Genomic DNA, 60,316 nt, shown 5'->3' with positions numbered 1-60,316 from the left:
TTTTCTTACTTACATATTATTTATTACATTTTTCTTAACCTCTGTGCCCAACCCCAATGTAAAGAATTGGGTGGGACAGAAGGAGTAACATTTTTTCTATTTCAAAATATATATTATAAGATGAAGTACTATAAATAAAAAAATAATTGATATCCCATGCAACAAATGTGTTAATTTTAATCTATGATATGTTATTAATGGTATAGACTAAAGTATAACTCATGCCATGCACAGGCGACTTATAATATATGTTATGTCATCGTATATATTTTAATATTTAATTTTATAGCGAAGATAAAACTATATTAGAATTATATGGGTTTTTAAATTAAAATAGATTTTTAAATAATTAATAAACGTGTTTAGGCTAATATATTTTTATTGAGTGTGTTAAATAAGTTTTTTATTTAACGTATGGAATGAGTTCTTAATTGCTAAGCCCGTCAAAAAGCTAATCAAAATTTAGCCAGAAGAGATATGTTCGATGAGACTGTTTATAAATATTATAATTATAATAAAAAAATTATTAAAAAATGTTATAATTAAAGGTCGTATGCCTAAACACCGGCCGACCATACCGACCAAAGTTTTAATATTTTGGCTTTAATTGTACTAGCTTATAAACCATGCCATACTTTTTGAAAATTTAAGTTTATTTTAATTATTCGTATGATGTATGGATATTCTTAAAATATATATTCGTATTAATATATATAATATAATATATTATTATTCACTTTACTTTATGAATTATGTTACCAATATTTTATACGTGATTAGAGTCAAGATTTTCAAATGAGTGAAAATACTATATTTAGTGATGATTTAACTATTATAATTGAATTAGAACAGAGAACATGAATGGGAATTCGATGAGAATATTTAAATATGTCTTAATTATAATAAAAAAAGTCATTAAAATATGTTATAATTAAAGAAGGTCCGTATGTCTAATCTAAAACTTAAATTTAGGTATTTGTTTTATTTAGTTTCTGAATGTTTTTGTTAACAGTATGACTTAGTCTAGTATTGTAGTCAAGAAAGAGTAGTAGAGTAGTGGAGGATTTCTAAGAAAAATGTTTACATTAGGCAGAAGTTAAAGGAGGTGGTTTAATGGTTCCTGATTTGTGGGAGTCTACATGCATTAGTTTTCTATTTTTTATTAGTTTGTAACAGGTTGTTTGAAGTTGTAATGCAAGTTCATTTTTCTTCGAATTTTCACAAGTACACTGCTATATACATATATACGTATAACTTTCTAGTAATATTTGGTATCAGAGCCTCATGATCTAGGGCTTGTGAGTTGATATTTTTACACATACACCTATATATATTAAGTATTTTCTTTCATATTTAATGGCATCAAACAACTTCTCCATCTCTGTTCCAGTGTTCAAAGGCGATAACTATCATTCATGGCCATCAAAATGAAAGCATACATGAAAGCTCTTAGTTTGTGGGACGTTATTGAGAGTGACACTGAGCCTACTACTCTTCCAGGATATCCAACATCAGTCCAAATCAAAAAACGTGAAGAAGAAATAGCACGAAATCCAAAGGCACTTTCATGTATCCATTCAGCGGTGTCTGAAGAGATTTTCACAACAATCATGGGTTGTGAGTCTCCTAAAGAAACATTGGGAAAAAATCAAAGAGGAGTTCGAAGGCAACCAACAAACCAAACTTATGCAAATTTCCAACCTCAGAAGGGAGTTAAGAATGATGGGGATGAAAAGTAACGAAGGTGTCAAAGAATATGGGAGTAGCTTGATGTCCATTGTCAATCAAATCAAATTACTTGGCGGAGAATTTTCAAGTCAAAGTACTAGAAAGTTATACGTGTATATGTATATAGAAGTGTACTTGTGAAAACTGGAAGAAAAGAGAGTTTGCATTACAACTTCAAACTACCTGTTACAAAATGATAAATAGAAAACTAATGCAACCACTAAACCACTTCCTATAACTTCTCCCTAACATAAGCATTTTCCCTAGAAATCCTCCACTACTCTACGACTCTTTCCTGACTATAATACTAGATTAAGTCATACAAAGCATTCAAAAACTAAATAAAACAAATACCTAAATTTAAGTTTAAGATTAAATTCCAACATTCACCCCCATAATCTTAAACTTACGAAGCACTTCTCATCTGTGATGCACTTCTCACCACCATCAATTTTGATGCACATCTCATCAAAAACAAAACACCTTGGAGCTCTTCTCCCCATGGTGCACAGAGTCACCCATAATTCTAAAGGAGAGGTTCCCCCTCGGGCCTCGACCAATTGTGCCATGACTTCTTCATCAATTTGGAATTTACAATTCTTTGCCAGATGCCCATATCTTTTGCATTTGAATCATTGTGGCTTCCTTTCTACCAACAATCCTTTTTTTCATGACCGATCTTATGATAGTGGTTGCATTGAACTTTATTGTATGTGCCTTTTGAGGATGAAGTTTTAGCTAATAGGAGTCCCTCCATTTTTCTCCTCATTGACCTTCTTTGGTCGACGGCATGGAGAGAATTGATTAATTTTGAGACGGTTAATTTTGAGAGATCTCAAGTGAAGAAATTTTAGTCTCATACCTCTCCGGAAGAGTTACCAAAAGCTTGTCCACGACTCTTTGACCTGAAAATTCTTCACCAAGTAATTTGATTTGATTGACAATGGACATCAACCTACTCCCATATTCTTTGACACCTTCGTTACTTTTCATCCCCATCATCTCAAACTCCCAATTGAGGTTGAGAATTTGCATAAGTTTGGTTTGTTGGTTGTCTTCGAACTCCTCTTTGATTTTTTTTCCCATGCTTCTTTAGGAGACTCACAACCCATGATTGTTGTGAAAATCTCTTTAGACACCGCTAAATGGACACATGAAAGTGTCTTTGCCTTTCGTGCTATTTCCTCTTCATGTTTCTTGATTTGGACTGATGTTGGATTTCCTAAAAGAGGAGTAGGCTCAGTGTCACTCTCAATAACGTCGCATAACCTAAGAGCTTTCATGTATGCTTTCATTTTGATGGCCCACGAATGATAGTTATAGCCTTTGAACAATGGAACAGAGATGAAGAAGTTGTTTGATGCCATTGAATATGAATGAATAAATACTTAATATACATATATATATAGGTGTAAAGCCCTAGATCATGAGGCTCTGATACCAAATATTACTACAAAATCATACGTATATATGTATATAGTAGTGTACTTGTGAAAACTGGAAGACAAACGAGCTTGCATTACGACTTCAAACTACCCGCGACAAACTGATAAATAGAAAACTAATGCATGTAGGCTCCTACAAACAGAAACCACTAAACCACCTCCTATAACTTCTCCCTAACGTAAACATTTTCCCTAGAAATCCTCCAGTACTCTACGAATCTATCCTAACTACAATACTAGACTAAGTCATATTGTTAAGAAAAGCATTCAAAAACTAAATAAAACAAATACTTAAATTTAAGTTTAAGATTAAATTACAACAGTTTGCAGATTAGAACCGTAATATGTAATACAAATAAAGCATAGTGACAAAGAGTTCAGATTACATAGATAAAGCGAAAAACATTGCTTCTTTTTTTTTAACCCGAAAGAAAACTTTAAACTTTAATATTCATTGACCAAAGAGCATGCAATAAAAACATTTGTTTACCATTCCTCATGCAACCTAGATAAATTGAAAACTAATCATACACCACACCAGGTAAGATCCACAAATAGCAGTCACTAAGGAGTGACTAGAAAGATTTTCACACAAGAATGCAGCAACATAGTTAACATTTGCTGATAGCAGCAGCATAAGAGATACACATCAACTCATGCAAATGTGCAATTATGTCAAATGTAGGTCTAGCGGTATTCATTATTTCATTACGCTTAGTAAATAATAAATAATAGTAGTCATAAATAATAGATTTGGTCTAAACTAGTCATAAATTATAGTGTTCATTAAGCTTATAGATATGAATAATTTGACTTTCAGAAAATAACTGTGAAATTTTAAACATACTTGTCAATAGTCTAAAATTATAAGTGTTCGACTTTTAGTATGATATTGATAATTTTAGAAATCTCATATAGAACATAGCTCTGCAACTCAAATGAACAAATCTGGATACCAAGAAAATTGTAGTTCAAGAAGAGCATGTCTAATTCTGAAGTATCTATTGTGCCAATATCTGGTACCTGCCCATTTCAACATGGAAACCACTGTAAGATTCATCTGAACAAAAACACCATCAGGCTATATACTCGGTGACGACATTTTATTATCATATGATTGATCAAAAAAACTGTTTGTATGTGCTGTATGCTTTCAGACAAAAAGAACGTATTTATAAGTTTTAAGTTTTATACATCAATGTATCATTAAATAATTAAGATAAGAAGACTAGTAATCAGAAGAATGTCTGTCATCTTTCTGCTACTTACTAATTTACCATGAACAGTAAGAATATCCATATATTATACGGGCATACCTGCAGATGCTTACTAGCGACAGAAAGAGCAGATCCTGCAACTAAAAGTGATTTTATTTCAGCACCAAGTTGTTCTTCTTGCATCTTAACTTTCTCTTTTACAACCTTTGACTGCATTGAGGTATTTCCCATCATTAATTTGCGAGATTCCAATTGTTCGCGCATCTCATCAAGTTCATTTGATCGATTTAATGTCTCTGCCTCTACCTGCCCCACCATATCTCCACTATTAATTTATCCATTAAAGCACTTGGATTAACAGAACTTAGTAGATAATGTAGAGCTCACATATGTATTCAGGAGTATTGCTCATTTATCATTAAAACAATATTTATCAACTGCAAGTAAATGTAGATTATGCTAGTAGCACCCAAGGAAAGATATTGTCTTTCCAAGTGTCTACAGAACAAGAACCATGAACAATCTTAGCTGGGGAATAAAATTACTTTGCCAAACCAAAATTCTAACCACTTCATCGAAGAACTAGATAGGTAATAGCTATATTATGGAACTTGTTTATTTAGTAGCCAATTGACTGCATTGACCTACAATCCAGCTATATTTATAATTGTCACTGTTGTTGCCCAAGAAAAATTTTTAAGAACGCTTTGATTTATGATCTCAAGTTCCCGGCATGATGTTGTAATTACATTTGACCCCAAAGATGAAATGTATTGATCCTAATAATCTCATAACTACAGTTTAACAGGTTGTAATACATGATCTGTCTCCTATACATTCCCATCGTGATACATTGTAACGTATATCTTAAAATTCAACATTTCATAAGTCTTATCGGCACACATAACCCCTTCCCCTAAAACACAGCATACTAAATAATAAAAGAGACACAATGATACAAAGCGGTAAGTACTACCTGTAAGTGTGATTGTAACTGATCCTGCAAAGACAATTTGCGGAGATTGGCTTGATTAAGAGCAGATGATAAACTCCACAGCCGAGCTAGGGCTTGCTCAAAATCCTCCCATTCTTCAACTTTCTCCTCTCGTTTTTTACTTTCAGAAGATGTAGACGACGATGACGAAGAAGAAGGCTCCATAACTAACTACTGTCGGCAAGAGGTGTGATAGATCATTGTGAATCCACTTCACCATCGTCTTTCTTCCTGATTTGGGGAATTACGGTTTCATCATCTTCTCATCTGGACAGGAGATCAATAATATAGTCAATTGATTACAGGTATGGAGAATTAGGGTTCTAAATATTCAGAGACGATGGTTTTAGGCTAATAACTGTTGCTGCTTCAACAACAAAGCTGATTGGTATTTTATTTTTCTTTGTCAGGCTAAAAGGTATTCGCATTACTGTATCTAGTCCAGTATACTTGCCTTTTCTCAGCTAATCTTGACAAATTAATAAAATTATTTAATTTATATAATAAAAATGGTATACAATTAATATTAATAATATATATCCAAATTAATATAATAAGTTTAGCAATTTAAAATAATTAATATTAATTTTAATATTTTTCAGCCTTATATCAATTATTATTAAAATTTGTTATCTTTTCTTAACAACAACATAAAAATTATAAGATATATGAGTTATTACTTTTTTTTTAACAGGAATGATACCGAGTTATTACGTTCACATTTAACTATATAATTTATAAATAAAATTAGCCGAACTCCCTTTTGGATCATTAAATTAGAAATGTATTGACATTTAAATAATTTAGAATGAAAATTTTGACTTATTTAATCTTAGAGAAATAAATATTTATTTTTGAAAGATTATATATATACATATATATATATATATATCTGTGCGTCTTTTTTATGAAAAATATTATTTATTATTATTAAATAATAAATATAAAATACTGTTTACATATTTATTTTTAAAAACATGCCCAACAAGCGCAATAGCATAACACCTCACCATTAATTTTCATTTTCCTATGAGAAAAAACGCAATAGTCATGTACTACCTATACTTGTCGGATTTTTCATTTATTATTATTCTTTTTTTTGCCAACTTTCATTTATTATTAAATATATATGTTTTATAAAATTAGTTGAACTTAAAACTTGCTTGCCTAGTTCATAGAACCAAAGGAATGAATGAGAACCACTGGAACAAGATATAAAGAAAAGAATACAAATGTGTACTTGAAGATACACTTGAACATTGTTTGCATTTTGCAAATGGCCATGCAACATTACCTCTGTACATGGAAATCCACCTCTGCTCCTCAGATTTCTATGAGCCAGCCTTCCCAAGACAACAAAGATACATTGGACAAGACATCATACCGCCTAGATAAACCTCCCTCGGAGCAGTTTATACCACTTGCATCCCGGTTTCAGAGGCGACTTGTGACAGGAATTGGCTCAGCTTCTTTAGTTGCAGTTGGTGCTAATTTTGCTGGAGTTACTAGCTTTCTTCTTGGAAATTTTCCGGATAATTCAAGGAGTCTAAAGTTGGACGTGCTTTACCCGATTGGAGGGTATAGTAGATGCATTGAGAAGGAAGAAGGATTTGGTAAGTGTGTGCATACCCTGCTGATTCTTTCTTATTTTCTGCACACTACATTGCGAAAAAAGACCAAAATGCAATCATCCTAGATGAGTTCATATAAATTCCGATTGTTATTACCACTTGATTTTTGTAAATTATATGATTGAACTGAATCCGGTTAAGCTCTACTCGATTATTTTTGAGGAATGAAAAATATTAACTGGGATTAAAAGGATTTATGAGATAATGTTGGTGGAAAATGTTAAATGTGAGTTTAAGAAAGAAATTGGCTTCATTTCCAAACTGGTGGAGTTTCGTGGCCTCAAGAATTCTATTGAGGTTTGGCCGAAATTTCATCTAGCCTGTGAGAATATGTATGTTCATAAACCAACTAGTACAAATAGATTGATCATTTGGTTTTTGTCATTGCACATAGTTTTGTTGCCTAAAGTTTATGCTTTCCCCACAGAATTTATATATCCATCAAACTGGGTCGGTGATCAGACACTTTTATACAGAGCTGCTGGTAAAGCAGAATCACAAAGATTGCTTGATCCCCCTCCTCTAAGTCGTCGTCGTAGAAATATAAATGAACCAGTTGTTGCATTTGGTCCTCCTGGATCCACAGGAGAGCTCAATGTCAGTGTTATTGTTTCACCAGTTGCTCCTGATTTCTCGTAAGTATCTTCAGTCCATTATCTCTTTACTCTCTGTACAAGTTGCTTCTGAGGGGGAAAATTATTAATTGGAGTAAATTTTAAGTTCAATAAATAGCTCGAGCTTACTCCACTAGATTGGTAATCAACATAAAAACAAATGTAGGATTGAAATCATGTTGCTCATGTTAAATTTGAGTTTCAATCCCAATTCCTGAGAAATGTAAGTAGGATACATAACATGAAACTAATTAGTTGCTTTCTACTACTGCAGAATCGAAGCATTTGGAGAAGCGAATGAGGTTGGAGAAGCAGTGGTCCGCACAATCACCAAAGCAGCGCGACAGCCAGATGTTAAAGGCAGCTTGATTCAAGCAAGTTTGAGGGAGGATAAAATATCAAAGAATTTAAAATACTATGAGTTGGAGTATAAAGTCGAAAGTTCAACATTCCAGAGGCATAACATTGCAGTTTGTTGTGCTTACAAAGGGAAGCTGTTTACTCTAAATGCACAAGCACCTGAATCTGCATGGCCAAAGTTGAAATCTGACTTCTATAAAATATCCAATTCCTTTACTTTGATTGATACTTGATGCCGAATGTAAAGAACAATGATTCTGTTTAGTAAATGAGAAGCTATTTTTGGCGCAACTTGATGGTCCCGTTTCAATTCTAATGGTTGTTGAGTGGAAAATAAGAAGTATTCATTGTTTTGATGTATTGGGGCCGTTTGGGCAAATTTAAAAAAAGTGATTTCTTGCTTAAAGTAAAGAAGTGGATTAGAAGTAAGAAGTAAATAAGTAAATAAAGTGTTTGGAAAAGAAACAGAAGTTGTGAGAGAGAATTTAGCATTCTCAGCTTCTTAAAAGTGCTCTAATTATTTACATAAACGAGTCAAAAAAAGCAGAAGCTAGAAGCAGCTTCTGCTTCTTCAAATCAGCCCCAATATCTCTTCGACACTCTCACCAGAATCCAGTGGCAAGGGGGTGATCACGGGCTCACGGCGGCACGGGAGGTTCGCCGGATCGGTTGGGTTAAGGGAGTTAATGGGGAATTCATTATTAGATGCAGGCGTGATTATTTTGGTTTGGTGTTTGTTTTATCAAGAATTTGCTTGTAGTTTTTACGGGCAGCGCCAATTATTAAAACCAGTTTTTAGCCTGAATTGTTGATTAGAAGGACCTTGAAAAGAGAAGAATGCGAGAGATATTTCCCCTGATTCATCTCTGGTGTGAAAAATAAGTTAGCTGGTCTTTTGTGAGCAAAAAGATAAAATTACAAATAATCATGTGAATGTGTAAGTTGTGAATGAATGAATGCCAAACTTCACCAGCTACTATATTCAAATTGCTCCCTTCTCTATTTAATAAAACAGGAGATTGAACGTCCATAACCAAGTACCACTTAAATAGATAAAATGTTGTGTTCGTATGAGCAAGCATCATAAACATAGTTAACATTGAATTACATCAAAAGATAGCAGTTTAAATGTAACAAGCACCGAGAATAACCAAAATGATCAAACTGCTCAAAATAAACCAGTCATGAGTATAACGATCACAAAAGTTCTTAGTCCTTTTACTTTTCCTTTTTCAGTGGGAAATTTTTGTTACTCCCTTTTCCAATTTTCGCTTTCACCACTGCAGGTGATTTTTTTAATTGGATACTAGTAATCACATTGGCACCATTTTCTAGAGAAAATGGTGCAAATTTAACCATTATCTCACCAATTGTTGTCTTGTACCCTGATTTTCTCACTAGCAAAGTTTTGGCAAGTTTCATAGGTCCAGGCCCAGCATAAGTGTTATGGAGCTCAGTTGTGTTAACATTGAAATTTCAGAGAGCTCTTTCAACATTCCTTTCCTGTGTGTGCTTGTAACATGAGGCTCAATCACATGTTCTTTCATCGGTGAAACTTCAGTAATTACTTCCATTTCAGATTTCCATGAATTTGCGCTAGACTCCCCAATTTCAGCAGACTTTTGACAAGTTCTTTTATTATGTCCTAGTTTTCGACAAGAGCCACGCCTAGCCATTACAAACAGGCTCTCCAATATCTTTGTAAGGAGGAAACCTTTTTTTTCCTCTTATCTTTTGAAGCTTTGCTTCAACTTCATCTTCTGACAAGCTCTGTAAATCAGATGAAATTCCATCACTGGAAGAATTGTTGTCACCTTCAACACGAGACTCAGTTTCTAGTCCAAAAAAGAATTTTTTATCGTTCCTACGTATTCAACGCTCTCATCTACGTTATCTACAAATTCTCTGTCATCTTCATCACTTAAAGAATATTCATTTTTCACAAAATCAGTATCATCATCACCGCTATCGTCATCTTGATCATTACTATCACCATTGCTCGACATGTAATCATCCTCATCTTCAAGACAATCATAATATTTACATACAAGTCTATCCTATTATTGTTTGACTCACTAAATTTAATCATCTGTTCGATATGTCATTCGGTTACAATTTATTGCAAACCAGAATCCAGAGATAACATAGGTACTCTATAATACAAAGTTTTGAGCCCAGTGTAACCTAAAGCCTTAACTTTTTCATGTAGATGATCCAAACTAAGCTCCTAATTGTCGTGATAGTCATAAATTGTCAAATGCCCATCAATATAAGATTTAGATGGATATCGTTTAAACTTTCCCCGTGTTACATCCTTACACTCATTAGTTTATCTCAAATCATCAGCCATATAAGGATTACATACAAACAAAATGTATAATATTATTTAGTAACAACACCAAAAATATATATATCATCCCATAACCTAACATATACCCCATTACGAGATTATCTGTATGCTAACTATGTCTACATACACAACACAAAGTTACAAAATAGAAAAAACAAATATACATATACACAAATATGAAAGGTTCGTTCAATACAAAAGAGGATCTGGTTCCATTGAAACTCTCATAGACATTATACCTTTAGCTTTCGAGCTTTTGTTTCAACTTATTAACTAACATTTTGGAAAACAACCCTTATAAATATATACTTTTGATCATAAGAGAGGGGTTTTAAAATATATGCATTACATTATTTTTTTTGGAGAATGTGTCATAATATATAATACAAGTCGCATAGGTGTCGAGTGTAAGCCAGATTCTCTCTACTGTTCTTTTTATGTGAATAGAATGTTAAACCACTTAAATACAAAAGACAAGTCTATCCATATTTTTAATCTAAGAGTTTACGTGTACAAAACCGAATACTTTAAGGGCAATTGTCCAATTAAACTTTTATTTAATATTAATTATCAAATTTACCATCTTAATTAGTGTTTTAGAAATCTCCCATTTATTAAAAATCCATGATTAAATCTCTGAAAATATTTCATCAATTTATTATTTATAATTTGATTTGACTAAAAATATCTGATTTATTCAAAAAAAATTCGATAAACCCTCCAAAAATCCTAAATCAATAAATAACCGATTAATTTTGATTTCAAATTTCTTTAACTCCTCATCAATTACATGTTGTCAAGAAGAGTTAAATATAGCAGATAAATTAGATAAATTGACAAATTTATTTTACAAATTTATAAAATTCATTATAGAATATATAAAATTCATTTATACTTGTGTATATTTTGTATTTTAAGGTTGGGATTGAATCGTCAACACCGCTTCGATCTCGTCTTATCCATTGTTGATCGGAGATGATGATGACGTCGAGGATGACGACGATCACAATGATTCACGCCGCTGCTCCTCCTCGCCGATTTCCCGGCCCAAGCTGCCCCCGCCGCCCATTTCTCAAAACCCTAAAACCCCAATTAAGAATCCTCACACTCACAAACTCCTCTGCGCACCCTCCTCCTCCCTCCATCTCTGCAAAACCCTCTTCTCAGTTGCGAAAAACTCGGAACACCGCCGTCGACGACGACAGCAAGCTCACCGCGCTCCGCTCCCTCTTCTCCACTCCTAGCAATGCTATTGACGCTTATATTATCCCTTCTCAAGATGCTCATCAGGTTCTCCCAATTCCTCGTATTAATGCCTAGTTTACGAATGCTTTTTCGATGTTAAATGCCTTGTTTTTTCTTGTTTGATTTCGTTTGCTGTATTGAATGTGAATGTTTTCGTGTTTCGGTTGCCAGAGTGAATTTATTGCTGAGTGTTATATGAGGCGGGCATATATATCGGGATTCACCGGCAGTGCTGGCACTGTGGTTGTCACAAAGGAACTGGCAGCTCTTTGGACTGATGGGAGATATTTTCTCCAGGTTTGTCATGTTTATGTTTGTTGTTTAGTTATGATTTTCCTGCTTAGATTTGTAGGGCGCAGTGTCTAAATACTCCCGTCTTTCGTTTTCTAATTAGGCAGAGAAGCAGTTGAATTCTAGCTGGACTCTCATGCGAGCTGGTAATTCAGGGGTGCCGAGCACTAGTGAATGGCTTAATAATGTTCTGTCTCCAGGCAGCAGAATTGGCATAGATCCTGTGAGTAATACTAAATTGCCAAGTTTTAGTTGATTTTGGTTTAAGATTCTTATGCAAAAACTGATGGTAGAAGTCGTTTTTTTTCCCGTCCGCACATTGAGAGCTTCATTTTTGGTTTGTGTCCTTTGTGTGTACGTAGGTCTCTTTGCATCTTGTCTGTATATCCATTGTTTCTTCAAATTGTATTCCTAATCTGTATTTTATTATATGAAGGCTCATGCTATCTAGTTAGTAGAAAACTATCCCTGCAAATGTTTATTTCATGGTATATATTACCCACATCGTTAATTGTATTATATATTTATGCGTATGTGTGTTATTATATTTTATGTTCGTACTTTTATTTTTCTTTTTTTTTTTGTGTAACATTAATATCTCAATAAATGGATTACATGGCTTGGATTATATATGATTGTTTCTGATTCCTTATTTTTGTTTTTATGAAGAGTTCAGTTCCTTTTCTCTTCCAATGCTGTAGAAGAACTTAGAGAGGCTATGACCAGTAATAGTCATGAGTTGGTATATTTGTACGAGTATAATCTCGTCGATAAGATTTGGAATGCAAGGCCAAAGCCTCCAAGTAATCCGATTAGAGTGCATGATCTTAAATATGCTGGAGTTGATGTGTCTTCAAAGCTGTCTAACCTGAGGTCTGAATTGAGTAATGCTGGCTCATCTGCAATTGTCCTCTCCATGCTCGATGAAATTGCATGGCTTTTAAACTTGGTAGCTTTCTAACTTTTTTATGCTATATTTTTTAATACTTATTAAAGTAGAAGATAATAATAGCATTATAAACTGTATGTGGTTACATTATATCTTCCTCCAGCATTATAATGTGGTTACATTAATCTCAACGAATCTCATTTGATTCATACATGATCCTTATTAAAGTAAAAGATAATAATAGCATTATAACTCTGATCACCTGAAGGCTGAAGCAACATCTATATTATATCTTCACTCTTCCGCATCGGAGTTATAATTATGTGATTAGCAATTTATGATTTTTGCGAACTTCTATCTTTATTCTTTAGTCGGTGCACCACTAGGAAATTGAGAGTAGCAACACCATTTCACCATGCTAAAAGCCAATAATATTTTTGTTGACCTCACTTCCCATAATATTGTTATTGCACTGTTTTCTTCATCTTCTTATCTGTGAAGATTGGCGATCCATGTTATATGCTCACTATGTCAACCATCTTCATTTTCTCCTCTTACAATATTCATGATCTATTGATCTCTATATACTACATTAGCTGGTCGTAGTCTAACTTGGATCTAGTCAAACTGTATCTTGATACTGCTATTTAGCAGTCACTGGTTGCATGTCTCGTTTAAAAATTAAAATCTTAGAAAATTGAATATCCATTTATTAGTCCAGTAGTTCATTAACAAGCTACCTCCACAAGGTTGCTGCCCCAAAATAATGTCTATATAAAAAAAATTGCGACATAGTGGCAAGATAAATATTTAATTAAGAACTACTTTATTTGCATGAAACAGGAACATTGTATATTACATTTTGGTCCTGCTCACATGAACCAAATTGAACAGACGCTATACCTTCTATGATTTATCAATATATCCTGCAAATAGTGGGAATGCATGTTTTTTTTTACTATTTTTATTTTTTAACAAAATTATCATAAATGGATTTCTGTACTCCAGTTAATGCTGTTATTTTATTGTGGTGCTTGTACTCGTCGAAAAACCCAGTTGTACGCGTGTCAAAACAACCCGGATATGGACATGAGATGTGCCATTTGGAAAATTGAATATTCATCTTTGTTGACCTCTATCTCTAAGACTCTAAGCGGAACAAAAAAAAGAAGAAAATACAAGAAAGAGAGGTTAAATTGATGTAGAATAAGAGTGAATGAAAACCCTCAACTTGTGCTATTGTTATATAGTATAATTAGGTTCCCAGATCCCGGTAATACTATTAGACAACTCAATTGTTGAAATATAACATAAGATCCATCTGGGGCCTTCCTCTCTTATGCCTTAAGGTTTTGGATGGATTGTTTCTCAACATGGTATCAGAGTTCTGGTTTGGCGGGGGTCTTAAGTTCGACTCTCCGTCAACCCCAATATTATCACAATATAATATGGACACGAAGACATTAATTGTCCCAAATTATGGGCTCCTGTGGTCCACTCTTCAACCCAAAAAATGGGATTTCGAGTGAGGGGGAGTGTTGAAATATAACATAAGATCCATTTGGGACCTTCCTCTAGTACCTTAAGGTTGTAGATGGACTGGTTTTCAACATTGACTTCTTCTTGTTCTTTTTTGTCGACGACCTCTTATCAATAAAATTTAACTTTAAAATTTGAAATTGACATGCTTTAAATTTGTATATATAATAAATATTAATTTACCTCTTTATTCAAAAGTTTATTTATTATATTTGGATTACGTTATGGGTATTATTTATAAAAAAACATATATATTAATTAAATTAAACTATAGGTAAAAGAGTATACTAGATTAAATTAATAATTGACGTGTCCAAATTTAAGTTTCGAATTCTTAAAAAAAAGGATCCCTCAGTTTTTGATTTTGGAGGTCAATAATTTGATACTCCGATTTCTGTCTTTCTGTCTGGGTTGGATCCTTCTAAAAGAATAAAAGGAATTCTACATGTTCGAGTCTGAAGTTGATTATGGATAGAAAATATCAAATATACTTTTTAAGTGTATTATAAAGTGTCCTTTTCTTCTAAGTTCTAAGATTTGAGGCAGTCCTGGTTTTCTAATGATTGGAGTGCTATTGTGATCTTTATGTCACACAAACAACTGTACTATTTGATAGATGAGTGTTGGGTGGCAAGTTGTCCCATGAGAAAGCTATTGTACCCGGTAAAGTTGTTCGAGTAGGAACCCCTTGTCTAAGACTAAATTAATAATTTAAAATAGTTACTTCTTGTTAACTTGGATACTTATGTTTGTACTAGATCAACTACCATAGCAACTTGGATACTTATGTTCGTAATTGTCTGCGAATGTTTACCTTTTTAATGTGATACATGTTACTTATGTCATTCTTTTAAATCTTTTTGTATTTTGTTTCTAGTGGTCTGCCATGGTAAACATTTTTGAGTTTGCTTAATTTTTCATGTAAGAGGTGTTTGATTACTTGATTGTTTTTCCCATGTTGTCCTGTGACATACTGATGCTGCGTCCAATCATGTTTTCAGAGAGGGAATGACATTCCACATTCACCTGTAATGTACGCGTACTTGATTGTGGAGGCTGATGCTGCAAAATTGTTTGTTGATAATTCTAAAGTTACTCGGGAAGTTGTGAGCTACTTGAAAAGTGCAGGTGTAGAGTTGAAAGCGTATGAATCAATTCTTTCTGAAATAAAAAGGTGCGTTTTGGTTTTATTTGGTAACGTTCAAGTGCAGAATATTTAATGCTCGTAAATTATGCCTTCACTAAGATTCAGAAGAAGGGCATCCTTTAGGCTACAAAGTTACAGATGTGTATGTGATTTTTTTTATCAGATTTCTGTTTGTCTAGTGCCTCAGATCTCTAGCAAGTCTCCAATCAGTAGATAATTAAATTTACACGTGATAATTTTTGTCAACTATTGATATAAAATTCAAAACACAATGAAGCATTGTTTATGACAGTAGAATATATCTTGGCATGCCCAGAACAACCCGGGATTGACAAACATGAGCATCTCTTTTGCCATTCAGTTTCCTAGTGAGAAATATGACTTCAATTTAGAGTGAACAATTTGTGAAATTTTTCCTTTCAGTTTAGCAGCAAAAGGGGCACACCTTTGGTTGGACACATCATCTGTTAATGCGGCTATTGCATCCATATACGCAGCTGCCTGTGATGAATATAGTGGGGGAGTTGGGAGCAAAACCAAAGTCAGGAACAGCACTACTGGTCATTCTGGAGGGCCTCCGGCTGCAATTTATAGGCCTTCTCCGGTCTCACTTTTAAAGTCTCTTAAAAATTTTGCTGAATTGGAAGGGATGCGCAATTCTCATCTTAGGTAAATTTGATAATATGAACCTTTAATAAAATTCCATTTGAACCAGGTAATATTCAGTCTTGGGTTTGCCAATTTCAAGAACACGCTAAATCACACATTTTTAACTTGTGGACCTTGTGGCTAAGTACTAACCGCAAAAATTTGTGCTCCTTTAACAACACTGATTTTCGCAATTTTCTCTTCCTTTTCAGTAATTTTTTTAGGCTGCAGATTGCATTTAGCTACTTGTCCACTTCACACATACATATCATTATAAGGCATGCACATAGCTAAGTAGTGAAACTCTCCTTGTCAAAAGTGTAGGACAGCACCTAAAGACTGATTTATATAGCTTAGCCAGGAAGCTTTTGCTTTTGATTAGATAAGGGATTACAGGAAGGCTGGTTGTAGGACTTGTGCCAGTCAGATCTCTTCAATTTCTTTTAAAGAATCATCTATGTTGGTCAACTTCGGCTGAGGAAGCACTACTCTAGAACAATCAATGAGGAAGCCCCAAAGTGCCTTACACTAAGTAATTCAAGCCAATCCACATTAGGACTAACGGTGAATCACTTTTTTCCTTAGACCTACCTAATACAACTCCATGAGCAAGATGAACGGCTGTAGTAATGGTAAGGATCACTGTGGAAACCTTTTAAAAAAGTTTGAACATGGGAGAGAATAGTCTGTTATTTTATTGTCTTTTATGCTGACATAAGCAAAGGGTTACAACACAACTTTTTAACTACAATTTTTCCCTACTATAGTATACATTATTGTAGGAAAGGGTTTCAGTACGACTTATTCAACTCAATATACATTTATTGGTTTCTTGGTTCAAATATCTTTGTCGTTTACTACAAAGTAAAGAATAAAAAGAGCCACCTAATCCGCGCCTCACATTTCCCTTTCTGTTGTTCTAGCATAGATTAGAATTAACTACAAGTGTACCATCAGTTTACAAGAATGCAGGCTTGCTTTCTAATATTTTAATGAATATATTAAACTCAAACACCACAACATGAATTCTAGATACACAGATTATTTAACTAGCTACATTTAAGTAATAAACTGAACAGAAGTAAAATAAGGCATACCGCACCTAACAATTATAGTTGTCCCTGCTTAAAGTGAACTGATTCTTATTATTAATTGAAGCTCCTAACTTAACTGTTACATTAAAAAAATAAATTAATGTATAAATATTTAGAAACTTTTATCATAAGATATTAACAATAAATATAATTGATCTTTCCGTGTTCAGGTTTGGTTTGGTGAGATATATGATTGCTGATCTTGAACTCTTTACCTTTTACTGGTACGCCATCCAAGTGTAGACATATATTTGTTCTCTGATGCTTTCTATTGCAGGGATGCAGCTGCTCTAGCTCAGTTTTGGGACTGGTTAGAACAAGAAATTCAAGAAGATATTGTATTGACAGAGGTAGCAGTTTCAGACAAACTTCTAGAATTTCGTTCCAAGCAAGCTGGCTTTGTTGGCACGAGCTTCGACACTATAAGTGGTAATTAAGATTCATCCTTGTTTCAACAAATTTGGACTAGCTCCTTAGCTGGTTCCTTTCACCTTGCATTTGTGCGCTTTTAATTACGCTGCTTGCATGGTATTGTCCAAATTTGTAGTCATTGAGATAATATTTTTTCTTATAATTGTCTGGATTGTACATTGTATATATGTTTGCTGCTCAGAGGATGCAGGAGACACAAGAGTAAATATTATATTTCTAGTCCCTCCGTCCCTTTTTAGTTGTCACTTTGACTTTTTACACGTAATTTAAGTTGATTCAAAAACATACTTCCACTTATTATTTTTTAAAATTTTCTTTTTATGAATAAAAATATAAACTATAAACTTTAATTCAAGAAAAGAAAATTTTAAAAATAATAAGTGGAAGTATATTTTATAATCACCTTAAATTACGTGTAAAAAGTCAAAGTGACAACTAAAAAGGGACGGAGGGAGTATATAAATTAAAATAGAAGACAATTTTTTTCGTATTCCTCCTGGACTTAAAAAGAAGTAAATGTTTATGCATATTATATGCACATACATATGTGTGGATATATAGTTATATACATGAACACATAAATTATGTAGTTTTTTGATATATTTCTTATAATATAAATTTGATACATCTCAAATTATAATTATCATATCACAGGGAAATAATGGTTTATCTGAATACTCTGTTGTAGTGTATAATATAAATAATTGATAGACGTCAATATGATAGTTTGCATCTTTCAATATGATACTTTTGCTTACATTGTGCAGTTATTAATTCTAGAAATATATTTTAATTTCACTAATTTTTTGGAAGAAAAACATGATTAATTGTTTATGGGAGTGTTCTACATGATAGACAACAAACCTGCACTTGTCAAAAAGGTCTGCTAAAATTGGAGTTGTATTCTATGAGGCTTAGCAAGTAAACCTGTATACTCTGGCTAACGTTGTGTGATTTTGCTCTTAGTGATCGGGGACACATCCACTATTAAAATAGTTTATTTGTTTAAAAATACTCTTTAGCATGTGTACCTCACATTCTGGCATGAAGCTGTGATGGGAGACAGTTCATTTGATAAGTGATAACTTGTTAATCAGTTAACTGTTGTCTTAACATAAAGGCTTGTTATTTTTGTCAAAGCACATGCAGTAGTACTTTATTTACACTCTGGCGATGTAGGAAGCCAAGAATCCTATATTCTGTGAAACCCTTATTTTTACTCCTTGCAAGGAACATATGAATTCGAAGCTATGGTGCAATCTCTTGCCGATTAGTATTTTAATACAACCAAATCCTGTTAGTATTGAATCGCCAGCATAAATGATTTTATCAGTTTTGCGCTCATGCATAATTTTCTAATATTTTTACGTTATTCATATTCAACAGGTTCTGGTGCAAATGGCGCAATAATACATTATAAACCAGAACCAGATAGCTGTGGCCTAGTAGATGCTAAAAAACTTTTTTTATTGGATAGTGGAGCACAATATGTTGATGGAACAACTGATATCACTCGAACAGTACATTTTGGTGAACCTTCCGCATGGCAAAAAGAATGTTTTACCCGGGTTTTACAGGTAATCTTAACTTAGTTACATGCTTAGCATACTTCAATTCCATTGCTACACATATATTTTACTCTGTTTGCTTGCATGTGTGATGATGTTCGATTGCAGGGCCATATAGCTCTGGATCAGGCTGTCTTTCCGGAAAACACCCCAGGCTTTGTATTGGATGCTTTTGCTCGTTCTTCCCTTTGGAAAATCGGGCTTGATTATCGGCACGGTACTTTTTCTACATTACTTATGCTTAATTTACCATTGGATTATTGATAATATGGGCTAGCAGTTTATCTTATCAGGTACTGGGCATGGTGTTGGAGCTGCTCTTAATGTTCATGAAGGTCCTCAAAGTATTAGTTATCGTTTTGGAAATACGACCCCGCTGATGAAAGGCATGGTTGTTAGCAATGAACCTGGTTATTACGAGGATCATGCTTTCGGCATCCGTATTGAGGTAATACTGCCATTTAAATTATAATTACATTTGTTTCTTTACCTGTATTGTGACAATGGAATAGTTTGTTTTGCAAGTGCTGTGTTTTCGCCACGTATAAACACACGCCCAATGACAATTCTTATATGGTTTTGTACATGGAAATTTCTCAAATTAAATTATATGAAAACAATCATGAGTTGGGCATTACTTATTGGCTTTGATCTCTTGTCCTTTATTAAAAAGAAAAGATGCAGATGAGATTTGAGGAAATCACCCGGATCCATCCACCCCTTGAGGAAATCGCAGACTTTGTTTTACACAATTCTATTAGCAGACAGAAAAAGAATTTAGGGTATTTTAAATGTGATTTGTTGTTTACAGATCAATAGGATTAAGAGTCAGGTGAGAACACGATTATCAAGTGCAATACTATTCATTTTAAGGGTTTAGGGTTTGTGTATGTATATTCTTTTAGCCTGATAGAATAGACCATCATTATAAAGAATTTTTCATTTTTGGTAAGATTTGCTTTTAAAGCAAGCATGCACAGAATTGAATAGCTTGTGCAGTGATGTGTTTTGAACCTTTTAACTTGTGTCCAGAAATTAATTATTTATTAGTTCACCCAGAAAAGGACCGTAAGGTATATTGGGACCGTTTTGATTAACTTAAAAAGTGAGTTATTGCTTATAAGTAAGGAGTTACTTATAAGTGAAAAGTAACTTCTAATTTATCAGTTTGGACACTTATTGGTAATTTATAACTATTCAGGTATAAAAACTAGTAATTTAATAATAGGATATTACAAAATATCTTTTAAAGTGATCATATATCTACATTTTTACGAAGTCAAACTTCAAAAATAAAATACGTCGGTGAAAGAAGTTAGGATTTTAAGCTTACAAGACACAATTGTTACACATAAGCTGATTCCTAACAGGCCCCATTGTCTTCTTGAATCACGCAAGAATGGGAATAAATTTCTGAATCGATCAATTGTCAAAACCATGGGGCATGGACTGAAGTGAGATATTTCATTAATGAATATTATACAGTAATAGACTCTGAAGATAACTAGTATTTGTTGAATACATGAATAGTCACAAAACCCTAGATGGCTAATATTGTTGATAATTTGATCAATCAATCATCTCAGTCTGAACTTCCTTATAAACTGCATCAGTATTTCCTTGATAGCAACTTCATTATGAAACAAGAAGCAAGACCTGTAATATTGGAACAATAAATAGAGTAAGGTTTCGAGCTTAGAAGTATAACGTTTCAACTAGAAACACGGCCTAATTAGTGGTTAACCACTACTACCAGTGTTCTTAGGTGCGATTTTGTCTTTCCATATACAAATTAAGACACCAACTATGAACTTATGTCAACCAAATATTGCCATTTTTATATAAAATTATTAGTTTATAGTAATATCAGAAGTAAACTTTAGTGCACCCGTTTATTTTCCAAATATGTATCAAAGTAGTTTCAAACATAATATTTATATAAAGGGACAAGTCTCATAAGTTCGTAAAAAGGGCTCTAAGATACCTCCTAATCGAATATCCGGCTTCTTAAGAAGAAATTTTCTAATTGCAATCGCTCCAAGTCTTTAACCTGCAGGCCGCAGCTGGCTAAAGTCAAGATTTCTAAACGTTTGCCATTATTAGCTCTACAAAAACTATTTATATAATTGGAAACTAATAATTACAACAGAACTTGTGCTAATATTTGAAAAGCGGGCGTCCAGGCCTGTTTTGCGTGGCAAAAAATTTAAAACGTCATTATTTTTATTTATACCGTCATTTTTCCAGTGATGTGCCCTATTGATTTGCCACACTGATTTCTCCATCAGAAGATTATATCTATTCTTGCTCTTTATACAAATCGATACAGCCACCACATGCTGTTTCAACATTTTTATGCTCCCTGTTCCTTGTGAATTTGAGTAGTATGTTCCAGAATGCTTATATTTTGATTTTGCTACAAATGATTTTGTCGTTTATTGGGTTTCTTATCAAATTTAAGTGGTCCAATGAGGGTTATCTTCTTTCTTTGTTACTTTCTTGGATTTTTTTCTTATACATGCACTTCTTTGGTATGCAGAATCTTCTTTATGTAAAAGAAGTGGACACTCCAAATCGCTTTGGAGGTATTGAATATATTGGTTTTGAAAAGCTCACATTTGTTCCGATACAGGTATACAAACAATGTTTAGGTTTAATATCTTAAAACCATTAACCGTGTTGTGTTTATCCAATCCTAATGTTGAATCTCGTGCATGGTTTGTAATTATACAATAAACAGTTGAACTCTTTAAATATCTCATTTTCAACTGATATTTGGGCCAATAGTATAATCAGCTGTTACTAATTAGTGTTTTACCCTTTCCTCCGTACAGGCAAAAATGATAGACATGTCTTTGCTTTCTGTTACCGAGATCGATTGGCTCAATGAGTACCATTCTCAAGTTTGGGAAAAGGTCAGGACATCTGGATTATTTTATTTGCTCATCTCTCATCTACCCCCCCTCCTTTATCCCTCTTGTGTGTGTGTGTTATTGCTTGAGGGTTGATCTAAGATAAGCAGGGTTGATGTTGCAAGAGTAGACAATCACTACAGTACATTAACAATCTGTGAACATCTATACTTTGTTGTCTGTGTTTTTCATTAGTATAATAACGGCAATCTAACCTTTGAATGTCACATTAAAGAAAATTCTCCAGCATAATCAGTAGGGGTTGCAATTTTGGGTACAATCAATCTAACCTTTGAATGTCACATTAAAGAAAATTCTCCAGCATAATCAGTAGGGGTTGCAATTTTGGGTCGATTGTACCCGGTCCTTTTTCTTGATCAGCCCAACCCCGACCTGAAACAGGTTGAGATTTCTCTACCTGAGCACGACCTGGTATCAGTTTTAAAATACACGAACCCAACACGACACGAAATATAAATGGGTTGGGCCAGACCCGACCCGCATCAATATGACAACTGCAAGAGTAAAAGAAAAATCTTACAAATGAAGATGATACAATACACACTTATTGACATTTATATATACACGCACAAATGCAATTTTTAAATTATAATGATACAAATACATGCATAAATACACATATTTTCAACAGAACACATATTTTGACTTGGTAGATTTGTAAGAATTAAAAAAAAATACATATTTATGAAGGTTATAATCAGAACATAAAAATAATAAGTATTGAATGTTTGTAAGTAGGGTTGTGACTTTAGTATAATGAAAGATAAGGTCTCTCATCTTTTATTGGGCCTATTGTTGGGCCATGACCTAAAACCAAGGAATCAGTCATTTTGTACAGACTGCATAAATATAGTATCAATACTAATGTATTTTGGGTCAATTTAAGGTTCACCCGAAACTGACTCAATTTTTTCAGGTAGATTTTTACCCAATCTGAACATGACCTGAGACTCAAGTCCCCCGAGCCCAATTCGTATTGTTTCATGTCGGGTTTCGGGCCGTGTCCAATTTTACCAACCCTAATAATCAGTGGCTAATTAATTGTAAGAAGAATTGAATATATGTTGGTGAGAAATTGAAATTTGGTTGGTGAGAAATTGAATGTATGTTGCCAAATAATTTAATTTTATTCAGAGAAAAATACAAGTTGTCAAGAAAATTGAACTGTATACCCGAAATGATCTGCGAGAGATTTGTTTGTGGCAAATTGTACCCACAGCAACAAAATACTATATAGTAAAATATATTTGGGCCCAACTACCCCGACTTGTCCTTTCGACTGGTAGTTCGCTTGTGTGTGAAGTTGTGAACATGCAATATGACTAACTAGGCAGCAAAACTGTCATGCCAATTATGCTAAAAACAATTCTAAACGATCCGTCATAGGTATCTTGTGTTTTATATATTCAGTCATTTTGGCTAAATGCTATTTTTAGGCTTATGCAGGAATGTTCCTTCATATAATATCATATAACAAGCAAGAATGGAATCTTGACAGTTGTCTGTGAACTGCATAGCATATTATCTAAATTCAGAGCTGCCAGTAGTAGTATAAATATATGCAACTATTTTCTGTTTTTTTTGACAGGTCTCGGTATTGCTGAATGATTCTCCTCGCGAGTGGCTTTGGAGAAACACACGTCCACTTGAGAAAGTGTAACTTACGATGGTTTTGGCTTTGAAACCCACGACACTTGTCAGAGCCTAACTTATGATGGCTTTGTGTCCAATTGCTTCTGTATGTTGTTCTGCGAGTGGAAGCTTCTATAACTTTGGAAAGTATATGTACATAAATCAGATAATTTGCTTGATAAAGTAAGAAGCATGTATGAACGCTTTTACTTGAATCTTCTAGTAGACATCTAGGGAGATGAATTGCTTATATGGTTATACCTTCCCATTAATTTATACAATGTAAACCTTGCAAATGGTATAATGCTTATAGTGCTTAAGGGTTTGACTTGTTTCCATTACCTTATGTTTTACAGGGTCATTTGATGAGGAGTAATGTATTTCAGTACTACAAATTGAAATGTGTATTTGTAATTGTTTCATGGTCTTCTCAATTATTTTCATGGGATATCGTACAGGTAAATTCTGATTTCTACCCCAGCGATGTTTCTGCAATGCTAAAAAACTGCTCTAGGGTTTTGTCCCAATATCAGACTTCGCCATTATAGCATGACCTAAATCTCTAAGAAAATCACCGACTGCTGCATATTCTTGAAATGCTCTGGTATCAGCATTACACTTCAATAGCTGCGGCAGAAACATGCACAATCCCGTGGCAAGCACGACCACTGCTGTCAATGCTCTGGAAACAAATTTCGGAAACCTCAACCTGTTGCCAAGTGCTTTTTTCACGGCTATCTCCGTGACCAAAAAGAACCCATGGAACAAAAAGAACAATGTGATCTCCCACCCTGGCCTTGTTCTCCCCAAGTAGTAGAATATGAGCTCATGCATGATTGCGGATACAAGAAACGTGATCAGAATTGCCGGAACATACGCCCACCGGCGTCCTAAAATCACGGAAAAGATTTTGAGGGTGGGCTCGTATGCCGTGGGTCGGAGAATACGTGTGACCATAATGTTCCATCTCCTACCCCAGAAGTCTTGGAGCGAGGTGGACAAGTAAGGTTCATCAAACGGTGGCTCGAGCTCCAGACCTAACAGAGCTCGAGCTCCGGCAGCCAGTCCAGCCAGGATGAGTTCCAGAACAAAGTATACATGAAAAACATACATAAACGGAATAACTCTCGGATGCATGTGATCAACATAGTCATACGCACGAACAAACAGAACTACAAGAAGAACTTTTGCAGCATAACTCAGAGGCGCCTTCAAACCATGCCCCGATGCCTTCGAAGACGGGGTCTGCTGCAGAATCCTGATCGGAAGTGAACCAATAGCCAGAAAATGTATGAAGGAAACAGAATGGCCCGAAAGAGGGCCAATGTCGAAACACAACATAAGCAGTTTGAAGTTAGAAAGCCAGGCAACAAGAAATGCAGTCATGCCTCCGAGATGGATAGAATGCAAGCTCAAAGGAAGGGCTAAGAAAAGGATGATGACTGGGAGAAAAGTGAAGAGTCTTGACAAGCCTGCGGGAATGATCTTTGCAGCGAAAAAACAGTAAGACAGAGAGATGTAAACTGAAATCCATACCAGAATGCAGGTGTTGATTTCCCCTTGCATCCAGTTTTTGAGAACTTGCAACACCCCTAGTTTCATCTTTAGTTTTTGTTGTGAAATCTGAGAACATGGACAGTACAGAAGCGCCTATCTACTTGACTCACTACAGCTCCCTGGCCCTCGCAGTTAAGGCCGGCACTGCGTGTCAATATTATATTGGTTTCTATGATTCTACTTATTGTCCTTTTATGTCCCTAAATTCCGTATGTTAATTTTTTTTGTCAGATTAGTTTTATTATATTCTGAATAGTTTATATTGGTGGACGAAGACGGTGTGCACTTTAAACCTCATATAAAAATTTAATATCTAAATTTTTGTTCAGATTTTTTTTAAAAGAATAAATTACATTAAAATACGTGTCGAGAAGTGAAAACTGTATTAATCTTTTACTATAGAACACTAATATAATAAATTAGGAGTGTGATCATTGACATAAAATATAAAGAACATATATAATACAGTATAAAGAATGAAATAGAGAAAGGAATGGATGAAATTTATAAATATTTTTCCCAACATAAAATCATTCGAAACAGTATAATCATATAATCATATACTCCCTCTGTCCCTCTCATTTCTTTACAGTTACTATTTTGGGATGTCCCTCTCATTTCTTTACATTACCATAAATAGTAAGTTTTTTCCATCATTACACCCACCATCTCATATTTAACAATAAAAACTACTATTACACCTACTACTTTCCTCCACTATCTTAAATCTATTATTAAATATTGATGGGTCCCGTGTCCCCCTCTAATGTAAACAATTGAGGGGGGCGGATGGAGTAATTATCAAACAGTTGAATATACAAATGTTTCAAAATAAATTAGTTTACAGAAATAATAAATATATTACGCCTTACATGGAGACTATCATTAACACTACTCTCATGCATATTTGTTGCACGAGTAGATTATATGTTTGTATCCCATCATAAATTTATGTATGAATTCCAGATGGGTTTTTCAAAATCTTAAACAACGAAATGTACCCAACTGGCTATCTTATGTGCTCAACAATCATGTAGACATAAGCTACCTTCTCTCCATTTGTGGTAGAGAAGCTCGTCTCCATTTGGGTTCTTCAATCCATGCCTCCCTAATCAAAAGCCCTGAGCATCATACCCATTTGCACATTTCCAACTCTCTCCTCTTTATGTACTCCAAATGTGACAGATTAGATGATGCAGCTAAGTTGTTCGATGAAATGCCTGTGAGAGATGCAGTTTCTTGGAATTCCATGATTTCAGGGTTTTTGGCTTGTGGGGAACTGGATACTGGATTTGGGTATTTTAGAAAGGTGTTTCAGTTGGGTGTTTGTTGTTTTGATCAAGCAACACTGACCACCATATTGTCCAAATGCAGTGATCCTGATGTTGTTAGTGTTACTAGGATGATACATGCAATTGTGTTTTTGTGTGGGTATGAATCGGGGATATCTGTGGGGAATGCTTTGATAACGTCGTACTTTCATTGTGGGTGTTTGAATTCTGGAAGACAGGTATTCAATGAGATGGGTGAGAAGAATGTTATTAGTTGGACTGCTGTGATTTCAGGCCTTGCAAAAAATCAGCTTTGTGAGGAAAGTTTGAATTTGTTCGTGGATATGCGGATGGGATCAGTGGAGCCGAATTATTTGACATATTTGAGCTCTCTGTTGGCTTGCTCCGGTTTGCAGGCACACAAGGAAGGAAGTCAGATACATGGCATTGTTTGGAAGTTGGGTTTTCAATCAGATCTATGTATTGAGAGTGCGCTGATGGACATGTATTCTAAATGTGGATACATAGAAGAGGCACTGCAAATATTTAATTCTGCTAAGATACTTGACGAGGTTTCCATGACTGTAATTCTTGTAGCATTTGCACAGAATGGTTATGAGGATCAAGCTGTCCACATTTTTGTGAAAATGGTAAAGTCGGGTGTCAAGATTGACCCAAACATGGTGTCTGCGGTGCTTGGGGTATTTGGTATTGATACTTCATTGGCTCTTGGTCAGCAAATCCACTCCTTAATTATAAAGAGAAACTTTGATGCTAATATATTTGTTAGCAATGGCCTAATTAACATGTACTCTAAATGTGGTGACTTAGAGGAGTCGATCAAAGTCTTTGATCAGATGCCTCAAAGAAACTCAATTACATGGAACTCAATGATAGCTGCTTTTGCTCGTCATGGCAATGGTTATGAAGCGCTTAAATTTTACGAGGAAATGAGATTAGAAGGTGCAGAGCCAACAGACATTACCTTTCTGTCTCTTCTACACGTATGTAGTCATATCGGATTAGTAGAGAAGGGCATGGAGTTTCTTGTATCGATGGAGAGTTTATATGGTTTGAGTCCAAGAATGGAGCACTACGCCTGTGTTGTTGACATGTTAGGTAGAGCAGGGCGTCTTATGGAAGCTAAGAGCTTTATTGAAAAATTACCTGTAAAACCAGGTGTATTAGTTTGGCAAGCATTGCTCGGAGCATGTAGCTTTCATGGTGAACCAGAAATCGGAAAATATGCAGTCGATCAGTTGTCTCTGGCAGCACCCTGTAGCCCAGTATCCTACACTTTACTTGCAAATATATATTCAACATGTGGGAGATGGAAAGAGAGAGCAAAAACCATCAGAAAGATGAAAGAAATGGGGGCAGCAAAAGAAACAGGACTTAGTTGGATTGAAATCAATAAGACAGTCCACAGTTTTGTGGTTTATGATCAAATGCATCCCCAAAGTGATGACCTTTACAAAATTTTGTTAGAATTGTTTAAGCATATGAAAGATGAAGGCTATGTACCAGATAAAAGATTTATACTACATTACTTGCATGAAAAAGAAGGAGCAGAGCATTGACTACAATTTATTTTCTTTCGTTGTGTTAGGACCCCGTTTGGGTGTGATTAAACTTATTGTTACATGGGCGTGGGTTTGTCTATTTGGATAATTTTATATTATAGATAATTTGTTATCTACTCAAAATATAATAATGATAATAATAAAGAAGGAAAATCAAATATTATTAAAGCAAGTCATCCAAATCTATGGATGCTACAAGCCTACAACAGCGGGCAGATTATTCCCACCGAAACTACAGTCAGCCTCGAATAGAGAAATAGAGAATCACGTCAAAGAGTGCGCGACCTTATTAGCAAACCGTTTTACAAAATGCAAAAAAAGAAAGAATTAAGATCAGCCGTCAAAGCCTTACACTCTAAAAGAACACAGTAGAAGTCATGTGTTTACAATTTTTCAAATCATTAATGACGGTAAGGCAATCAGATTCCACTAAAACATCCATCCAGTTGTTGCGTTTAATCCAGCTTAAAGCCTCCTTAATGCCAAGAGCTTCTACGAGATAAGGTGACAGCTTACCTTTGCGACTTGAAATCTGAGCTCTCAAAACCAGACCAGCAGATGATCTAGCCACATGCCAAAGCCATATCTTCTGTCATTATCAGAAATAGCCCCATCAACATTAACTTTGATTGTAAGAAAATTTGGTGTGGTCCAATGCTCTTTTTCTTCTCTGTTAGCCTCTCTAATTTGGGCAGAAATAGAGTACATTTTCTGAGCATTACGCCAATCAACAAAGTTCTGTTTTGCGAATGTAATACTTCATTCATGACAGGAATTTTAGCTTGCCAAACCAACTCGTTTCTATGCTTCCATATAGACCAACATAACATTGCAACCTCAAGTTTATTGATTTTATTCCATACCTTAAAACCTTCCTGACCCCAATCTGCAAATTGTACCGCACCTGCACCCACAGGGGATTTGTGAAGCTTGCAAACACTGCTAGGCAAAAGGACAGTGAACCAGGACATAAAGAAAAGTCTCTGGAACAACATTACATAAGAGACAAATGGAAGTTGTAGGAATATGTTAGTTATTTGAATAGTGAAATTGATTTTATTGAAAAAATAATTTGTTTGAAAAATATATTGTACCCCCAAGGCCCAACTCCCGACGCTAAGTCGGTTTTTGATTTATTTTTAAATTTAAGTTAGTTTTTGACTCGTTACACAAATAGACATATTCTCGTTTAAAATTAAAAATGGCAGGTTTATACATGTCTCGACAACAATTTATTACATACAGATTTGGATATACATTTACATATAAATTTGGATATACATATCTCAACAAATAATATTTTACTTGAATTTTTTATATAGAATGACAGTTCAAAATATAATATTAATAATTTTATTTTAAAAGTAGATTCACATATATAATAAACATTTTCCTAAATTGGTCTCGTGAGAATTTGAAAAATAACGGTAGACATGCTAACTAGCACCATTTAGGGGAAACAAGCATTCATTCAGACAAGTGATTTCAAAGTCAGTAGCTCAAACTTGCGCAATCCAATACTTCAGAATGGTATTTCCTAATCGGTTGCTTGACATGTAAATGGTATAAACAGTTAACCACAAATATTAACTGCAAGATATCGGTTCCAAGACGCAAACCAGAAACGAGTGTATTCGCAGCAGTTGAATTCGGTGATCTCCTCAAGAGGGCAACATTGATCTCCTGTTGGTTTTGAAGCCTCTGGACTTCAGTGGACTCCAAATTACTGGTTTCCTTTGCAACGCAACGACTGTTGGGTGCTTTGGCTTCCACGAACCTATTTGAGATGGGGGACTCCCCATAAATCTACTGCTTCTCGAGACAGCAGCTGGTGTTCCTTCTACTGTTGCACGAGATGAGTCTCTTGATTGTGGCAATGGAGATTGCTGCCTTGATGTGCGCCATACCCTTTGTGGGTCCCAAACAAAGGACTGTCGGCCCACACGGTCCTTCCTTAACCGAGTTGATGAAGTGTTGAGTGGAGTTGTGATATTGGAGGATGCCTCTGATCGAAAGCTTGCAATCGAAGCTCGTCGTTTGGGCTGGATAGACTGGGTTTTGGCTTGAGCAGGAGGTTTTATAGCTATGGAACCCCGTCTGGGTAACAATGTTGCTGGCTTGGTTGACATTCTTGACAAATTTTCTTTGTCATCTTTCAAACTAGGGAGAAGGGAAGTTCTAGGCTTATATTTCGGAACTGGAGATTGGGGCGTAAAATTGGAGATTCTTCTCAGAGGCAGCCTCATCCTTGTAGGAGCCAATGGCGGTTTATTCTCTGCCTTGCTGTTTTGTACTTCTCGAATGGATGATAACACAGCTGAAGGCTGAGCAGAAACAGTAGCCAAAGCTCTTGTTTCCTGCTTTTGTCTAGCTTTCCTCTCCTCTGCAAGTTGCTGCTCAAGATCTCGGTTCTGTTAAAAGAAAAGCATTATCAGGAGTCAACATGTGACACAAGCCAACTCAGCCGGCTAGGAGTTGAATCACAATTTTAGAAATTTCTAGCTGATACAGTAAAGACATCTATATACCTATTAGCTCATTACCTTTTCCTGTAAACTTTTGCTAATATGTTCTCTAGCAGCGAGCCTTAATTGTAATGACTGCACCATATCCTGCAATTTCTTTGTTTCCTTCTCATCATGCTTTGCCTTTTCTGCCTGTCAAATAAGAAAACAATTAGTTGCATTTACCAAGAATTGTTGACTTACTATGATCTTCACTCTTAGAAAGTTCATTCAAGCAAAATACCATCTGCTTGTACTTGAAAAGCTCAGTGCAATCTGCCTGTTTGCGAGCAGGCCCAGTTCCAACTCCTCGCACACGAGTTGCAAAATTCAGCGAGCATATAGTTTCCCCCAAATCTGTGGCACTTGGACTCATCTGCACAAACATAAGGGTCTTGCAATCTCCCCCTGCATTTCCATAAACAAAACAGGGCAGATGCTATTAGAGGGTCTCAGCATCCATTTATATTAGAGGGAAGATACTGTTCCAACAATCACTGTTTATACAGTTTGACACTAAAGCCTTGAAAAGGTACAGAGTGAATTACAGAATACATCCCCTAATTTAGCAAATTAATATATGACAAACACTTAGATTACCTAGTGAGCTCTGTAGAATATGTGTAAGCTTCGAATTCCTGGATTGAACAAAAAAGTAGCAAAAGCTTAGGAAGTTAGGAAGAAGATACGAGGGAGAGGGAGAGGGAGGGGGAGGGGGGAGACCTGTAAGGAATATGCGATGTCTTGGAAGCAAGAGCAGAGATAACATCCCCAAGAGCTGACAAGGACTTGTTTATAAATTGAGATTCCTTCAGCCGTTCACCTTCAACTTCAATTTTCCCCACCCGCTCGCTCCCAGCTAAGTCCACCAGCCAAAGATGACTCCTTGTCTTGTGTCCACTTAATAAGTTCTCCCCAGTGACAGTTACTCTCAGCAAGCTATACAAAAAAAGTTTATTAAAACAAAAGAAAAAGGAATTAATCTGTTTTTAGAAATCGACAAACAAAAGTTATATTTATATCATTATATGTCATCTTTTTCACTCAGAACTAATAAATAGAGATATAGAACAAGAAGACATGGAAACTTAGCAAAAGGCACTAGCAACTACCAGTGTGAACGGCTGCTAAGTTCATTAGCATTGGTGGATCCAACAGATCTCACTCGACTGCCAGACTTTAGCAGCTCCCAAACTTCACTTGTACCATGAACACAAGCTTCCACTAGTCCCGGGACTTCTTGGGTTCCTTCCGCTGATTGCTTTACTTCCAACCTTTGTTAAAGAAGATAAGTTAGTGAACCTGATTCATTGTTCATAAAATAGTAACAGCTATGATATTTTTGTTTCAAGTATTAGACAAAATTAATTTAAAAAAATTCATTACACATGATACCTTTAAGAGTTTATTAACACATGACACCTATATGCAATTACTGAAAATTAATTAATTATTTTATCCTCAATAAGAATACACAGTAATACCATAAGCAGACATCATTGTATATTTTACAACTACATAAAATTATTGGCCAAACTATATCTATTGATGCACAAGCAGACAATACAGAATTTAGAAAAGGCACAGAAAAATTAGACTCTGCTTAGTTAACTGATTTAGTAATACACTAATACACAATTTAGTAATACCAACGCATATGTTCACAAGAAAGCACAAGGAATACTTGAGCCTCCTTGTTCTTACTATTAGCAAACTTGTTAGCTCTAGAAATTCTTATATGTTCTACAACTAGATAAGAATAGAAGTAAGAAATAGGAAGGTTACTAACCAAACTATACTAGCAAAGGCAGGGGAAAAAATTCAACCCTGCATAGTTAATTGATCTTAAATGTAACAACACATATGTTCCCAAGAAACAATAAGGAGTAATTAAGCCTTTTGTTCTTACTGTATGGTACAGTAAATTAAACTTGTTAACTTTATGAAATAAAATAACCTTTTAAGTTCATAATGCAGCAGTTTTATTTCATAAAGCACAATTAACAATAAAGGCACGCACGCCATATCAAAATTTGGTCAAGAGACTCCTCTAAGAAGCTTAAGGTTATTGCAATATTTACTAATCCTGGTCCTTTGTTTAAGGGCGTGATTGACAATTAGTAAGCGATCTTGTGTATTTGTCTATTTATATCAAAATTAATGTCACTTGCAAGAAGATAGTGTGAGAAACGCACATGACTCTGTTAAAAAAGAAAGATCTAAATTAACTAAAGGATTCAAATCGACAAAATGAATAGTAGTACTTATGACAAAGTGAGACTTGAAGAATATTGCATAGATCATGATCTCATATTGAGTAATAGAAAAAGTTTTTGTTCTTTTCAGATTCTCAACTTGGTAAATAATTCGACAAGACGTCCATGTTCCTACTGAATGAACCATTGTCCCTAACTGCTTAAGTATTATTAGACAAGACCAAATAGAAAAATCTAAATCAAGTCCAATGAATTAACAAACATATTATGTGCAGTATTTTTTTTTTGTCATATTATGTGCAGTATTGATGCCAATAAATTAACACAATTATGTGTTATTACGATGCCTCTAGGTCATTACTTGCAAAACATGAGATGCATTTAAAAAAAACATAATGACAAACTAAAAAAGGCCAAAACAAAAAGGGTTTTATAGAATGTAATAAGGATAGCACACTAAGGTCAACTTTTAATTTTGCTCGTTTATGAGAACAGTAAAAAATAAGAAGCTAATTCAGACACAAGCCTAAGTAATTTTATATCATTGCATGTATCTCGTGATGGATAATGGCTAACATTCAAATGGCAAGACTTGCAACAATTAGAAAGAAAATAGCTGAACGGAGAGCCTACTTTTTTGGAGGTTGATCAGAATTCTCAACCAGGAGGTCCCGTATCTTCTCATTGTAAACCTCCAACATGCTTACAGATATCTCATATTTCATAGTACTGCTCCTTTCCTTAGAAATCTTGAAAAGCTCCTCCAGAGTCCGGTAGTTGACTCCCCTATTATCAGGAGTACCTTCCATTGTAAAAGTTTTTCCCGTCCCAGTTTGCCCATAAGCAAATATACACACATTATACCCATCCAAGACCGAAATCACTATTGGCAAGGTCTGAATAAAGACATCCTCTGCATGTACCGAGTCAAGTGGTTAAGAAATCCATTTATATAATAAACTTCTCAGAAAAAGGATGTAATTAAAATTAAACTAGTAAAATCTACTTATAAGTTACAAAACAGATAAATACAGAGAGATTGTTTTGGGATAACCTTGGCTGTCTTCAGGTTTAAAGACATGATCAAACTTGAACTGCTTTTTAGTAGAATCAGAGCAGATAATATGTAGATCATTCTCATGAGAGGAGTCTAAATCAATCACTGAACAATATCCTTTAGCAATTTCATCTTGGTTCAGGGGCCTACATCTACAAAAGACCCTGATATTTCCCTTCAACTCAATCACTTCATTATAAAGTCGCTTCCTTTCGGAATACTCTTCAAGGTACTTCTTCTTCAAATTTTTATGTTCCAAACCTTATCACAAACAAAGGAAGGAATGAGTTGGATAGAAAAAATAATGATAAAGCACTTGCTGGCACCAAAAAGAGGACACAGAAAGACTGAGTACATGAAAAGCAAAGAGAGGAACATACTGAGACCCTGAAGGGCGCTAAAAACTTCTGCTCCAGGAAAAGTCTTAGTGATATTTTTTACTTCATGGCACAGAAGCATATGTTCTTTCCTCAAATTCTGCAACCATGTAAAGTTGTTAGAGCGGATGTTCCTTTTCGAAGGGCAGAATCGAAGTATAGTGTGAGAAGCAATAAGAGACAACACAAACTAATGTGGGACAAAATAGCATTTATAAGCAAAGAAACTATACCTGTACTTTGCAGCTCAAGTCGTCAAATTTCTTAATAATTGGAAGAGTTTGCTCCTGGTCTGAACATGCTTCTTGAGAATAATTAGACAGATTGTTCTCATCCATTAAATCACTATGTTCACTTTTTTCTGAAATAAGGCACCGACGTATTCACACAAAGGTCATGCAAATTATAAACATATAAGATCTTAACTATCCTCTTAAGACAGTAGCCAATTTAGAATCAAAGTAGTGACCATATTACTAAATAAAAATACACCCGACAAACACAAATGAGTTTCTAGGGTTTGATCTGACACAAAAACTCCCCCAATAAACATATAACCGGAATTGTATGACAAGCCTAATTCAAAAGCATCCAAGAAGTCATGAATTCGTAATAGTGATAAACTCATAAATACTCTGAAAACAGATAATGAATCACTATGATTAAACACATGTGCAGTGGAGTAAATCACATCACATGATGAAATAGTCGAAGAGAGTAGAGAGACATTATCGAAGTAAAGCATAACAGAATTACACATACCGGAGTCGGTCATGCGAGATTCTAGGGTTTGATCTGCACAAAAATCGCTTCAACTCAGAAATCTAACGGTACAAATAGGAATCGATAACAAGCCAATAATTGAAAAAATCGAAACACACCTAATTCAACGCGGAGATCAGAGAACTTCAAAGCTAGGGCTTCAAGTGTTTGTTCTAATACAACACACATACAATTCATCAGAAAAAAGTACCAATTCAAGAGTTAAAAACAAGAATTATATATAAATATAATTACAGCACATGAATTAGACAGAGATTCGCGCACCTTCCATTACTTTAAAGATTTGCAAAACAACGCTTCGAATCGAGAGAGAGAGAGAGAGAGAGAGAAAGAGAGAGAGATTTGAAATGAGTTGTGAATTGTGATGCCGCAGAGAGAGAGAGATGTAGATTTTATAAATTTGAATTTAGATGCATATGAGCCGTTCGATGGGAGGAGCTGTTTCTAACGGATACAACGTTGGTTTTATGCGTTCTGGATCCGGGTCGAAACAATCCGATTTTACACCCGATTTTTATCATTAGAATTACGGGGATCTTATCATTTTTTGAGAAAGAAATATATTATTATTATTTCAGGTTATTATAAATAAAATATATTATTTTTGTATGATAATAAGTGATGTTAAATACTGTTATAGGTCTCTCGATATTGGTTAAATATATCTAAAATCGAAGCTTCGTTAAAATTATAGATGTAATGTCTTGCAAGATTTAAAAATTACATAATCAGCATTATTTTAGTATAAATTCGCTAGGGAAAATGAATTTTTTTTATCACTTATCTGTCTATCTATTCAGAAAATTACCACTAAATTAGAAATATTTTTGTTTTTATCACGAACGTTACCTTAACATTGTAATTTAAACATTTCGTTTATTATCTCGTTAACTCTTAGAGAAAATAATTTTTTATCACAAAATTACCGACTTTTTTAGAAATTTACTATCAAATAATAAACTTAATTGATATAACTATAAATGTTATATACGTTTGTCAATTTAGATATTTTTGTTAAGTTTTATAATTAATCATTATAAAATATCATCATAAAACGGATGTGTGCAAACTTGACCATTATAAGCTCGGTAATAGACATATATATCTGAACTATTATGATCTGAGGAAGAAAATAGGTTGCGGTTTCAGATAACTCTAATATAATATGTGATATTTCTTCTTTAATCAATTCTCAAACTAAAGTCTATTTGAACTTATTGGGAGAAGTAATGTATATTTATTTTGGGGTGTGATTTAAGATATTAATGTAGAACACCAAAATTATTCAATAGTTAAAGATTGAGTAGCTCCATTAGGTAAAGGCTAAACTAGAGTGTTGAAGTTTCAAAATTAATGTGTAAAGATACATCATGTAAGTATTTCACACTGGCAACTGATTTTAACAACAATAATTAAAATTCATGAAATGCTTATAATCAAATACTAATGTAGAAGTAGTGACTTAAAAAAATTATTATGTAATTCAATGGTAGGTTGCTAAAAATATAAATAGATGAGTGACAAAAAAAAATTACTTTTCATAATAAATTTAACGGCAAGACTAAAATCACAAATGTCCATAACATGGGTGATAATATTAAAAAAAATAATTGTTTGGTAGCACGTTTCCAAGAAAGGTAATAGTTGAGTGATGCTTATTAAAAAGAAAAATTAAATAGTTGAGCGATAAAAAAAATCAATTTTTCCTATTAATTATAAGAATTTGTCCCACATTGATTATAGAAAAGACAGAAAGTTAGAATATAAGCAGTAATAACAAATTCTGCAATACCATACTTTTGAGATGTGCTCATACACAAAAATCACATATCAGACTCGACACCTACCAAATATTGCCTCCTGGTGTTTGATCTCCTAGGCGCACTTTTTCATCCCAAATTAGATGAGTTCGTTGACTTTGGATACACATTTTAAGATCCATTGACCGCGTAGGTGATAACTTATTTTCAAACTTTTATTTTTGTAAATAAAAACTAAAATATGAAATTTTCGTTTACAAAAGCAAAATCAAAATAAATAAATTTTTGAACTAGACAGTCAACGCATTTTAAATTACGTGTTCAAAGTCAACTAATTCTAATTTGAGAAAGATGGCGTAATATTATAAATAGAAAACAGAATTTTCATGGCATGCTTTTTCACTCGCCTATTTTCGGTTTTCGGTTTTCACGTCTGTAACTTTGTTTGTCTTCTTCATCATTAGTGGATTAGTATATTAGACGATGAACTTATTATTCTTGTAAATTATTTGTTGGCCGGACTAGATCACGCGTTAATCTAACTAATGGGGCAACTGTATAAGCTATTTAAACTACAACACTGTTGGGCAATTTGACTAGGGCCCATGCCCCTAGTGTCTTGAATGTAGGTTCGTCTATGATATTGTTTGTTTTAGGCCTAGCCCATACGACTTCTTTTTTACGCTTCCCAAAAGGTCTTATATGATTATACATTTGGAGTTATTATGGATGGTTATTCTAGCTTTCTGCCCCTCCAACAATTGATGTGGGACAACTCCTAAAATTAAATACTTTTAATAAAAAAATTACAAAAACGGGGAAGATCACAGTCGTATTTGGATTCTCAGAAACAATATATATATTCAGTGGTCTAATATCTACGAGAGTCCTTCAAAATATTGGAGTATTGAACTTCAAAATTAGATAAAATTTAATCTAGTCATTTTAATATTAATTTTTTTTATTCTACAATGTTGGTAAACATCCAACAACATGCAGGTTATTTTCTACAACACAATCATCTTCTCCATCTTCAAATTTTGTTTCATTTTTTTATAGAGAAATTTCTGATTAAGGATCAAACACGAATCGTTTTGCATCATACTTCGGAAATTTTTTAGTTCAGGTCGAAGAAGCAATGTCACTCGATCACTATCAAACTAATCCTTACGTCGAGAAAAGTAAAAGTTTCAGTCAACCCCTTTCTTCCTATTCTACTTGTAATAGGCCATGAACTAGATCAAAATAATTGTCAACCATCATTCTCAACAAGTTCATAAGAGATCGTTATAATCAAAAGCCAGAACAATTATTTTTATAAATCACAAAACATTATGTTCTGTAATATAAATCATAAATAGAATAATGATTTGAATGATTATCAAATTTTTTGACCCAAACCTCTATTTCAATCTGATGACTATCAAATATTAATATTAACGGATTGAAATGGTCAAAACACTAAAGCATCCCGAATCTCTAATCTTATCCCAAACATCTGATTTCCAAACAAGCCATATGATTGAACTCCACCCGCTTATGTTGTTCTTGATTCAAAATAAGTTTACTCAAAACCTAATCAACTTAGGGGGTGTATTCGATTGGGATTTTAATGAATTGTTTTTAATTTACGGATTTTAATGGATTGTATGTGATTTTGATTTTGTGCGGATTCCTGATAAAATGTCGCAGAGTTGATAGAATTTAAGCACAATGTTTTAAAATCTCATGAATTTTTTGGTGGGATTCCAAAAACTTAAAATACACTAAAGAATGCCACAAAATGCATCATTTATGAAATCCAAAAAAACCCATCAACATTTGAATGCCATCATATTTTAATGGATTTTAAATAATCCTAATTGAATACAATGAGATTTTAATGGATTTTAAACAATCACAATTGAATACCACCGATTTTTGTAGCATAATTTAAAATCCTAATTGAATACCTCAAGATTTTAATGGATTTCAAACAATCTCAATCGAATACCCTCAGATTTCATGAATGAAGAAAATACTTTAAACTCTCAATCCAATACACCCCTGTTAATATTCATAAAAAATTTCGATTACTTTCATGTCGTCATACTTAATATATTTACTCTATTTTGAAATAATAATTACTTTGTTTTTTATATAAATTTTTGTATTTTAACTGCACAAACTATAATCTTTATTTTTATATTTTATTTTAAATTATAATATTAATCTTTTTTAATATATTTTTATTTTATTTTTTGTTAATTAATACTCCCTTCGTCCACCTCATTTTGATTACTTTCATGTCGTCATACTTAATATATTTACTCCATTTTGAAATATTAATTATTTGATTTTTGCTATAAATTTTATGTATTTTAACTGCACAAACTATAATCTTTATTTTTATATTTTCTTTTAAATTATAACATTAATCTTTTTCAATACATTTTTAGTATATTTTTTGTTAATAAATACTCCCTTCGTCCTTCTCAATTGGTTACATTTGGAAACGGAGCTCGACACGCATTCTAATAAAATATAGTTTGATAAATTATTTTAATTTTTTGTTTCTGAATAAATATTTGTTATCAAAATTCTAATAAGAAAGAAAAATTTTAAAAAAACTATGAAATTATGTTTTATATTTGTTTTAAAACACACGGAGCAATTGAGGTTTGCGTCACTGAGGTACGAGGCTGAATTGGCATCGAGCGGCGACTCATCGGAAGGTCGAGGAATCGAGTAAGTTATAATTTGTATCTCAATCGCTCTTCTAGGGTTGTTTTACTTGATTGATTAATTGATATAGTTGTTGTTATCATCCGAATCGAATCGAATTGAATTGTGATTGAGAATGGGAAAGAACGATTTTCTTACCCCAAAGGCAATAGCTAACAGAATCAAAGCCAAAGGGCTACAGAAACTGAGATGGTATTGTCAGATGTGTCAGAAACAATGTCGTGATGAGAATGGTTTCAAGTGTCATTGTATGAGTGAGGGGCATCAACGCCAGATGCAAGTTTTTGGCCAGAACCCTAACCGTGTCGTCGATGGCTATACGGAGGAGTTTGAGGCTACTTTTCTCGAGCATATGAAGAGGAGTCATAGGTTTAGTCGGATTGCGGCTACGGTTGTTTATAATGAGTATATTGCGGATAGGCACCATGTTCATATGAATTCTACTCAGTGGGCTACTTTGACTGATTTTGTTAAGTATTTGGGGCGGACGGGGAAGTGTAAGGTCGAGGAGACGCCCAAGGGGTGGTTTATTACGTATATTGATCGGGATTCAGAGACGCTTTTTAAGGAGAAGATGAAGAATAAGAGGGTGAGGGCTGATTTGGTGGATGAGGAGAAGCAGGAGAGGGCTATTAAGAGGCAGATTGAGCGGGCTGAACAGACGGTTCCGGTGAATGAGGTTGAGGTCGAGGTTGAGGATAAGTTGTTTAAGAGAGATGAGAATGATGATAGCAAAATTAAGATTAAGCTCGGGACGGGGAATAAGAATGTGGTGAAAGAGAGGGGTGAGAGTTCGAGATTGGTGTTTGATGATGCTGCTGAAAATGGGGGGAGTAAGAAAGAGAGAGCAAAGAAAGATGGTAATGAGAAAGCTGGTGGAAAATCGGCTTTGGATGAGTTGATGAGGGAGCAAGAGAAGGCCAAAGAGCGTACTAATAGGAAGGATTACTGGTTGTGGGAGGGAATTGTTGTTAAGGTTATGAGCAAGCCTTTGGCGGAGAAGGGTTATTACAAGCAAAAAGGTGTTGTTCGTAAAGTGATTGATAAGTATGTTGGAGAAATTGAAATGATTGACACTAAGCATGTCCTTAGAGTGGACCAAGAGGAGCTTGAGACAGTTATCCCCCAAATTGGTGGCCTGGTGAAAATTGTTAATGGTGCTTATCGTGGATCAAATGCCAAGTTATTAGCCATTGATACAGATAAATTTTGTGCTAAGCTGCAGATTGAGAAAGGAATATATGATGGAAGGGTTCTGCCAGCTGTTGAATATGAAGATATATGCAAAATTCTCCAGTGATGCAAGTATGTAGCATTACAACATTGTATTTCTTTCTTGTTTGTTTTTTATTAATACCAGTTTGTATGGGAACTTGCAAATGTACTTCTAGTACCACCCCTCCCCTACACCCCCCCTTCCCCCGGAAAAAAAACCTGGGACCTCCTCTTTCCAAGTTCATGATGTTTCTGTGTATGCCATTGTCATGGAGATTGTGCCCTGATGGCAAGGATGTTTTAAAATGTTCTAAATAGTACTTTTGCACTTTATTCTTAATTAATTGGCTCTCAATAGTAAGCTACTTAGTTATAAGATAATATGAATGCCTGGATGAAGCTGTGAATTTTGATGATGATATGCAGTATTTCGTGCACCTTTTTTTATCTATTAAGTGTGTAGATAGTATTATACTATTATATATGCTATACATTAGCGTGCATTTATATGTGATTGTTATTGATTAGATCTTGTTGAAGTTTGCAAAATGAGGGTACTGGAAAGTAGTATGTCATCAATGGAGAATATGACCAATCATAACAAAAATACTGGGAAGTGGCCACAATGGCACCTCCGGAGGTATTGGCACATTCTAGCACCTGCAAAACGAATCCAAACAATGTGTTATACTTGAAACACAATTCTTATGGTTTGTTTTGTTTACTACAATCATTTATTTTGAATGCATTAATTTCATGGCAACTAAAACACTTGTGTTAAGCTTTTGGAAAAACAATAAAAAGCACATAAAAATGTTTTTTTAAATTTCATGTGTAGCACGTTTTTTAAATGCATTGTGCCCGTGCTAAAATGAGCTAATTTTCCAGATGTGCTATATAGGCATTTTAGCCTTAGCTATCCTAAAAAGGGCCAACACCCTTGTCAATGTCGTTTCAGTTGCGAAAGTATATCCCCCAGCTTTTGGATCAGTATTACGTGTAGAGTAGAAAAATTGGTATATCGAGCAAATATATGCCTGAAGCCGGACACATCTTGTCTGATTATATTGTTTTTTAAGCATTTTTTTTCTTTCTCCCTAATCATCTCCAGGATTTTGTCAGCCCCCATTTACATTCTTCTTCTCTTAAAGTTCTGTGTAGATATTTGCTGGGATGCCTTTCACTCAAGTAAGATCCCTAACATCGTGATTAGATCAGCCCCATCCATTTCAGTGCCTGACCTATTTTCTGGTTTAGATTGTCTCATGACTTGCCAGAAGGTGCAGACCAGAGTCTCAGACAAACAATTTTACCCATTCAAAATGGCTTAGAATAAGTAAAAAGCTACCTGATACGGCTTCCCGAGTTCTTGTGATGTCGGTGCCTGTTCTGCTCGGGTTCATGTCTTCGCCAACCTCCAGTATTGCAAATTTTTTAACTTGATCTTTGTCAAATGTTGAAGGTGGCTTAACTTGATTGGCGATTATACATCAGTGTGCATTAATATCTGTTATTATTGATAGATCTTGTTGACAGTATACAATGAAGGTACAGGGGAAGCAGGAAGTAATCAATGGGCAAAATGACCAAATTTGCTCAAAAATACTGGGCAAGTGACCAAAATGGTTTTTTCAGAGATATTAATGGCACCTTATTGCAATTTGCACCTGCAAAACACATCTGAACAATGTATAACACTTCAAACACAATTGTTTGTGTGTGTAATTTTTTTTTTTATATTATTATTTTTGACTACAAACACATATTTTGAATGTGTTTTTACTTGTAGCACATGTTAACAACTAAATCACAGTGTTAAAAAGTTTTTTCTTTATCAAAAAGAGAAAACACATAAAAATGTGTTTGATTTTATAACACATAGCATTTCAGTTCAAAGACTTGCTTTCGACTTGCTAATAAAGTGACAAAAATCTTGTATCTTCAATACAAACTTGAGTGCAGTTTGAATATTATCGTACTTTAATCCGAGTTCATTGAAAGCATAATTTTCAGATTAGAAAATCAGATTATTCAAATATTTAATATTCATATAATAATATCTTTATGATTTATAAATAATAAAAAATTAATTAAAGCTCAATTAGACTAAAAAGAGTAATTTAAAATTTAAATTCCAACATGACTATGACTAAATTATTGTTCAGTATTTTTAAATTAACTCTGAATAACTCATTATTGCTCATCAGAGTTGTAAAGAATAATCTAAAACTCAAATTCAAATTGGCTAGACTATTGTTCTATATTTTATAAAAATCGAACAAGAATAACTCGTTAGAAACATGAATTTTGTATTAATATATGATCCCAAATTTGTTATGTAATTATTTATTTTTGTGCATTTTTTATAACAAAATATTAAATCTAAATTTTGATAAGAACATAAAGTCGGTCTGTAAGTAGTCAAGAATTTTCTTCTTGGTTTTGTAGAGTAGATAGCTGTTTTGCGTAAAAATATTTCTTAAATAACAGTTACATTATATATTATATTTTTAACTGGACACATCAATTTTGTAATAAAAATTACTTAAAAGATTTTTTTTTGAAATTTAAGTTTTTCAATTCAAAGTATTATTATTTATTCCGGTCCAACACGGATTTTAACAATAAAACCTTCATACTCCCTCTGTTTGGATATAATAATCGTTTGATTTTTTTCACGCATTTTAAGAGGTTTGACCGCACACTTAAAATTATTATTTTTAAATTTTTTCTTTTGTGAATGAAAATATATCACTAATACTTTTATTCAAAAAATAATTTTTTAAAAATAATAATTTTAGATGTATGGTCAAATCTCTCAAACGTGTGTGCAAAAAAGCCACGAGACTAATATATCCGAACAGAGCGAGTATAATCCAACCTTTGATAATTATCTAAGGTTTGTTAAAGTTGTATTGGGTATCGGGGGCACTGTATTTGTATCGACTAAAAACCACCGACTCGTATCTGAAGCACACGTAGGCCTATAGACCCAACAATTAGAAGCTCAGGCGTCATTACGGCAATTGAATTCCGGCAACTGGTACTTCTCTTTCTCCTTCTTTATTCTTCCTTTCTTTTATTTCATTTCCGCTTACTTGTGGCTGCTCAATTACTAAACAAATGCAATGCACCTAAGCTAATTAGGGTTAGGGCTAGGGTTTGGATCAACTAAATTTTATAACAAACTAACATTTTACTAGTAATTGCGAATAATGTGGATGTGTAGTTGATTTTGTACTTTGTCATCTTCTGACAGTGCGTTATTTTTAAGTCGTTTGGGAAATCGGAAATATGAAGTCTACGGTTCAGGGTACAGAGGCTTTAATTGCTTTCGAATCCGATAAGGAAGAGAATGCAAGTGGATCCAGGATCAATGTAAGAGTAGTGCCAACTGATGATCAGTATTTCCTCTTGTACTTCATTATGGGGACGTACTTTGCGCCTGATCTTAAACACGACACGCCTCACAAGTCCGTCTTGCAAAGACGTGTCGAGGGTCTTGTTCCGTATAGTCTTGACCAGCTTGCTGGTTCCCACATTAAGGTTGTTGAAGTTGAGAGAATATACTACTATGTGCTTAGAAAGGCTGATCCGAATGTTGTGATGAAATTACCTTGGTTGCATCAGTTTTTGAACGGGACTCTTCCAACTCCACGAGATCCTGCAGTTAATTACTTACAGTTTAAGGATCTCTTTCCTCCCCACTTGCATCCTCAGTCGTGGCTTAAAGATAAATATAAAATTATTGGGAATATTGTGTTTATTAACAAACCAGAAACCTCTTGCATGGAGCCACGAGATATTGAAAGGTTTAAGAGACTAACTGGGCTGAAAGATTTTCATCTGGATAGGGATAGTGCGAGGTCTCATGCTTTTGTGGATGGTAAAATTCAATATAATATGGGAATGCTGGAGGTCGACTGCAACGGAGAGTTACCTCAAACTAGATCATCTGGTGCTCCTCGGAAAACTAAAAATCCAAATGAATTGACTATGCCCAAAGAAACTAATCAACACGATGTGAAATTTGTGGATATTATAGATCAACACAGTAGCCCACCTGTCGATGGCGATAAACCAACCATCTCCAGTTCCGAATGTAATGGCACACCTTCGTTATTCGGTAATGTGGACAGCAGTTCTGAGGAGAACTTTGGTCCAGGAATGATATTTCTTCCCTCGCACCCAACGAGGGAAGAGTTGAGTAACATGACAGCTGCCACAAATAAGGGGACCGCAATAACTGGCAGTGCAGCAAGGGGGAGAATTGGACCAGCTTTAGGGCTCATAGATATTGGAGAATGTGAGGACTCCTACCTGTTCAGAGTATCTCTTCCTGGAGTCAAAAGGGATGAAAGTAAGTTGTGTTATAATTTTTTATTCTCTTGTTGCTTGCTATTTTGTGATGTGTTACATATTAAATCGTTTATTTTTTTAATAAATCGATTAATTTTACATGGAACTTATCAGTCTACACTCTGCTTTTGTTGTCAAATTCATTATTTTAATTTTTTTTATTAGATGGTCTATTTCCTTTGTAGATATAAAATTATGTTTTTTTTTGTGCGTTTCCATTCTGTATTGCTTGTTCTTTTCCATAACGAGAATCAAATTGAATTCAAATTTCCAATTTTAGGAGAATTCATCTGTGAAATTGAAGATGATGGTAAAGTATTAATCAGGGGTGTGACGGTCACTGGGGAGAAAACTGTTTCCATGTTTTCTCAGACATTTGAAATGCAGTCTCAGAATCTCTGTCCGCCAGGAAACTTCTCTATCTTTTTCAAGCTCCCTGGTCCCGTTGATTCTCAGCAGTTTTCTGGAAATTTTGGAACTGATGGAATTCTGGAAGGAATTGTGATGAAAGAGGGACACAACTCATGGTAGCTTTGTAGAACCCTATGTTCCTGATCGAAAACCTTGTAACGTTTGGTTTATCTGTAGTGTTAAACTATGTCCAAACTTTGTAAACTCCTATCTTATGGTTTGTCTTTGTAAATATTCTGCTCAACAATCCAAACCCCGAGTCATCTGGGTTTAGTTTTCTGCAGCTTAGTAGAAAATCTCTAACTTGTGGTTTTATATTGTACAGAAATGCTCGACGCAAATCTTTCAGTGTTTGGCTTGCAGTGTGAGTTCATACTAAGCTCAATAATGTTCTGATGTGTTACATTCCAGAAGATCCCCGACTGCCGGCTCTCGACGACTGGCAGTCTTGGTGCTCGGAAAATTAGGGACAGACTGGGAGTCTTCTGTGCTCGGAAATTAGGTTATCGTTTCAGAAATGGGAATATCAGTCTCCCCTTTCAATTCTCAATTCTAGTGAAACTCGAATCAAAGACTAATTCCACCCAAATCCTAGTTTCACTTTATCCTGTCTTGATAAATCTAATGACTTGTTTCAGCGGACATCATTGTCGATCAAGAGACCAGAGATATGTGACCTTGCAATTTATCTTTGATCAAACCCTCTGGTTTATTAATATAATCTAATATCTACTCCTATTTTAATTTATTTAATATTTGATAGTGCCAAAAATCAGGCCATAAAAGTATGAAAAGTAACCGTTATTGATTATTAAAAAAGTAATTAAGATAACAAATACAATATAAACTCTGAAAAATTTTATATAAGTGGATTTAGTTTTTTATATCAATAAATTTTTAAAATTTAATCAGACTTTTTTATTAAACACACTTACACTGGTGTAGAAAACGGGAATCAGAACTAATCGGTGAAGTCATAGAATAAAAATTAATCGGAGATTAATTAATTTGATCGAAAATTAATCGAATGATTAGTTGAATAATCGGATATTTAATCAGTTCGACGAGTTACGGAATTAATTCCGAATTTTCGAACGGGACTGTTCCACACCGACCGTCTTGACCTTTGACATGGTTCGACATGCTTAAGAAATTTATCTAATAGTGGCGCGAGACGCGAAGGGTTAAGCGAACAAGTCGGAGGCCAGCACTTATTCTCCTCTGTATTTGCTTCCTCTGTTTTCATGGTATCTGCCTCGAAATTCCTCTCCCGTGGTATGTCTCTACGCATTTTCTCCTCATTTTTGTGCTTCTTTTTATCAGCAAAACGCGTGTAATACATTCATATTAATAATGCAACATGCATTTCAGTTTTCTATTTTTCTTCGGGACTGTTTTTCAATTGAATTTGAATTTGCTTATTCCTAATTGGTGTTAGCTGATGGCTAATTGCATATTATGTAAATGCTTGTTGGTGCAGTAGAGGTTACCTATAGATGTAGTATACAATTTAATAGCCCTCATTTTTCATCTCTGCGGGACATTAGAGGTATCCTCTTCCTCTGCGCATCAACTCTGCTGTTTGTGAAGTAGGTATGTAACACCCCATTTTCTTCAGGCTATTATTTAACAATGAATTACCGAAATCAAACATGAACGATATTAACCAAAAACTGAGAAATAAAAATAATAATATCAATGACTAAAAGTAGTTCGGAATCTCCAAATGACACTAATAAGAGTTTAAATTCATCTAAACCAAGTCCTGAAATTTGTTAAATAATCTAACAAACTAATTTGGGTAGCACTCATCTCAAGTCCCGCTAACCCCTGATTACCTGCGGAAAGAAAATAAACTGAGTGAGCCAGACGCCCAGTACGAATATAATTTTAAAAGAAAATAATATTTTACACAACTGAATGATTGTGTCTACCAGCACAGAGTTCAAAAATAAAAACAATGCAAAACCAATAATGTAATTTAGAAACAGTATACAATATTTAGCGAATTAGTAGGATAATATTTAAAACAATTGAGCTAACAATGAAACTAAAAGTAAGGCTGAGTGACGGATGAGGTGGGGACAATATGGGTCTCTTATACGAATATGTACTTGCACAAAGCAGAGTACAAAACAAAGAATCCTTCTCCGGTAATCCACGAGAAGAAAACACAAGGAATGCACAAAGCATTTCTACAATACAGAGAATCCTTCTCCGGTAATCCACGAGAAGAAAACACACAATAGCGATCATGATCTATACACAATCTCATACTCCAGAGACGTGCTCGTATACTCACAGCACTGATACGAGTAAGTGCCGAGTTCACCAGACACTCCAAACTCCATGAACTCGTCTGTGATTTAACCACACAGATAGGTTTAAGAGCCCAACAGAAAGGTTACAAAAATTGCCAAACTCATTGAACAGAACATAACAAAACAATGTCGCAGATAAATGCGAAACAAAACGAAACAAATATAAATGAGTTGATAATAATAATTTCCCACAACCGAGAGTACGAACAGAATAGGACAATGGGTACCAAAAGTACACGTAAAGTATAATTAACCCGATCAAAACATATAACGAGTAATTAAAATACAAATGAGGAGAAAAGAATAAAGAAATTCGTACCTCGAAAATAGCGAACTCTAGCACTAACACAAATCCGAAACAGTCTGCCAAATTAATGCCCTTGATCTAGATATAAAACATTATAATATTTTAATTTTAATTACCGAAAAATGACACATCACAGTACTCACTTTAAAAGAATTTAATAGTCTGTCACGTCCATTCCTTTGTATAATAATAGGATAGCACTCTCATATTTATGCATAAAGTAAAATCACGACGACAATTATGTCATGCATGCAAATTACCTAAACTCCAAAGTTACACTCCAGAGTTACGTAAATAAAATATAAAAATATATTCTCAATATGAATATGTACAAAAATAATGTTGCAGCACAGCTAACACTTAAATATCTTAGTAAGTTCTAATTAATTAATATATATTATTATACAACTAATATATAAAAAATGATTTAAATATATATGTTTGACAGTAATAACAATCCCAGATTATTAACATGATTACATCTCATATTTAAAATAATAACCAGACTACGAAATCAACGAACATAACGAAAGGACAAAACCTAAATCATATCACAATACCAAAATAGTAACACGAAAATTAAATATTAAATCTTAACCTATTTAAATCTTGGTTAATGGACAAGTTTAACATGCTTCTACTCATATTAATGAGTAGCTTACCGGTGTGTCAAAACTTATATCGGAGTGCAGCAACACAAAAGATCTAGCAATAATAAAATAATAATAAGACTTTATCGTTCTGTAATGTACATGAATGGTCATGGCATAATACCTTGCTCACTGCTTCAACCCGCAGTCACACTCTGTCATTCCTCTGTTTCCTCTGTACAGGCGGCTCAAAATCTTTTTTTTTAGGGTTTTAACGCGTGTTTTAAAGAGAAAGGCTCATGATTATATACAGGCCTTTAAATAACCTACAACTAATAGGACTCTAATAATTAATATTAAACTTATTATAATCTAATCACTAATTCTACTTAAAGTCAAATCATCCTAATTAACAAATATTATTATTATTAACTGAAATTGCTAATTCTCTTTCTAATCAAATTACTAAGCTACTATTATTAATTCTATTCTAAAACAGATTCTAATATTATTATATTATTATAAATTAACAATCTCTATTATATAATAACTATATTAAATTATAGGGATATTATATTTTAATCATAAAAAACAAAAAAATTCATCACATAATATTTTATTTCCTATTTCCTATAATTCTAAAGTCTAATAAAATATTAACAAGGGATATTACATTCTTCCCCCCTTAATATAATTTCGTCCTCGAAATTAAATGAACATATCACATAGCTAAACACATACTTATCTATGATGAATTACAAATAAATATTCCAAATCCATAAGATCAACAATATTCATATATGAGGCAAATGAAATTATAACATAATCTGTATATAAAATATTTTGAAAATTAATACCTTATTCATTTATAGCATTCTTTTTCATCTGTCCATCTTGATCATCGCGCTGATTAAACGATTTCTTGCAGTCTCGAATAGTGTGGCCTTGTTTTCCACATCTAAAACAAGCGCCAGTAGTCCAATGACATGTACTTCCGCCATGGGTCTTCCCACAATGCCTACAACGAGATTTTTCTTCACCCTGATACTTGTTAGATGATCCATTTTGTCCTTTTTCTTGGTTCCCTTTACCCTGATAAAAATTTCGAGTGTTGTATCTACGATCAGTTTGCGTGAATACATCTGAAGATTCTCCGTTTTTCTGAAAATCTTGTGTTTCCTTGGTTGTGTCATCACCTCTCTTTCTTTTCTGATTCTGAACCTCAAGACGTTTGGCACAGTCAACCTGATGAAGCTCCTGATCCCTAGCACTGTCCACCAAACTATCCATAGTAGCGTAGCGATTAGAAATGATATGGTTGCGTACAGTATCCTTCAAAGCCCATTTAAACTTCATAATTTTATCTTGCTCGTTCCCAGCAATAGATCGGGCATAACCAGCCAATCTCTGAAATCGAACCTGAAAATCGGCTACTGACTCGTCTTCTCCCTGAGCTATACTCTGATATTCTCGAGCATACTCCTCACGAACACTAGCAGGAAAATATCTCTGATCAAATTGCGCCTTAAACACATTCCAGGTGAGAGTGTCCTCATATCCAGCCGGATGGGAAGCCACCACTGATTTCCACCATGTGCCAGCATCCCCTTCAAGACGGTAAACACCAAAGCGAGCTTTCTCTTCCTCAGAACAATTTAGTACACGAAATATCTTCTCCATGTGATCGATCCAAGCCTCAGCATCCATAGGGTGTTTGGCTTCCTTGAAACAGTTAGGCCTTTGCTTCATAAAACGGTCGAACATAGTTTGACCTTCTTGATTTGGCACATTATTAGCGCCAGGGTTCTGTCTTTGTTGATTCGCAACTTCCCTAACCATGTCCAAGAAAGTCTCCCTATCCATCACTATTTGTTGTCCTCTCGAGGTATCTCTTCTAGGCGGCATCCTGCAACATTTATTATGAAAACACATATAGAGTAAACATCGAGTAAATATCGCAGCGTTGTATCAAAAATCTTACTTCTACCCATACGAAGTAAAACCCAAACTCACAGGTCAAATGCCCTAAGGCTAGTCTACAGAATCATAACCTGAGCTCTGATGCCAAAATGTAACACCCCATTTTCTTCAGGCTATTATTTAACAATGAATTACCGAAATCAAACATGAACGATATTAACCAAAAACTGAGAAATAAAAATAATAATATCAATGACTAAAAGTAGTTCGGAATCTCCAAATGACACTAATAAGAGTTTAAATTCATCTAAACCAAGTCCTGAAATTTGTTAAATAATCTAACAAACTAATTTGGGTAGCACTCATCTCAAGTCCCGCTAACCCCTGATTACCTGCGGAAAGAAAATAAACTGAGTGAGCCAGACGCCCAGTACGAATATAATTTTAAAAGAAAATAATATTTTACACAACTGAATGATTGTGTCTACCAGCACAGAGTTCAAAAATAAAAACAATGCAAAACCAATAATGTAATTTAGAAACAGTATACAATATTTAGCGAATTAGTAGGATAATATTTAAAACAATTGAGCTAACAATGAAACTAAAAGTAAGGCTGAGTGACGGATGAGGTGGGGACAATATGGGTCTCTTATACGAATATGTACTTGCACAAAGCAGAGTACAAAACAAAGAATCCTTCTCCGGTAATCCACGAGAAGAAAACACAAGGAATGCACAAAGCATTTCTACAATACAGAGAATCCTTCTCCGGTAATCCACGAGAAGAAAACACACAATAGCGATCATGATCTATACACAATCTCATACTCCAGAGACGTGCTCGTATACTCACAGCACTGATACGAGTAAGTGCCGAGTTCACCAGACACTCCAAACTCCATGAACTCGTCTGTGATTTAACCACACAGATAGGTTTAAGAGCCCAACAGAAAGGTTACAAAAATTGCCAAACTCATTGAACAGAACATAACAAAACAATGTCGCAGATAAATGCGAAACAAAACGAAACAAATATAAATGAGTTGATAATAATAATTTCCCACAACCGAGAGTACGAACAGAATAGGACAATGGGTACCAAAAGTACACGTAAAGTATAATTAACCCGATCAAAACATATAACGAGTAATTAAAATACAAATGAGGAGAAAAGAATAAAGAAATTCGTACCTCGAAAATAGCGAACTCTAGCACTAACACAAATCCGAAACAGTCTGCCAAATTAATGCCCTTGATCTAGATATAAAACATTATAATATTTTAATTTTAATTACCGAAAAATGACACATCACAGTACTCACTTTAAAAGAATTTAATAGTCTGTCACGTCCATTCCTTTGTATAATAATAGGATAGCACTCTCATATTTATGCATAAAGTAAAATCACGACGACAATTATGTCATGCATGCAAATTACCTAAACTCCAAAGTTACACTCCAGAGTTACGTAAATAAAATATAAAAATATATTCTCAATATGAATATGTACAAAAATAATGTTGCAGCACAGCTAACACTTAAATATCTTAGTAAGTTCTAATTAATTAATATATATTATTATACAACTAATATATAAAAAATGATTTAAATATATATGTTTGACAGTAATAACAATCCCAGATTATTAACATGATTACATCTCATATTTAAAATAATAACCAGACTACGAAATCAACGAACATAACGAAAGGACAAAACCTAAATCATATCACAATACCAAAATAGTAACACGAAAATTAAATATTAAATCTTAACCTATTTAAATCTTGGTTAATGGACAAGTTTAACATGCTTCTACTCATATTAATGAGTAGCTTACCGGTGTGTCAAAACTTATATCGGAGTGCAGCAACACAAAAGATCTAGCAATAATAAAATAATAATAAGACTTTATCGTTCTGTAATGTACATGAATGGTCATGGCATAATACCTTGCTCACTGCTTCAACCCGCAGTCACACTCTGTCATTCCTCTGTTTCCTCTGTACAGGCGGCTCAAAATCTTTTTTTTTAGGGTTTTAACGCGTGTTTTAAAGAGAAAGGCTCATGATTATATACAGGCCTTTAAATAACCTACAACTAATAGGACTCTAATAATTAATATTAAACTTATTATAATCTAATCACTAATTCTACTTAAAGTCAAATCATCCTAATTAACAAATATTATTATTATTAACTGAAATTGCTAATTCTCTTTCTAATCAAATTACTAAGCTACTATTATTAATTCTATTCTAAAACAGATTCTAATATTATTATATTATTATAAATTAACAATCTCTATTATATAATAACTATATTAAATTATAGGGATATTATATTTTAATCATAAAAAACAAAAAAATTCATCACATAATATTTTATTTCCTATTTCCTATAATTCTAAAGTCTAATAAAATATTAACAAGGGATATTACAAGGTAACTATCGAGACATCGTAGACTTTGGTACTCTGATTTATCGGCTCACTTAATTTGCACAATTCAGGATTTAAGACACTATAATTTTTTTTTTTGGATACGGTAAGGTAGATTATAACTTATAAGTAACTTTTAAGAATTTTCTGCATTTTTCTTCAAAGTTACTTATAAAGAATAAGAGAAAAATAATATTCTGCATTTGTATTCTTCCGGTGAACATATAAGGGGATATAAGTTACAACATCTACCTTTGTGTTCCGCATAGTTTATTTGGCTTTTGAATGTGTGACGACTATAGTTATCCTCTTTCCTTATGCATCTCAAATTATGACTGTCTATTTAGGAAAACGTGGAAAACGGCAACATGGAACATAAAAAGAACTCAGACGTCAGTGCTCATGCGGCAACATTTAAAAAATTACGTCGTAAATTTTCTTCTTCTTCTGCACAAGGTAATGTGGAAGTCTTTATTTTTGAAAGTTTTTTGTGCGTGTTCTTGAAATCATGTGTAAATATATCTGATTATTGCAGATTTGAGATATTATGAGACGGAAAAAGATAACGAAGGCGTTTCCTCTCCTAGGGGAATCATAGAAGCTTGCATGAGTAGCATGAATAAAGGATCAGAATCTGACGATAATAGCACATCTAATCCTGAAGCCAGTGCATCGAATTCAAAGATGCATACTCGCTGGCGTAAATTCGTCAATGTTTGGAAAGTTAGTCCTATTAAGAAGTTACCTTTAATTCCTCCAAAGCAATTAAGTAAAAAGAGCTCGAGTGCCAGTGAAAATGTAGCCTTTGACTTGAGCAATTTTAATTCTCCCTGGAAAAACTTCAGCCTCCAAGAACTCCAAAATGCAACCTGTAATTTTAGTCCTGGTTAGTACTTTCATGAAAAATAGATCCTAACGTAAAAGGTATTTCAAATTTTAAGTTTTTTCTCTTTAGAGTGGAGGGTATCTTGACTTCCAGAGGAAGAAGAAAAAAATTCCGATGTAGGACACTCTGGCAAGAGCCTTGCACTAAGGAAGTCCAGATAGTTATCTCCCTATACTCCTGCAAGTATATGTGACCTGGTCTTACTGTAGTGGATCAGTTGCCATGGACTATTGATAATCATTCACTATTACTAGTTAAATGGATATACAACAATAAACCAAAAACTGGATTGCTATTATATTATTGTGGAATGTTGTTGAACATGCTTTATAAAATTTCTGATAACACTAACAAGTCTTAATCTCTCTCTTAACTGATAATTTTTGTTCTACTTTAGATAATTTAATTGGAAAGGGTGGTTATGCTGAAGTATTCAAGGGTTCTTTGACTGATGGGCAACTTGTGGCTGTTAAAAAGCTCAACAAAGGAACATCTGAAGAACAGATCGTAGGTTTTCTATCTGAAATTGGCACTATAGCACATGTTGATCATCCTAATACAGCAAAAATGGTTGGTTATGGTGTTGAAGGGGGGACATATCTTATACTTGAGTTGTCTCCACTTGGGAGTTTAGGATCGCTTCTTCATGGTATGCCCTATAATTCTTCCCCCCCCCCCCCCTCCTCTCAACCAGATATTAGCTGTGTATATAATATGAACACATATTTGCTCTTTACCTATAAATTATTACATGGTGGTGTATTTAATTGCTTTCCAGGAAAGAAGGAGAGATTAGACTGGGGTGCTAGGCACAAAATTATTGTAGGGACAGCTGATGGTTTGCTGTATCTTCATGAAAACTGTCAAAGGAGAATCATTCACAGGGATATTAAAGCAGATAATATTCTGCTCACTGAGAATTTTGAGCCCCAGGTAGGTTTTTAAACTTGCAATTTCTTATCTCGTTTCCAGTTCGACTTCAATCAAATCTAAGTTCAGTAACGTGTAAGCAACAATCCTTAGCGCCCCCTCCCCCCTAGGGTCCTGTCTATATAATTATACCTACATGGAATATTGCGTCATTAGAACTGCAAACAGTGCTAGTTTAGCAGTTAATACAGTAAGCGATGCCAATTAGATGGTGTTATAATGGATAAATAGACATGTGCATCACGTTAATAGAGCAAATAATACTGTAAAATAAATTTATCATGTTAACAAATACGAATTCCTAATTTTTTTTAATCATTGAAGATACTTTAATCTTCCACTTCTATGTGTTGTTCATTTGTTCTTTACACTTCAGATATGAGATGACTTAGTTAGCTGAGAAGAATTTCAAAAGTCAAAATATGTTGTATTGAAGCATTATACATACCCGCATCCACATACATGAGATTACATTAGGATATCTCAGCAGCAACTTTAGGTAACTGGCATACTTAAAAAGTCAACAACTATGTATGGAAGAACTTGTAACCATCTCAAATTTACAATTAAGAAGTAATCTAACAAAATATACACGTGTCACCTCATTGTATGAAGTAAGGTCCATTTTTGTGCACGCTTCTATAAAAAACTATATGAAGCTAGAACTTCTTTACTGTGAGTCCAGCAGTCTAGATTTTAATCTGAATTTTAAGTAATTTCCTATTTAGTGTAATGGAACTATGTGCTTATAGATATTACCTTCACTAGTTACTAAGTACGGATTGAGCCTTTTTTCTAATCAGCAAATCCTTTTTCAAGGTTTCCAAGGTTGTATTTATAAAGAACAAGAAATTACGCAAGAATTTTAAGTTTCTATAAGATCGACGAGCTTCCTTGTTTTGACAAGTCAAGAGAAGTTTATAATAGTTTCTTAGTGTCTAATTGGGAACGTGACAGTGTCATGACTAAATTAATTACTTTGAATACAGATTTGTGATTTCGGGCTTGCAAAATGGCTACCAAAACAATGGAGCCATCATAACGTATCAAAATTTGAAGGCACATTTGGGTCTGTAACACAAAACTTGTACACTTATAGTTTAGTAGGTTATTTTATTAATATGCCTATTTATCCTCTCTCAACGACAGCTACTTTGCTCCAGAATACTTCATGCATGGCATAGTGGATGAGAAAACTGATGTTTATTCTTTTGGGGTGCTAATTTTGGAGATAGTGACTGGACGCCGAGCTATTGATGACTCACAGAAAAGCCTTGTACTCTGGGTACATGTTTAGAGTTCATTTATATTTCAACCAAAGTTCACAGGCATATCTTCTGATTAACTGTTTCAGTTCTGATTCAGGCAAAACCTTTGCTGGAGAGCAGTGCAATTGAGGAACTTGTTGATCCTTCTCTTGGTAGTTTATATAACCAAGAGGAAATGGATTGCGTGCTCTTAACTGCCTCTGTGTGTATCGACCAGAATCCAATTCTTCGGCCTCGAATGAGTCAGGCAAGTTTTAGAAAGCTCCTACACCCTCTAATATGTATTTTCAAGTGCCAATGTTGATGTTGCTTTTTGATTAGTTGATGTTAACGTAATTTGCTATATAATATATATTTATAACAATATATTATTTGTAAATACGATAATTGTCCATTTATTAAATTTGTTGGCAGATAAATACTCCCTCCAAATTTTAAAATGTTAGTCTTGTTTTGGTTTTTGTTAGCCAAATTGACCAAAGTCACCATACTTTGATCGAAAATTATAAATTTTATATAATTAATAAAATTTTGAAATTGTATTATAAGAAAGAATATTTAATCTACTTCAAAATTGTATTTTTCAGTGTTATAGAATTATATAAGAATCATTATTTAGACAAATAACTTTCATATAAATATTTAGATAAAGAAATTATTGGATGTGAGATGCATTTATCCTATATCAAAGGTGTGCAAATCGCAAATAGTGAAGATAGAATTGTAATGGATAGTCTTACCACTTTCAACTTTGATGTTAACGGTCAAACATAACAAAAAGGGTTCAAAGTGTAGCGGACTAGATAGCTAAGGGATTCAAAGTGTTTGTCGTGAAAATATCGGGTGTAAAGTGCATTTACCCTAAAGTAAAGGTTTGCAAATTGCATATAAGTCTTACACTCTTACCTTAATCCACGATATCCATGTTAGTATGTGTGTGGGTTATCCGTTCTTATTGTAATAAATTGATTATACTGTGATTTGTGTTTACCTATTGGTTGTTAGTGTTACATTTATTCAATTTAAAAGTTCAGGTAGCACGGAGAAAGTAAAAAAAAAACGAGTAAAAAGTGATGGTGAATTTGATTTTTTTAGTACTACAATGGTTTGGTAGACCTGTTACAAAAGATGTGTTAATGTGCTGTATATTCTTTCTATATTTAACCAACTCCAGAAACATTATTATTTATCTTTCAAGTCCTTAAATTAAGTTATTAAATTTAATGTTTTAAGCGTTAAGTATCTGGTTAGGAGATTTTAGTTTTACAAATTTCTTAATCAATAAGGCTGGTTAAATTTTTAAAAATGCCCCGAGAGGGAAGCCTTATTTCATTAGTTTAAGAGGTGACGAGTAAGCTTGCAGGTTCTGGAGATTTTAAGAGGTGATAAATATGACCCCCACTGTCCAAGAGTGCAACAAAAGCGATTACTTCAAAGAACCTACTCAGAAGAGATTAATGATGCAGAAGAATACAACTCAACAAAATATTTACATAACGTCGATCGACTTAAGGAAATAGCTTTGGAGACATAAAAGCGCTATAACAACTTCAGCTAATTGTAATCATTTCTTGATGTAGAGTAACCAGATGACCTTCCACAAAAGTCATGTAAACTACTTTGGAGCTTTCCCCAGTGTAGTTCTTTTGATCATTTCCTTAATAGCTAATATATTACTTTTATGAACTTATATATACATTAGAAGCTTCATATCTTTTTCTTCTCTTTAAAACTTGCATGTCAGGAATATTGTTGTTTCAAACTCTAGTGATTCAAAACACGGGCAACTGAAAATTTCTTATTTCTCAGTTGGATGTTGGGATTTTGGTTGAGGGACAATGATGCATATGAGTGATGAACCTGGATGATTTTTCCAGATATTTTAAGTGAGTTTGTAAACAATTATCAAATAATAATATTATATACCATCTTAAAACTACTACGAAATAAATAACAATCAACTTCATTACTTGTAATCATTTCTACTTCTTTACATAATAAAATTTGGGTATTAACAGAAAACAGGCTATGAAGACATTCAGTGTTTCCATTATATCATGAGGGGTCAACTATTTTGGAACAGGTTGTTGAAAATTGAATGTGAAATGTCAAGTCCACATGTATGACGAGTTATAGTAAGAACTTTTATCAACTCTAATTAATTTCGTTTTATTAATAAAAGACTTTTTATGACGTGCTTTATATATTTAAAGTTTTTAAATTTGAAAAACATAGTTTAGATTAAAATCCTTATGTATTATAATAACTAGCTTATAACCCGTGCCATGCACGGGCGGTTATAATATTTGCTATCTTATCGTATATATTTTAACTTAAATTAATATTATTCTGAGAATAAAATTATAATAGAATACTATTATTATATAAATTTTTTATTTAACAGCTGATAAATTCTTAATAGTTAATTCCGTCAAACGGCTAATAAAAAATTAGGTTGAACATGTATATTTTACTGAGAATGTTAAAATATATTTTTTTTCATCTTATAATTTAAGAAGATCTATAAAATCATATATAAATCAACCAATCAATCTTCTAATATTTCGTTATTGATAATTTATAATATAATATGGAACATATTATAAGTTAAAAAGACTCGTAAAACCAAATACCGACACATCATACTAACGTAATTTTTAATATTTTGGTTTAATAGATAATAAAAAATATATTATAATATGTTATAAATTAATGAGGTTCATGGGACGAATACCAACTGGCTCACTGAACTCGACTGACCGACCGATTAACTGAAATTGTCATGATTTAACAGTATAATAGTATATTATAGATTTATAATATTACTTTTAAAGTGAGTCCATTAGAGTATTTAAAAATAATGTTAATGTGTTTGGTTGAAAAATATCACAAGTTATTTGTTAATAATTATATATAATAATATTATATTTTTATATATATGTAGTCCGTGTTAATTGTTGAAAATCCGTTTTTTAATTAGTATATATAAAAAAGATAATGTGTTTTAGTTAAAAAGGTAATTACTATGTTTTTCGATGTTATATTAAATGATGGAGTTTTTTTAGTTAGAAAATATAAAAAAAGATGACATATTTTACTTAAAAAGAATAATTGGTATATAGATAGGCCCGTATTTTGACCCAAGTACCGACTGACCAAACTTTCAATGTTTCGGCTTTAATAATATAGTAAATATAGATGCGTATGTATTTTTTTAAGGTTTGACTTTAGTTTTTGGTAAGTCAAATATGTCTTATATTTGTTTTATATTTTGCTTTTATATTTTTTTTATATTTTGATTTGTTTACAATTTGTTTAAAATCCACTAATTTTGTTTGAAACCCGCTAATTATAAAAGTCCGTATAAAAGTCCGTGTTCTGATCGACCAAATTTTTAATGTTTCAGTTTTAATAGTATAATATTTGTTAAGGTTTGACTTTAGTTTTGGTATAGTCAAATAGGTCTTATATTTGTTTTATATTTTGATTTGTTTATATTTTGTTTGAAGCCCACTAATTACAAAAGTCCGTATAAAAGCCCGCGTACCGATCGACCAAACTTAGCCCATTAATTTTGTTTGAAGCCCGCTAATTATAAAAGTCCGTATAAAAGCCCGCGTACCGACCGACCAAACTTTTAATGTTTTGGCTTTAATAGTATAGTATAGATGAGATTTAAAAGGTAATGTGGGTGTCTGAGAATGTAACTTGTGGGCTTAAAAGCCCAGAAACCGACTTCCTCTTTTTTGTCAACCGCTTGGCAAATGATTCAAAGCACTTAAAAAAGGTAAAAGAAGTCCGGGAAAAAAGCTACAGATCCTGGCTTTTTTCAGGACCCAGCTTAAGCTTATTTCAACCGCCGCTTCCTACCCTTTGCTTCCCACCGCTTTTGTTTATTTTTTGTTGCTGCTGTCTACTTCATGTTATCTCCATCCAATCCAAATATGAGAGGTGATCGAATACTCAAATATACTAATTTTATATATTAATATTTATATTAATTTTATGAAATACTCAAATATACTAAGTTTTATTTTTAATATTTATATAAATTTTTAAACACCATTATTAATATT

The 60,316-nt window shown here is 33.8% G+C and overlaps 10 protein-coding genes across 19 annotated transcripts in view; 6 read left to right on the top strand and 4 right to left on the bottom strand.

The window, feature by feature from the left end:
* The window catches only part of LOC108205284 (vacuolar protein sorting 38), a 10,170-nt gene extending 4,338 nt beyond the window's left edge, over positions 1-5,832 (bottom strand). For all 3 annotated transcript variants that reach the window (XM_017375179.2, XM_017375180.2, XM_017375181.2), the window contains exons 1-2: positions 5,367-5,832; positions 4,490-4,696 (exon numbers count right to left, since the gene is read on the bottom strand). In XM_017375179.2, coding sequence (XP_017230668.1) covers positions 4,490-4,696; positions 5,367-5,549 — 390 coding nt within the window. In that variant the 5' untranslated portion in view covers positions 5,550-5,832. The remainder of the gene's footprint in view (positions 1-4,489; positions 4,697-5,366) is intronic.
* Positions 5,833-6,556: 724 nt separating this feature from the next.
* Positions 6,557-8,280, top strand: LOC108194770 (psbP domain-containing protein 7, chloroplastic). The gene is made up of 3 exons (XM_017361711.2): positions 6,557-6,997; positions 7,443-7,650; positions 7,904-8,280. Exons 1-3 carry the CDS (start codon positions 6,577-6,579, stop codon positions 8,220-8,222), a joined length of 948 nt encoding a protein of 315 aa, XP_017217200.1. The 5' UTR covers positions 6,557-6,576; the 3' UTR covers positions 8,223-8,280.
* A 2,963-nt stretch (positions 8,281-11,243) lies between these two features.
* Positions 11,244-24,098, top strand: LOC108204552 (aminopeptidase P2). The gene is made up of 13 exons (XM_017374052.2): positions 11,244-11,629; positions 11,756-11,881; positions 11,979-12,098; positions 12,552-12,824; positions 15,305-15,477; positions 15,874-16,119; positions 17,470-17,621; positions 19,011-19,201; positions 19,301-19,409; positions 19,486-19,640; positions 21,732-21,824; positions 22,027-22,107; positions 23,714-24,098. The coding sequence occupies exons 1-13, from the start codon at positions 11,315-11,317 to the stop codon at positions 23,783-23,785; spliced, it is 2,106 nt and encodes a 701-aa protein (XP_017229541.1). The 5' UTR covers positions 11,244-11,314; the 3' UTR covers positions 23,786-24,098.
* Positions 24,099-24,267: 169 nt separating this feature from the next.
* On the bottom strand, positions 24,268-25,359 carry LOC108204553 (acyl-CoA--sterol O-acyltransferase 1). The gene has a single exon (XM_017374053.2). It carries the CDS (start codon positions 25,357-25,359, stop codon positions 24,268-24,270), a length of 1,092 nt encoding a protein of 363 aa, XP_017229542.1.
* A 760-nt stretch (positions 25,360-26,119) lies between these two features.
* LOC108214580 (pentatricopeptide repeat-containing protein At3g05340) lies at positions 26,120-28,180 on the top strand. The gene has a single exon (XM_017386663.2). It carries the CDS (start codon positions 26,270-26,272, stop codon positions 28,163-28,165), a length of 1,896 nt encoding a protein of 631 aa, XP_017242152.1. The 5' UTR covers positions 26,120-26,269; the 3' UTR covers positions 28,166-28,180.
* A 1,410-nt stretch (positions 28,181-29,590) lies between these two features.
* On the bottom strand, positions 29,591-35,509 carry LOC108208948 (kinesin-like protein KIN-14S). Its single transcript, XM_017379592.2, has 13 exons — positions 35,370-35,509; positions 35,204-35,257; positions 35,085-35,117; positions 34,556-34,683; positions 34,326-34,422; positions 33,943-34,206; positions 33,522-33,801; positions 31,785-31,946; positions 31,396-31,611; positions 31,273-31,310; positions 30,917-31,080; positions 30,712-30,825; positions 29,591-30,579 (listed from the first exon to the last, which is right to left on the bottom strand). The coding sequence occupies exons 1-13, from the start codon at positions 35,374-35,376 to the stop codon at positions 29,830-29,832; spliced, it is 2,307 nt and encodes a 768-aa protein (XP_017235081.1). The 5' UTR covers positions 35,377-35,509; the 3' UTR covers positions 29,591-29,829.
* Positions 35,510-39,511: 4,002 nt separating this feature from the next.
* On the top strand, positions 39,512-42,567 carry LOC108205465 (KIN17-like protein). Of its 7 annotated transcripts, none has more exons than XR_010284107.1 (3): positions 39,512-40,894; positions 41,916-41,992; positions 42,062-42,567. XR_010284107.1 is itself a non-coding variant. In XM_064078910.1 (3 exons), the coding sequence occupies exon 1, from the start codon at positions 39,705-39,707 to the stop codon at positions 40,887-40,889; it is 1,185 nt and encodes a 394-aa protein (XP_063934980.1). In that variant the 5' UTR covers positions 39,512-39,704; the 3' UTR covers positions 40,890-40,894; positions 41,966-41,992; positions 42,062-42,567. The 7 variants fall into 7 exon arrangements, 6 of the variants coding, with proteins under 6 accessions (XP_063934980.1, XP_017230923.1, XP_017230921.1 ...); XM_064078910.1 differs by having other exon boundaries at positions 41,966-41,992; XM_017375434.2 differs by having other exon boundaries at positions 41,956-41,992.
* Positions 42,568-43,707: 1,140 nt separating this feature from the next.
* LOC108209415 (increased DNA methylation 2) lies at positions 43,708-45,854 on the top strand. 2 transcript variants are annotated; one of them, XM_017380311.2, is made up of 3 exons: positions 43,708-43,847; positions 44,064-45,164; positions 45,444-45,854. In XM_017380311.2, exons 2-3 carry the CDS (start codon positions 44,099-44,101, stop codon positions 45,692-45,694), a joined length of 1,317 nt encoding a protein of 438 aa, XP_017235800.1. In that variant the 5' UTR covers positions 43,708-43,847; positions 44,064-44,098; the 3' UTR covers positions 45,695-45,854. The 2 variants fall into 2 exon arrangements, with proteins under 2 accessions (XP_017235800.1, XP_017235809.1); XM_017380320.2 differs by having other exon boundaries at positions 43,730-43,847; positions 44,079-45,164.
* Positions 45,855-46,637: 783 nt separating this feature from the next.
* Positions 46,638-57,944, top strand: LOC108197033 (receptor-like cytosolic serine/threonine-protein kinase RBK2). The gene is made up of 9 exons (XM_017364511.2): positions 46,638-46,849; positions 53,504-53,612; positions 53,692-54,042; positions 54,440-54,691; positions 54,821-54,975; positions 55,962-56,041; positions 56,122-56,257; positions 56,338-56,487; positions 57,604-57,944. The coding sequence occupies exons 2-9, from the start codon at positions 53,525-53,527 to the stop codon at positions 57,772-57,774; spliced, it is 1,383 nt and encodes a 460-aa protein (XP_017220000.1). The 5' UTR covers positions 46,638-46,849; positions 53,504-53,524; the 3' UTR covers positions 57,775-57,944.
* On the bottom strand, positions 49,651-52,744 carry LOC135149882 (uncharacterized). Its single transcript, XM_064085728.1, has 2 exons — positions 51,907-52,744; positions 49,651-50,698 (listed from the first exon to the last, which is right to left on the bottom strand). The coding sequence occupies exon 2, from the start codon at positions 50,695-50,697 to the stop codon at positions 49,651-49,653; it is 1,047 nt and encodes a 348-aa protein (XP_063941798.1). The 5' UTR covers position 50,698; positions 51,907-52,744.
* Positions 57,945-60,316: the final 2,372 nt, after the last annotated feature.

The sequence above is a fragment of the Daucus carota genome, chromosome 1 (assembly GCF_001625215.2).
Source record: "Daucus carota subsp. sativus chromosome 1, DH1 v3.0, whole genome shotgun sequence".
In the NCBI taxonomy this organism is placed as follows: domain Eukaryota; kingdom Viridiplantae; phylum Streptophyta; class Magnoliopsida; order Apiales; family Apiaceae; genus Daucus; species Daucus carota.
This window is presented reverse-complemented; position numbering and strand designations above follow the sequence as displayed.

Coding starts and splice junctions, on each gene's coding strand:
- LOC108194770 (XM_017361711.2), top strand. CDS start 6,577: ATGAGAACCACTGGAACAAGATATAAAGAAAAGAATACAAATGTGTAC. Junction 6,998..7,442: donor TGAGAAGGAAGAAGGATTTG/GTAAGTGTGTGC, acceptor CTTTCCCCACAG/AATTTATATATCCATCAAAC. Junction 7,651..7,903: donor CCAGTTGCTCCTGATTTCTC/GTAAGTATCTTC, acceptor CTACTACTGCAG/AATCGAAGCATTTGGAGAAG.
- LOC108204552 (XM_017374052.2), top strand. CDS start 11,315: ATGATGATGACGTCGAGGATGACGACGATCACAATGATTCACGCCGCT. Junction 12,099..12,551: donor GCAGAATTGGCATAGATCCT/GTGAGTAATACT, acceptor TGAAGAGTTCAG/TTCCTTTTCTCTTCCAATGC. Junction 19,202..19,300: donor GTTTTACCCGGGTTTTACAG/GTAATCTTAACT, acceptor GTTCGATTGCAG/GGCCATATAGCTCTGGATCA.
- LOC108214580 (XM_017386663.2), top strand. CDS start 26,270: ATGAATTCCAGATGGGTTTTTCAAAATCTTAAACAACGAAATGTACCC.
- LOC108209415 (XM_017380311.2), top strand. CDS start 44,099: ATGAAGTCTACGGTTCAGGGTACAGAGGCTTTAATTGCTTTCGAATCC. Junction 45,165..45,443: donor TGGAGTCAAAAGGGATGAAA/GTAAGTTGTGTT, acceptor TTCCAATTTTAG/GAGAATTCATCTGTGAAATT.
- LOC135149882 (XM_064085728.1), bottom strand. CDS start 50,697: ATGCCGCCTAGAAGAGATACCTCGAGAGGACAACAAATAGTGATGGAT.
- LOC108205465 (XM_064078910.1), top strand. CDS start 39,705: ATGGGAAAGAACGATTTTCTTACCCCAAAGGCAATAGCTAACAGAATC.
- LOC108208948 (XM_017379592.2), bottom strand. Junction 34,207..34,325: donor TAGCGCCCTTCAGGGTCTCA/GTATGTTCCTCT, acceptor GTTTGTGATAAG/GTTTGGAACATAAAAATTTG. Junction 31,311..31,395: donor ACATCGCATATTCCTTACAG/GTCTCCCCCCTC, acceptor TGTTCAATCCAG/GAATTCGAAGCTTACACATA.
- LOC108204553 (XM_017374053.2), bottom strand. CDS start 25,359: ATGAAACTAGGGGTGTTGCAAGTTCTCAAAAACTGGATGCAAGGGGAA.
- LOC108197033 (XM_017364511.2), top strand. CDS start 53,525: ATGGAACATAAAAAGAACTCAGACGTCAGTGCTCATGCGGCAACATTT. Junction 54,976..55,961: donor CTGAGAATTTTGAGCCCCAG/GTAGGTTTTTAA, acceptor CTTTGAATACAG/ATTTGTGATTTCGGGCTTGC. Junction 56,042..56,121: donor AAATTTGAAGGCACATTTGG/GTCTGTAACACA, acceptor TCTCAACGACAG/CTACTTTGCTCCAGAATACT.